Genomic DNA, 72089 nt, shown 5'->3' with positions numbered 1-72089 from the left:
TGAGAGGAAGATCAGACTGAGTAACGAGAGGATATCAGAAATAATACAGAAACTCTTACATTAATGATAACTTACAGGGTATTTGTAGGGGATGACCACATTTGTTAACTTAACACTTAACGAATGTGTCATTCTTTACAGATACTTTAACGAATAAACATACTTATTCGTTATACTTTAAATGATAGTGAATGGCCCTCCATCGTTATCTCATTCGTTAATCTTGGTTAACGAATGAGCTTACAATTAGACGAATGTGTTACATTCGTTACGGGGTAACGAATGTAAGTTACATTAGAGCGAATGGCCTATTTAGCCATATTTACATTAAGACCCCTTTACTTTAGACTAATTACATTAATGCCCTGATAAAGACCGAGACATACAAAACATGTATCAACACAACCCAAGACCAAGAAGGCTTGGGTTTCCTTGTTTCATTAAAATTGTTTACTATATGTGAAGGGGCTTCCAAGATCTCACGATTCTCGTTGGATAATGGATAGTGGAGCCTCTAGGCACATGACGGGTACTCTTCATCTTCTCAAAGATGTCAAATCTATTCATGGAGGGTATGTCGGTTTTGCAGGAAACCAAGGAGGTCATATTGTTGGGAAGGTACATTGACGAATGGAAAAGTTACTTTTGAGAATCTTAACTACATTTCAGAGCTGGAGAATAATTTGCTAAGTATATCACAAATTTGTGATAAAACTTTCTCTATACATTTCAATGATCAAAAGTGTTTAATTTTGAAACCGGGTTTCAAAATACATGAAGAATGGATTCTTATGCGTGCTCCTTGTGTGAATGATCTTTATATCGTGAATATGAGTACCGCATCAACATCCTCGGGATCTGCTCAATGTTTAATTTCTAGGGCATCAGAACGAGAGTCAGTTTTATGGCATCGAAGAATGGGACATATAAGTGTGAGGAAGATGAATCATCTGATTCATAAGAACTTGGTTGAAGGAGTAAATGTGAGAAATTTTTGGTTGAATGAAGAGTGTTTGGACTGTAAGAAGGGAAAACAAACCAAGAAATCACATCCGAAGAAACTCATTAACTCCATCAACTTACCTTTCTAACGTCTACATATGGATCTCTTTGGTCCGGTGAACTTCAAAAGTATCACAGGAGAACTCTATTGTCTTGTGGTTACTGATGATTCTTCGAGATTTTCGTGGGTAATGTTTTTGGAATCTAAGGATGAGACGTATGATTCCCTCATGATTTTATTCAAGAAATTGGAGGCGTTGTATAATATACCGATCCTTCGAATAAGAAGTGACAATGGGACGGAGTTCAAGAACAACAAAATGCTTGATTACTGTAATGACCGGGGGATTCTTCATGAATTCAGTGCACCATACACTCCGCAACAAAATGGGGTCGCTGAACGCAAGAATCAGACATTGATTGAAACAGCTCGAACTATGCTTTCAAATTCAAAATTGCCAGTTAATTTTTGGTCAGAAGTTGTAGCTGCAACTTGTTATACACTTAACCGGGTGCTTACAGTCAAGAAATTTGGCAAGACGTGTTTCGAGCTACTTAATCATCGAAAACCTAATTTGAAATGGCTTGAACCATTTGGATCAACATGCACTATTCTTGAATCAAGTGGGAAGTTTGGTCCCAAAGCTGTTGAAGGATTCTTTGTGGGGTATGCTAGTCCATTAAGACGTGTATACATTCCTAGCCTCCACAAAATTGTTCAAGTCCAAAATATTGATTGTCAAAGATATACTCCTACTGTTCAACGAACGGGAAATTCTAGGCTGTTTGATTACGAAAGCCTGTGGGAGAGTTTCAAACTCCCTAAGGAAATTCTTTCTGATGAAACTTTGATGATGTTATATAATCAACAGTACACCTGAAGTTTCTATGACCATTCCTCAAGATGTACCAGATCATGTTCAATCTGATGACATGCCAGAGACTACTCCTGTTTTTGATGATGATAGTGACTCTAATAACGAGATTATCGAAGCTATTTCTCCATCTATTTCTACTGAAGAGAATGTGAATAATCTTCAATCTGAAGTGTCAGTTCCTATAGAAGTGGTGCCAAGAACTTTATCCTATCATCCTGAGGATAACATCATCGGAGATTTAAATACTGGAGTTCAAACAAGACGTCAAATCGATCAAAATCTCTAGTGTTTCTACTAAAAAATATCTCCGTCACTAAATCAATTCTCATTCAACTTTTTTATTTCGCAGATCGAACCTAAAACGTACAAGGAAGCCCTAATCGAGGAGAGTGGGGTCAATGCTATGCAAGACGAACTATTGCAATTTGAGAAGCTTGGGGTCTGGAAATTAGTTGATTTGCCTGAGTATAAGAAGCTGATTAACACCAAATGGGTGCTTAAGTGTAAGCGAGATGATAATGGAATCATTGTTAGAAACAAAGCAAGACTTGTTGTATTGGGTTTTAATTAGAGGGAAGGTATCGACTACAACGAAGTGTATGCACCAGTCGCAAGGCTAGAGGCAATTCGGATCTTTCTAGCTTTTGCTTCTTGGAAAGGTTTCAAAGTTTATGAGTTAGATGTTAAGTATGCATTTCTTAAGGGAAAAATCAGTGAAGAAGTCTATGTGGGACAACCACCGGGGTTTGTCGATCCGATCCACAAAGACAAAGTGTATCTACTTGATAAAGCCCTTTATGGTCTCCATCAGGCCCCGAGAGCCTGGTATGAGACGTTGTCTCAACATCTTTTGGACAACGGGTTTATTAGAGGAACCGTCGACTGTACACTCTTCACCAAATTTGTTGATCGACATCTACTGATCGTGCAGATATATGTCGATGATATCATATTTGGGTCGACAAACGATGATCTGTGCAAGCAGTTTTGAAGAAGTAATGAAGAAGAAATTCGAAATGAGTGCAATGGGGGAGATGAAATTCTTTCTTGGACTTCAAGTAGAACTGTTGTCAGATGGTATCTTCATCCATCAGACCAAGTATGTCAATGACGTATTGGCGAAGTTCAACATGACTGATGTATGCTATCAGTAGTCCTCTACCATTTAAATCATGGTATCGGTCCTAATCCCAACGGGGAGAAGGTTGACCAAACTTTATACCGATCCATGATAGACTCATTAATGTATCTTACTGCTTCTCGGGTAGACATCATGTATGCTACGTGTTTGTGTGCCCGATATCAATTGAGTCCAAGGGTCTCACATCTCATGATCATCAAAAGAATTCTACGTTATCTCAAGGAATGTCCAGGGGTCGGTCTCTGGTATCCTAAAGACGATGAGTTTATGTTGAAAGCATATTCCGATTCAGTCTATGGAAGCTGTAAGTTGAATGCCAAATCTACAACGGTAGGGTGTCAGTTCTTCGGCAAGCGTCTTGTCACCTGGCAATCGAAGAAACAAACCACGGTTTTGTTGTCTACTTGTGAAGCTGAGTATGTAGCTGCTTCCAGTTGCTGCTCTCAGGTTCTTTGAATACAAAAACAAATGCGGGACTACGGTTTGAATTTTCTTACTACCCCTATCTTCGTAGATAATAATGCAGCTATTTCCATTACTAAGAATCCGGTAAACCACACTAAAACTAAGCATATTGAGATACGGTATCACTTCATTCGTGATTGCTACGAAAAGAAGTTGATTACTGTAGACAAAATTCACACCGATGAACAAAAAGCAGGTCTTTTCACCAAAGTTTTTGATAAGTCAAGATTTCAATACTTATTAAAAATTAATGGTTTAAAAGTTTTGGGCGGTGTTGATAAGAGGGTTACCGAGATTACAGGTGTGTTAGATACCTTGTGATCCTGAACATTAGAGTCAAAAATTTTTTTTTACATAATTTCTCATACAGTTTTTATTTTAGGAGGAGAAAATTTTCATGAAAAACCAAAAACAGTGAAAAATTATAAAAAGCCAAAAACAGTAAAAAATTCAAAAATGACAAAAACATTAAAAAATATTGCTCCTCAGAAAATGAGTTTTTGAAGCAAAAAAGGAAGATGATAGTACATTGATCATCTGGTTCCAAATCCAGTAAAAAGTAGGCATAAAAGGCTGAGTGCTTAAATGTATTGGTGCTTTGGTAGGCCTTTGAAACAAACAAATAAGGTAAAGTAAGTGATATAAATCTAAATTGCCAAATTGATGGGGTATTAGTTTCTAGCAAAAGTCTTGATAATGATGGTAGAAATGTAAATAGCTAGTCATACTCAAGCCTTTTAATCAGAATGATCGGTTAAATTTGTTAAAACATAACTATCAGTAAGTGGTTAACGCTTCAACGATGTATGGTCTTATGGCTTTAAATCCTGTATTGATGGGATGCTTTAAGGTTCCTGGATCCATAGGGTCTTTATGCGGTTTATCATCTGGGTATTCATTTTGATGAATATTTAAACAAGCTGTAAAATGCAAACCCACAGATTAAAGCTACTTTATAAGTAATTAAACTTGATCGCACAAGTACTTATGTACTAAATTCATTACTGAAACGGACCACAAGAATGCAAACCCACACATTGTCCCCTTGCTCGCTTCTTATTACCATTAAGAAACGGACCACAAGGGACACAACGTTTGCAAGCCAACAGATGAAATCGTGCATACTCATCCATGGGAAAGGACTTTAGGGTATTTCTTGATAACGGGGGTATGTCTTGTAGTGGGGATTATTTGCTGATATGCTTAAAATAAAAGTATTTTTATCTTCTGATTCTAAGGTTTAAGTCAAGTTGGGGTGACTGTGTAAAAAATCAAATTATGCCTGAATCAAGATTAGAACTGATAAATCCTGAAATCTTGTGCTTAGCTGAACCAAATTAAATGTATCATCGAAATCTCTGAATCATTTGTTTTGAAAGGTTTAGGTGGATAACAATACCATTGACCAACTTAACACCAGTCATAATAAACGCTAAAAATAAAACTGTGATGGAAGGACAATTTGGTCAATATGATTCCCTGCTCAAACTCACAAAAATATGTGATTTTTTGTTTCGATTTCAAGTTTGTAAATATTTGTTGAATTACATTTGCTATTTGTTTTTTTTTTTGAAAAACCAAAAAGATTTTCTCTTCTGATTTAGTTTTCGACTCTTGATGGGCGGGTGAACTAAATCTCTGTGTGTTTTCATGAATCAACAAATCTTGTAAAGTTTCTTCAATTCAAAATCAAAAAGATCAAAATGTGTATCTGTGTTCTACAAGGTCATTGATTTGGACTTGTTTAAAATAGAAATATTTTTTATAATTGTTCTTATTTAAGGTATTCCTATAATGTACAAGGACATTAAGTTGTACTTGTGACATTGCATTGGTGTGAACAGGACATGAATTCAAATGTTTGATTGGTCATACTTATGCAACGTATAAGTATGAGACTTATACACCGCATAAGTTATGCGCCGTATAAGTCTTACACTTATACGCCGCATATGTCAGAGTGTATATAGAATGTCATACGCCGCATAAATCACTTATGCGTTTAGATTTCCTGCTTTTGCTCTGGCATTGATTCACATTTCATACAATATCATCCAGGTTTTTTGATTATTGACATCTGTTGTGGTGATTTGCACACCAATCCAGATCTTGAAGGTGAGAATTTGTTTTCAGATCTGAGTGTGAACAGTACCGTCGGCACGTATATTTCAAAATTGATCTTAATAATCCATGGTTTGATGCAAACTAATGATCAATTCATCATAGATTGATATTACGAGTGTGTTGATAACATTTAATTAGGTTTATATGGACTAATAATGATTAGATCTGAAAGTTGAAACTTATCCGTTCATATATAACCATTTTTACCATGTAAACATGATAACATCATAAAATTAAATTCAAAATGTTTTAAAATAAACATAGGCGATGCTTGTTTGATTGGTTGTAATGTCCAATTGTATTGCAGATTGGTAATTTGAATTTTGTTCAAAGTGCAGACTTATACGCCGCATCCGTATATGTTCTCAGTTGACCAAAGTCAAACCTTAGGATATACCCGCTGATAGGACTTATACGCTCTTAGGACTTATACACTGATATATACATATACGCTGATAGAAAACTTATACGGTGGAACAAACATATACGTTGAATGAAATCAATATTAACATGTTTATGTGTTTGTTTTTGCATATGTGTAAGAAAGTTAAGATTACTGATCAAAAACACAACATTTATGCTTATTTGAATGAAGAAGATCCCAAAGCTGCAAAGTTTAAAGTAATCAAGCCATTCTTAAAAAGATCCAGAATTTTCAAGGCAATTACACATTCAATGGATCCGTATGAAAGTATTGTGACTGAGTTTTAGAGTACTGCCAAAGTTGTTGGGAAAGATATTCATTCCACTGTTCAAGGTCAGAAGATTGTAGTGGATGAAGCATTGATAAGGAAAGTTTTGGCATTCGGGGATGAAGCATCAGATCCTGTTGATCTAGATGAAAGAATGGTGAAAGGATGCATGCTTCGAATGGGATATAGAAATTCATTGAACAGATTGGCTTTAAGGAAGCCTGCATTGTCAAGGCCATTCAAGTATCTTGTTCATATTATGGTACATTGCCTTGGACATAGCAAAGGTGGTTATGAGGAAATCTTGGATTACCAAATGAGTATGATGGTTGCTTTGTGCTTGGACTTAAAGTACAGTTTCTCTCGTATGATCTTGGACAATATGAAGATGAATTTTGGAGATGATCAATGGTTGCAGTATCTAAGATTTATTCAAATGTTTGTTGAAGAAGTATTCCCTGGAGTCAAAAAGGAGGGACCAACAATACTTTTGTATCATGTTACAGGAAACAATTTGTCAAAGCTTGCTACTTATAAGAAGATCAAAGAAGCTGTTGTTCAGAGGATTATTTGGGCATCTCAGGAATCTAGGATATGTGGCTCCTTCTGATAATAAATGGAGGAATGATGGAAGTGATTCTGATAGAGCTAAGGAAGAAAGATTGATTGTGGATTTTAAATATGTAGGCAAGAGGTTTATCAAGATTGAAACAGATTCTGAGGGGGAATCTTCAACTCCTATGAAAAAGAAAAGGAGAGTTGTGAAAAAAGAGACTGTCACACATGTTATAGATGAAGACTTATATTCAGCTACTTCTAAAAAGGACCCAGAGGAAACTGAGTCCGAATCTGAGGGTCAGAGGATGAGGTTAGCCAATCCCAGGGCTAAATTTGAAAAGCGTGCCAAAAGTTCAAAGAAACGTAAGTCTACTGATGAACATGATGAGACTTATGTTCCAAAGGTTGCAGTTGAGAAACCCGTTAAACTGAAGAAGGTTCGTATCAAGAGAAAATCAAAGAGAGCTACTTCACCAAAGTTAAAGTTGATTGATGAGCCTAATAGTGAAGAACCTGAGATTATTGTGACTCCTATCAATCAAGCATTTGTGGTTGAGGAACCAGTTGTCGACTTGGGCAGAGATGACAATGTATTGAAGACACCAGTTATGGAACCATCTCCACAAGCTCAAGAACAACATGTTTCACCAAAACCTACTAATAAAGTTCCTGATTTCAGCTTACCGTCTCTGGATGCAAGCTGTTTTGGTGATTTTCCTACTTTTCGTGAGCATGATTCATTAAAGGCTACTATTACTGAGCAAGGGATAAGGATTGACATTCTAGTAGTGGAGAATGAAAGGTTGAGGAATGAAATTGCTGAACAGAAGAAAATGATTGAAGATGATGAGTTGAGGAGAAAAACAGGCAGATTTATTGAATCTTCGTATGAGATATTTCGCAATATTGGAAGATAAATTGGGGATTAATCTGGTTGAGGAACTTGGAAGATCAGAAGATAAAGTATTCACCAGAGTATATGGTGGTGAAGCTTTGTCTGAGGAAAGTAATTTTAAAGTACAATATGACGAAGATCGGGTTGAAGCTAAAGGTAAAGGGAAACTTGATGAACCAACCGTCCATTTTGATATTCCAGAAGTTGGTGGGTCATCGGTTTGTACATGAACCAGAGCCAGTAATTGAACAAGTAATTGCTAAGCCAGTGATAGAACAGGTTGTGATTGAATCAGTTGTTGAAGAACCTGTTAGACCTAATGAGCCAGAAGAGGAAGAAGAAAAAGAAAATGAAGAGTTATTGGATTATGGTGATTCTCCATCTCATGATGATCATGATGACGATGATCAGGATGATCCAAGTTCTGGTGGTGGTGTAGGTGTGTTAATTGGTGCTGGAGAAAGTTCAAGTATTGAGAATGTGATTGAGCCTGTAACTGAAAGCGAACCTACTCAAGAAACTACTCATTCTATTGGTAATGTTGATGAGCTAGAGATACTCGATGTCGATCCAATTGCTTATAAGCCTCCTATGAGATTTTCATCTACTGGAGAAGAATTAGAAGAAGGAGAGATTGAAGTTACACGTGCAGATTTAGCTCGCATGCTAAATATTACTGAAGAAGAATTCGAGTTTGATTTTGAGAAGGATTTGGGATTAGTTGAAGAGAATTCATTGGTGAATGAACACATTGTTGAGGAAGAATTGGACAAGGAACCGGTAACGTATATGAATATACTAATCAAGTGTTTCCAGAGTTCGATGAAGAATTCGATGAGGAAATTGAAATGATTAGTCAGGAATTTGATGATCAAGGTAATCCTATACCTGCTAAAGATAATACAATTGAAGAAGCTGAGGTAAACAGTCAAGAGCAGGAGGAATGGTTTGAAAGGAAGAAGATTGAGCCTAAACGTATATACTTGTATCTGGTCAAGTATTTTAAGAAGAAAGAAAAAGAGTTGAAATTGGGTAAGGTGGTGAGTATTGCGTATCTACCCAAGATAAGGAAAATTGATGTCAAAAGAACAGACGGCGTGCAATACTTTGATAGCCTATGTGAGTTAAAGTCTTTACCGTGGATGGACGTGGTGGATATTGTTGATAAAGAATTGTTGAACTGCCCTAAACGTGGAATGGTGAAAGATATCTGGGAGTTTGTTAAACATCAAGCTAAGTGCAGATTTAGAACCTGGACTCCTCAAACTCCATATCTTCATGTGTCTAAAGTCAAGAAAGATCCTGAAACGGATGATTTTGTGAAGACCTGGAGGTACAAACAACCAGAAACTCTAAAAGTGATTCCAATGTACCCGGTGGAGCAAGACTTTCATGTGTATTTTCGTTGGTGGTACTATGACGAGAACTGTGGAGAAGCTCAAATTGTGTTAAATAGAGACGGTCTTGGGATGTGATCGATGTGATGGATCAAATGTGGTTAGTAAATTGCTCGGAGAAGGAAATAGAGACGCTACATAAGTGCAAGATTCAAGTATCACGTGATAAATATCATGCGTCTGCTATGCAATACCAGAAAGTGATTGAAATTTGTTATTAGTTAAAATTCATTCTGGAGAAGTCTGGAAGAGCAAATGGTTTGAGTTTGGTGAAGACAAAGCACAGAAGGAGAAGGAAAGAGAGGAGGAGATAAAGGAGAAGATACGGATTGCTGCACTAAAAAGATTTCAATATAAAGGAGTTGGAGTATCAATTCCAACTAATCAGAACCCCTCATCTAAACGTTCATGGGAAGATATGAGGAGGGAGTATAGAGAAAAGACTTTCAAGAAGTAAGACTGAAGATTGAAGATTGAAGACCTAGCAACATCCAAGGGGGAGTCTGTTAGAGCATAATGTCTATTGCTAGGGTCTTAGATGTATTAGATATGATTGTGTAGAACTAAAATGTCAAATGTATAGTTTGTGTGTGTTAGTCAACGCATAAGTCTTCAAGTCAACTCTTATCATATGCGGCATATATGATATATGCCATATATCATATACGGACTTGATGAGCTTGTTCATGTGTCCTATAAATAGAGGACTTATGCGTTATTATGTAGACTTTTGGTGAATGTTAGAGAGAGAGTAGAGAGAGAAAGTTTCTACAAATTCATATATTGTAATCTTTCAAGTTATCAATGAAGAATATGCTTAATGTTTACTTGTTTTGTTCACTCTCAATGGATTCCGCACTTTGAGATACAAGCTATAACATCTAGAGATCATAATTGTTGTATACATCAACATGGCATCCTCTTTCAGTTTGATTACCAAAAATCACTTCTGATAATGCAAAACCCTAAAAATTGTTCATAAGTATATTTTGATCATACACACGGTTAGGGACCTGGTTTGATAAGATTTTTTTGGCCATAAACACAGATTAAGGGCATGAAATCGTGTTTTTACGGTTTAAAAGTTCGGTTTAAAGCCCTAACCGAAACCGTAAGTTTTAAGACTGATCTTTTGATGATACATTCTTGGTTTTATGATATAGGACTTGTAGTTACCTTACTTAGAAGGACAAGAACCTGAAAAATTGATTAAAAGAGCGGAAACGAGCGAAAACCGCAAAGGCAATGCCGAAATACTCGTTTAAGGGTTGTTTAGGATTAGATTGTGACGCTATTGTTTATAGCTTGTAAAACTTTTCAGGCACATCAGGGACCATATGAATTAGTCCCTGTCCAAATTTTGGTAATTTTTCTACCATCCAAGAATATTTAATAAATTTATTACCGAATAGTGACGTTTATTTGGGAAAAATACTTAAAATGCTTGAAAATTATGTAATTTTGTGGAAAACTCAAATATGACATAATATGATCACATATGAAATTTGGGGTCATTTGGAAAACCCTAAATATACTTTCTGGATTCGCGTTTATCTGAGTTTTTATGGTCCTTTTTGGCCCAAAAAGGTAACTTGGCAAAAGTGTTAGGTTCTGGAAATTTTACAGGGTGATTTGGGAGTTATTTGATTCAGTCAATAATGCTATTAGATTTTTCGGATATCGTTTGGTATAGAATGAATTTTTACAAGTTAATAAATCAACAAATAATTCCTAAAATACTTTTATAAAAATCTACATATTATACTTGGTAAGTGTACAATTTTTCATAATTTAATGATAGACAGATAATTAATTATGCTAATTTGAAAGTTAAACAAATTCAGTTATGATAAAAACTGACGAGTTCATGATTAACTAACCTATTGGAATATCAGAACATCAAGAGTTATCAAAAATCTTATTTTAGGTTAATTAAGAAAAACCGAACTAGTTGTGAAAAATCCGGACAATTTGGATGAATTGTGCGCATTTTTCTCCAAACCAGAGTGAATGAACGGAAATGAGCCCCGAAGCGAATCAAGACATCTAATCTATGATTTCTCTTCAGAAATTTAATCATTTTATCAACCAACACATTTTCCCGAGTTTATATGGTGATTCCTGTTTTCTAAACGCGTAAAAGATCAACTTGGCCGAGATGGTGAAACGGGGAAACTAAGCCAAGTTCGGTTTTAAACATAAGACATTGAACAACGTTACAATTTAAGTCTATTGACACTTTCTGGGCGTGACAACTATACCTGGACTAGACGTATAGCCCAGTTTAGTGTAGAGATTATAATATCATTAAAATATTAATATTATAATGATATGGGTTATAGGATCTGAGTGCTAGCAAGCAGAACGAACCACTATCCGATACCGGGTTGAATACCTACTAAACAGTGAGTTTCACGACCCCACTTTTAAACTGTTTCTATGAACTTTTGGGGTGAAAAGCATGTTGTTACATATCTATATACATGGAATTGCTTGATGATGTGAATTATCTAACTGCTAACACATGAAAGTCCCCCACTAACGTAGTGATTACTTCGAGCCATTGGCTTGTGAATAGTACAATTGGTTTGACAAACCCAAACGAAGCTAGCATAGGTTGTGGAGATGTAACGCCGTTTGCACATGACCATAATTATAGAAACACGCTATGTAGTGTTAGACATATCTACACGGGGCATGTTGTGGGAGGAAGGGTGACCACAGTGGTTGATTGTGCGTGGGAAATGGAGGCACACAGCATGAATAAACAGTTAAGGCTTTACTGTAGCTTATCATAATTACATCATAAACATACAAACAAACGTACTGACAAACGTACTTACATATATACATATTACATGCGTATATACAAACTATAACTTGTGATTATGCAAAACTGATTCTTGAAACTCGTGAAACTCACCAACTCTTGTAGTTGACCCGTTTTAACGTGCTTTTCAGGTATACTGGATTTGGACTAGAAAGCTAATGTGCTACGTGTTTGACTTGCGATCAATGTTGGGTGAATTGATGCAAGCGTGCTAGTAATAAGTAAAGCAGCTTTATGGGCTGGATTAGATTTGTATCAACTAGTTTGTAAATGAAGTTACAACGATGTAAAATATTGTAAATTAGTTTGTATTGTTCTTTATAAACAATGTGGTTGATACATGAGATGTCTGTACATTACCGTTTAACGCTTCCGCAATCTACTAGTCAGGGTATATAAAATTTATAAAATATAAGGAACCACAAAAGCAATAAAAATATTTAAATATATATGGCCAAAATTTGTTCAATCTTTCGGGAGTCAATTAGCAAGACTGAACGGGTCACGTGGTTAAAACACAAAACAACCACAAGGATGGACTTTAGGGCATCCAATCTTGGTCTCGAGCAACTTCCCCTAACTTTGTGATTTCTGTTTAGCTTCCTTGATTTTTGCCTTGGGCTCTTCGTTTATTACCATATTTATAAAAAGAAATATAATAAAGCAAAAACCCTAACTATTACAATTTGAACCATCTTAGTGGCCGAAACAATAAACACGAAAACCAAATCATCACAAACAACCACAAAACATGGTCAGGCCAGATTTACATATTATATAACATATAACAATCACACAACAAATTCGGCAAGATTTTGGTTAAATAAAACAAATAAATTTTTGACCAAAATATAAAGTTGTCCTAAAAATCAATTAGATCTTAAACTTTAAAGTCAGTTAAAATTTGTGTTCTAATTTTTCTTAAAAGACTGGCACCGACTCGTATGTTGTACCCAAGGCTCTGATACCACTGTTGGGATCCAGTGGTGACCAGTCAAGAAAACTATTTATTAAAACTCGGCTCAATAAATATGACAAATAATAATTAATCCAAATAATTAGTATACGCGTAGCGGAATTAAAAATGAGTAATCAACACTTTAACAAACCCAACAGGATCCGATTACAAAACCATATGAGTATAGTAATAAAATATTTGATCTATCTAATAAAATTGATGAGATAGATATACAAAGGTTAATGAATAATCGATTGAGATACCGAGAGTTAACGAGTGATGCTAGGTGACGAAACGAGACAACTCGGTAGCGGCGTTGGCGTTCAAAAACAACAGCGGTGGAACAAGGTCGGTGACAACAATCAGTGGCATACAATGGCAGCGGCTGGTGGGTATGTGGAGCGGACTTGCGGCAGACTAACACTACTCGGTGGCAGGAAGTAAAACGAGATCGGCTCCCTTTTCTTGTGGCTTGTGCGTGATAGATAGATATCATCAAGGGGGTTAAGGGCCGGCTTGGTTTTTGTTTTGTTGTAGTCCCAATCGTTATGCATCAATTTTTATGTCATCTTATATATTGTTATATATTATATGAATTATTCTTCAAGTCAACCTCAGATCTCGATAATCATGATTAATTAGATAATCATAAATATAATATTAGGTAAACAAAATCGGGCCTCAAGCTCGACTCGATCTATCACGTGTTTAAAAGCCTGCATCAGTTTATTTTTCCAATAAATAAACTTTATAATATTGTTTTATATATAGTATAAACAATAATACTCGTTAATTAATCGTCAATACCGGTTAACTAATTTAAGTGAATTTCATGCTCGTTACCAAAGGTGTAACTCTTATGGGTCATAGCTCGGTCGGCCGTGCTAACTTACTTGAACTAGCCCATTATTTCCAACACCTTCACACGTCGTAAACTTCGTAGGTACATCCATATAGTTAGTTGTATACATTAGGAGTCAAGTATTTGGTTTTGAAGTGTTGATCTCAGAGTCGATCATAATGAATCTAGAAGTTATCTCATGCCATAAACTGGTCTATGAAGATCCTTATTTATATAAACAAAAAAAATTACATAAATTAATACACCTGTATTAATATTTAGAATCTTAATAAACAACGGTGGAGCCAGGGGGGGAAGAGAGAGTAAGCGTAACACCCCGCGCTAGCCTGTTTTTATATGACTATTTTCCATCGAGAGTGTTTTCCATAGTTTGACCCCCTCGATTTAGTAGATAAGAGGAGCTAAAGAGAGAGGGTAAGTGTAACACCCCGCCCGCGCTAAAACTAACGTGTCACTTTATAATAGGTTAGAATTCGATGGGTCACTTGTTAATGCAGAACATTACATTTTGTCGATAAATACAAAAATTAAGCACAAAATCATTTAACTCTTTTATTATACTATTCGTCTTTAACTTTTCCTTGAACCCTTTTACACATCTTTCTGGATAACCCTATTACCTAAGGTACATATATACACAATATGCACGCCGAGTAAAAATTTCTCAGTAGCACAACTACTATATGATAATGCAACGTCTTAACCATATATATCATACAATATGTTAGTGGTGTGCATGATGCGGTTTGGGGCTAACAAAAACAAAAATCAAAACTTTTGTTTTTAGATTATTGAAACCGTTCAGTTTCAGTTTTTGATTTTCATTTTCGTTTCGATTTTGATTTTGGCTTTTTTGGTTTCTACCATTTAAGCTTGTGTTGGGTCTATCGGAATGATTGAAATCTATTCAACCTCCCCAGAATCTTCTAAGTATGGAATCTGAGCAAGCTAGTGCACTTCGAGCGAGGAAATACTTCCTCGAGCAAGATATCCTATCCGAGTAGGACAAATCTTCAAATATCTTCTAAGCGTTAAGTTTGAGCATACTTCACTACATTGAGCAAGGATGATCTTTTATCAAGAATGATTTACTATAGATCAGCCCCTTGATCATACTTGGCTTAAACTGAGTTCACGAGCAACTTGGTGGGTTGAGCAAGGTATTCAATAATGAAGAATCTCAAGTATGCTAGTAGGGAGGTTGTGGAAATTATTCTAAGTGTTACTCCCAACATGATTCATCCTCGAGCAAGTCTATACTACGTGAGTATACATAGATTTTTCAAAGAAAACGGAGTAAAGGATGAAGAGATTCGAGCAAAGACCTTGCTTGCTCGTAGGAGCTATCCGAGCAAAGTTTGGTGTGCTCGTGAAGATGAATTCTGTTTGAGAGGAATATTTTAATGATGAAAATATTCTAACTATTGGTCTGCTCAAAGTAAAGTCACAAGTACTCTGCTCGAAGACCTGTTTAAACTTGTATTTTATTTACTCTATTTTGTAATAGCTAATGATTAGGGTATCTAGAAGGAATGGCAGGTGGGCCTATAAATAGAATGTTTAGGTCACATCAATGGACATAACTGACACCTCTGACCTAATACACTTTTCACCTGAGCACATTGTATTCAGAGCCGTCCTCCTTTAAACCCTAATATTTCCTTTATACCTACTGATTATTCAATCAACAATAATGTAAATCTTTTGAGTTTATTTGTTCTACTATCATTTACTATTTCTAGAAACTTACTATTTGTAGTTGATTTTGCTGGCTACATTTGGGGTTTTCGTATTATCTGTTTCGTGTGTTCTTGTCCGATACTCTAGTTATCACGAAGCATACGCTCTTGACAAGTGGTATTATAGCTGGTTTAGCTCATTGAAGACCAACTGAGCTGCTGAAGTAGTTTTTCGACTTTAGACCTATGAATAATTAAGCTGAATTTTGAAGATTGGAGACGATGACGTCAGCTGAGCACTGTTCTATTGGTTGGTGGCGTCATTTACACTGTTTTCATTATTTTTTCTTCATATCTGCAAAGTTTGAGGTTTAAAAGTGTTCTAATCTTAGATCTACACTCGGTTTGGTTATTGTTTGGTCTAGATCTTGGTTTGCATCATTTGAAAATTCTAATTGGATCAGATTGACTTCTCAGGCCAGATCTATAGGCTTTGAGTAAATTTCTTAAGTATTTTAAAATTTTCAGTAATTGTTAGCTTAACTTCTGTTATTAAAAATCAAAAATCAAAAACAAAAATATTTTCTAAGTTTTCATTAAAAATTTCAAAAATCAGGATAAATGGATTCAGATCAGGAAGTTTCTACTAACAAAATTCCTAGATTTTTTGGACAATCAAAGTTCATCAAATGGAAATTTTATGTTTGAAGCTACTGTTAATTACATTGATCCTGATCTCTGGCTATCAACCGAAGAAGGACCATACACTCCTGCTGCTGGACAAGCTCCTAATCAAGCAGCTGAAAGAACCATGGGGAGAAGAGATGACAAGCACTCTCGATGTTAAATTGGGTTTGCCAAAGGAGATTTTGACTAGTGTTCAACATTACACATTTGCAAAAGCCATATATGATGCTGTGATTAATATATTTGAAGGTAATGTGAACTAAAAGAATTAAGAAGGATAGATTGAAGCAGTAGAATGACAGATTAAGATTTAGACCAAGTGAGAGGTTAAGTTCAGTGTCGCAGAGATTTGTTGCCATTGTTAATGAGATAAGAACTACATATTTGCCAATAACTAACAATGACTCTCAACAAGAAATTACTTTCTTCATTGTCTGGTGAATGATATACTGCAACTAACTTCATTAAAGAGAAGGCACTAATCATTGTTCAAATGAGAAGAAAATTGAAAATGAATCAAGTGATGTTGCAAAGAGTACCACATTTAACGCCCGTTAAATTTTGTAATTTTCGTTAAAGAAGAATCAAGCCTTGTAGATTTTGTATTTTTAACCGAGACCAAGTTGGCGTCCTTAAGGGAACTCCTAACTATGCCCGAAAGCCATGTTATCTAACCATTGGCGCAAGACATCACGTTTTACAAGTTAAAAGGGCCTAAGTGTAACATTATTATAACAAAACCATAAGTAGTTTCTTCCTCCCTTAGCTAGCCGATTGCAACCTTGCAGCCATCACCACCTCGATTTTCGTGCAGCTCCGGCCATGTCCAGCCATCCCGAGTCTAATCCAAGGTTGATTCTATTATAATATAACTCTTTTTCACCATTAAACCCTTTGATGAACACGTTAGGGTTGAGTTTTGATTTTATCAATTTCTGACAGATTCGTATACGTTTATTGTAGGGTCTGTAACGCAATGATAATCCATTGTTTTTGATCTATTCTTCTTTCCATAATGTTCTACTTTGAGTCTAGTTTCTAGAAAGGTATATTATGTAATTTTTGGACAAGATTTGAATGGTTTTTATGAATTTATAAGATCGAGTGTCAAAGCTGATGCGGGATGATGGATTCTGGTCTGTCTTCCCGACATCATAACTCTTTTTCAACAAGTCCAAATTAGTTGGTTCCACTTCTGGAACTTAATATTTTTAGTTAAGAATCAAACCCAATTGTAATAATTTAATTTGGTTTGGTAATGAATTTTATAAAAATAAAACCATTTTGTTGCGCATTGAAATAGCTGCACGTACCTTTCTGTGTTGGAGGAATTTTTATGATTTTTGTGTCCACTAGAAAAATATGATAAAAATACTTTTAAAAACCAAAGACATTTATCAAAGTCTGGTAAAAAGTTAATAATTTAATTCCATGGTTTTCCTATGTAATAAAATGCATCTTTGCATGCTAAAATCTGTATGTTATATTCGTTATTGATCGATATGTTCGTTTTAGGATTAACCGGTGGCTGCCCTTTCTCACATCTTTCGGGGCTGTTATAATTGAAATTCGTGCTCCGTCCTCTTCTTAGGTATGTCTAGTGTAATATACTTTAGTATCATGAGTTTTGGCATTCGTTAGGTTGGTCAACTGTTGATGAAGTCAAAACTAGGTTTCGGTTGTCTAGTTTGTCAATTGTTGCGTCTAGCGCGTTGTTTGAGGGAATTAACAACCAATTCGGATGTTGTAGCCTCGGTATGATTTGTTGGCTGTGAAAAACTATATTTTTATGTTATTGGGGCTGAATTGGTTGTCGGTTATTCAAACGGGTCGGTACGGCTCAAATTCGCGTTTATTGGTAGTTTGTGCATCGTGCTTGCGAATTACCGACCCATCCAACTCGTGTAGCGTCGTGTGGACTTGTTGGCTGTGATTTTACTAAATTTGGTCCACACAGGGCTGAGTCGGTATCTAAGTGCATAAACAACCCGTTAACGCGCATATTCGATAAAGTCACCAACTTTCGGGGGTAAATTGGGAACCCTTTGTCCCCGGGATTAACTAAGGGTGGTTTTGGTAAATACATGGCCTCGGGGGCTGATGTAATTGAATGTGGTAATGTCAAGGATTTAGGTCAATCAAATCATGTTAGAACGTCTCGTAGGATAAACGAGTCGGTACGTTTAGTTAGTAATCTTTGTGTGCAATCCGACAGGCTTGTAAAATGTGGATTGGCTTTGAAGTTCTCAAACTCTTTGGTGTTTGTGTGGCTCGTTTCAGGTGAGTTCATGATGCCCCTTTTTAACCTTTTTACGTTTTGGGCTAGCATACACACCTTATTATGATTTTAACCGATTTTATTCCTTTAAACTATTGGGTTGGTATTGTATGATCTTATTTGTGGTTGTGCCTTTAAGAAGACATGTGTAAATTATATTTTATGCATTAGGATATTTTTAGACTCGTTATAGGGTCATATATCCCTTAAGGTTATGCATATTACTTGGGCTCTAAGCCTCGAGGTTGCTATTAGACTTAGTATTGAATTCCTAGATTATCCATTATTTATGGATTGTATGTGGTGATATTGTTGGTTGGATGTTTGAATTAGATGTTTGTATGTGTGTATGTGAATGTGTATGTGATGGTAAACTGTGACCGGGTCAAATATATTACTCGGGGAGGACCCGGGGTGAGGAGGCCCGTATTGCATGTTTATTATCCGGCGGGTCAAATATATTGCTTGGGGAAGACCCGGGGTGAGGAGGCCCACCGTTCTATAAATCGTGGTTGGGTTAAATATATTACTTGGGGAAGACCCGGGGTGAGGAGGCCCATATCATGTGTTTGGTATGTTAAACCGCGACCGAGTCAAATATATTACTTGGGATGACCCGGGGTGAGGAGGCTCGTGTTGCGTGATTTTGTTTTATTAAACTGTGACTGAGTCAAATGTATTACTAGGGGATGACCCGGGGTGAGGAGGCTCGTGTTGCATGATTTTAACGGTTTTGTTAAACCGCGACCAAGTCAAATATATTACTTGGGGATGAACCGGGGTGAGGAGGCTCATGTTGCGTGATTTTGTTTTATTAAACTGTGACCGAGTCAAATATATTACTGTGGGATGACCCAGGGTTAGGAGGCTCGTGTTGCATGATTTTAACTGTTTTGTTAAACCGCGACTGGGTCAAATATATTACTCGGGGAAGACCCGGGGTGAGGAGGCCTGTGCTGTGTGAAAAGATGTTTAATGTTTTATTTACTTATGATTTGGTTAAAAAAATTATTTATGACTTTATGGACTCATGATTTTCCCCTACATTCCATACTCATGGAATTTAAATTTTTAATGAATGTCGTTTATGAAAACTTGAACTCACTCAGCTCAAGCTGACTTTGTGTGTATGTTAGACTGACTTTCAGGTTAAGAAGTGGATGCTACCGCTTGGACGTGCTGGATGCTACTCGGGAGGTTGAAAGCATTTCTGGTCGAGAATTTCAAATAAAACAGATATTTTATTTATATTTGATTTTTGGACACTTGTACCTGTGTTTGGGATTTTCTTTAAATAATTACACTTTTTCCGCTGTTATTTACTCTAAACTTGTTTTAAATAAAAACGAATCGTTTGGTTTTAAATTTTTGTGAAATTGTGGATGTGATTACCAACTGTAGGATTCCCAGGATTCGGGGTCTTACACCACAAGTGATGACACTAATCATTGTTCTAGTTGTTGTAGCTGCAAATATGCTAAGAAAAGGTCAAGGAGAACTGCCTCAAGCCAACAAAAGAGAAAGTCACCTGTTTCAGATTTAAAGAACAAGAAAGCAAGTGAATCATTAAAAAGGAACATGATTATCCTCAAATCTATCATGTTTACTCTAATAATGAAATCTTTGATATATGTGGTGATCCTCAAGAATTACCAAATAAAGAAAGACGGAGTCCAATTTGGTATGCAAAAAGTTGTTGGAAATATATGCCAACTAAAAAGATAAACTTCAAGAAAGGGAGTCAACAATAAAATAAGAAAGTAAATTTCTCAACTGCCATTCATGTGGATTACAAAAAACTGTTTAATCATCAGAAGACTATTGGAGTTAGGATGCCAAGATCTGGTGACAGATACAAGAAAGGATCCAGTTCAAATGCAAGTCCTGAAGAATTAGGAAATTTTGGAAGAGTTTGGTGTAAACACTGTAATGTGTATAGACATCATTCAAATTTTCTAGTACACGAATGATTCACAAACATCTAACTTACCTAATCCAAAGTATTGTGGTCAAGATATTGTGAAATACAAGAAGAAATACAATGCATATCTTGACAAAGGTAAGGAAGTTGTTGAGAAGAATGATGTACAAATCTTCAAGAAATCTGTTGAATCAAACTCTAAGAAAGAGAAGATGAGTTTTGTTAGAAAGGAAGAAAATGTTAATGGTGAATTAGTCAAGCCACAAAAGACTGTTAAGAGTGTGAAATCAAAAGTTAAACAGTCTAAGAAACCAGACACTTGTAAATCTAAGATGAAGTCCAAATCAAAGTCAATCAAGAAGAAGAGTGTTTCAAGATTGAATGGAGATGAAAAGTATTTGCTTGTTTGTGGAAAATCTCCAAAAATTTTAAAGAGAAAAGAATATATGAAAATTAGAAGATAGAATGGATGTTATAATACATGGTTATAGTATTCCTAAATCTGCTTCAAAATTTATTGAAATATTGGACAATGATGGATCATGTGATATAATATTTTAAGAAGTTGATCAAAAGGATTCTCTAATGCTTGCATTTTAGAGGGAGCAAGCCTCATTGGCTTGGATTTCCCTCCTAAACTAATCATTTTCTTTTTGTGCAGGAACAATCCATAGAGCTGAATGGCATGTGGCACATGGGAAGTGGGTGTTCCAGGCACATGACTTTTGATAAGGGATAACTTGTCAATTATGAAGAAAAATTTGAAGGACCAGTTGAATTTGGAAGTGATGAGAATGAAGGAAAAATTATAAGGAAAGGGATTCTAACTAATGGCAAGGTGTTATTTGATAATGTCTATTTTGTTGAAGGATTCCAATACAACTTGTTAAGTATTTAACAATTCTGTGACAAAAATTATGAGATGAGTTTTTACGATACTCATTGTTTCATTCTGAAACTAGAGTTTTGTGATACCTCCTAATATGATTATGATGATGGCTCCAAAAAATGTCAATTTGTATGAACTGTGAATAAAGGATGCTACCTCAATGGGTGGTACCTGTTTTGTTTTCAAAGCAACTAAAATTGAGTCAAGATTATGGCATAGAAAATTGTGTCATGTTAATTTCAAGAAAATGAACAAACTAGTTAAGGGTGAACATGTAATTGGGTTGCCTACTAGAGAGTTCAAGATTGATGGCAAATATTCCTCATGCATGAAAGAGAAACAACACAAATCATCACACAATACTAAGCTTGCAAACTCTATTGATCAAGTACTTGAAATATTTCATATGGATCTATTTGTTCATGTGAGTGTTCCAAGCAATTGCAAAAAGCTGCCTTTTCTTGTTATTATTGATGACTACTCAAGATTCGCATGGGTATATTTTCTTGGTACAAAGGATGAGACTGCTGAGTTAATCAAGGGTTGTGTGACCAGAATTAAGAACCAACTGGATAAAGAGTTAAGGTAATGAAAAGTAATAATGGCACAGAGTTAAAAAATGGAGTGATGTTTGAATTCTATAATGAAAAAGGAATATTACAACATTCCAGTGCTCCTAGAACTCCAGAGCAGAATGGTGTTGAAGAAAGAAGAAATAGAACCTTAATTGAAGTTGAAGGACCATGATTGCTGATGCCAATTTTGTTAGAGCATAATATCTATTTCTAGGGTCTTAGTTTTGTTTGTATAGCATAAATGTCAAATGCATGTTTGTATGTAAGTATCAGCGCATAAGTCAACATGGACGCATATGTTATGCGGCTCATAACATATTGGCCGGATAACATATCCGCTATATATTGCTTTTGCGTTAAACCTATAAATAGGTTGACTTATGCGTGAACAATAACTTTGATTGTTAATGTCAGATGCTAGAGAGAGAAAGTGCTTTGTAAAGTCATATCTTTTGTAATCCGTTTATTATATTAATGAAGAGGTGCTTAACGTTTCTTGTGTTCTTCCGTCCTTGTTGTTTTCCACACCTCAAGGCTTGAGCGATAACATTTTTGATCCGTACGTACATTCTACCTCACCATCCAATGTCTTTTCAAGTGGTATTAGAGACTTTAGGCTCGTTATTTGCTTGGAAGATGCAAGATTTCTAGTCTTTTCTCTCTATCTTCATTTTTCACCGTTTAAAGTTCTTCAAAATTTCACAAATCATTCTTCACACATTCATGACAAATCCTACTAAAATTCATCTCATTTCATCACCAAATTCATGTCAAAAATGTCAAAAATCTTGTTCATCTCTTTCTGGCGCATATGTCTATTAGTACACATGTATTCAGCGCATAACATATCCGGTGCATAACATATACACCATATATGTTATACGTTGATACATATGCGTTAGTTAAACATATACTCTGAATTGGTTGTTTTAATGAAATGAACTATTTTCAAGTTAAAGTATTTTTATAAGTATGATGGATGAATACCAACTGTAGGATTCCCAGGATTCGGGGTCTTACAAGTTGGTATCAGAGCCATGGTTCGAGGGATCCGAGCATCCCCGAATGCTTGGACTCGAACTGTAAGAGAAAAACTAGTATGCCCACCGCGAGTAGCTGCACGCCAAGAGGTAACTTAAATTGTTTAGTCATTCATTTGAATTATAAAGTTTCCAGTATGTGATTAATTGTTTAAGTGTTAGATAGAATGCTAATGGGGTTAGGGGTAGGGGTTGATTAGGACGGGCGGGTAAAGTAAGCGACTAATTACACTTGATCAACGTCATTAGCAGTTTACTCTTACGTTACGTGTTCTAAATGCCACTTATACTTGACCGTGTTAAAATTCTGTCTTTGTAGGGATAAGTCATGGTTAATAGTCGAGCAACTAAGAGAGGTGGTCCTAGTGTTCGTGGACGTGGTCGTAAGCCATGTACCGAAGCTGAGCGTGAGATTCCTACTTCCCAGCAGGAAGCCCCGATTTATGAGGAGGGGGTTAACCCCGCCTTAGATCCTACTATGCATGCGGCAATCGCGGATGAGGTTTACCAGGTGCTCCATAGCACCATCCCCGAGATCGTTGCTAAGGCTGTCAGGGCCATGGAGAAGTCATTGGTTGGTAAGAGCTAGGATAAGGGAAGGAAGGAGGAGGAGGTGTATGTGCCGAGTGGAGATGAAGACGAAGTGCGGATTGTTTATGTATCTACTCGGGGTTGCTCGTAAAGTGACTTTAAGAAGTGTGACCCCCCTTCTTTCGATGGTACCAAGGATGCGTTGGCAGCACATCAGTGGGTGAGGGAGATGGAGGCTGTTCTAAGGGTTACTAAATGTAAGGGGGATGACATGGTGACTTATGCTACTGCCTCCTTTCGTTCCGAGGCACTGTGTTGGTGGGACAACTTGGCGCAGGATATGGGTGATCGTTCGATTAGGAGGATGACATGGGTGGAGTTGAAGAAATTGGTTCTTGATCAGTTTTGTCCTCCGCATGAATTGGATAAGATGAAACATGAATTCTTAACCTTGGAGGCGGGTAGTTTGACGCATCGGGAATATACCACAAAGTTTATGTCCCGATTTGGTTACTCCAGAAGCCAAGAGGATTAAAAAGTATGTGAAGGGGCTTCCGGCAGATATTCGTAGGGGTGTGGTGACCACCGACATGAACTCTTTTCACTCGGTGGTTACCCTAACAGGTACATTGTATGATCAGAGGGAGAAGTTACCGCCGACCGAGACTAGGAAGACGTGGAACACAAATTCGTACGATAAGCGACCAAGGGAAACAATTTTAATTTGTCTGAGAAGAGGGTAAAGACTGAGACTTCGGATGTTAAGAGGGATGCGGCGTTTGGAAATTGCAAGAAGTGTGGGAGACCGCACAAGGGGGAATGTAAGAGTGGGTCTGGTTCTTGTTTCCGATGTGATAAGGTTGGACACTCCCATTTTGAGTGTCCGACGTTGACTTGTTTCTGCTGTAAGGGTGCCGGCCACTTGGCATCAAACTCTCCTACTACCAAGGCGGGGGTGTCCGGTTAGGAGACTTCCTCGAGGGGGAAGGTGGAAGAGAAGCCGAAGGCCAGGGCGAGGGCCTTCAACATCTCCAAGAGAGAGGCGAAAGATGATGCGGATGTTGTTTCAGGTATTTTCTCCTAATCTATTCTTATATTCTGACGTTACAATTTCTCATTCTTTCGGGATCATATGTATGATCGTGTAGCTAAGTAGTAGTGTAATGTTATCCCATGTACCTTTTTACTTGATGAACTACAGGCATCGGTTTTATTTGATTCGGGTGCCAGTAGAAGTTTTGTGTCTACCGCTTGATGTTCCTCGCTGAATAAATCACCCGAGTGCGTAGTCGATGTGTTTGAGGTTGAGGTTGCTGTAGGAAAGTCCGTTTCCGTGTCTAGGGTTATTCAGGGTTGTTCCATCGAGTTGTCTGGGTATAGATTTTCGATGCGGTTGTACTTGATGCCGCTTGGCTGTTTTGATGTGGTGCTTGGGATGGATTGGCTCGCAAGTGTTGATGATCAGATCGTTTGTGGTCAGAAAATTGTACGTCTAAGGGCCCCGGATGGGACCTAGATTACGGTCTTCGATGATCGGAATGGTGCGACGCCACATATCATATCCATGCTTAAGGCGGGAAAGTTGATGCAGCGGGGGTGCGGGGCGTATCTGGTGTATCCTATATACGTGAATACCGAGGCGACTACCGTCGGTGATGTTCCTATTTTTCAGGATTTCCCGGACGTATTTCCAGATGATTTCTCAGATGTGCCGCCGGATCACGAGGTCGAGTTCCAGTTAGACCTTATACCGGGCGCCAAACCCGTTGCTCGAGCCCCTTACCATCTAGCACTGAATGAAATGAAAGAACTTATGGCTCAATTGGAAGACTTGCTCGACAAGGGCTTCATTCGACCGAGCATCTCACCTTGGGGTGCCCCAGTCCTATTCGTTAAGAAGAAGGATGCATGCGGATATGCATTGACTACCGTGAATTGAATAAACTCACTATTAAAAATCGGTACCCTCTCCCAAGGATCGACAACTTATTTGATCAGCTCCAAGAAGCTAGTTGGTTCTCGAAGATCGACCTTAGGTCCGGGTATCATCAGTTGAAAATTCGGGAGGAAGATATTCCTAAGACTGCCTTCCGCACTCGTTAAGGGCATTATGAATTCCTCGTGATGTCTTTCGGTTTGACCAACGCATCGGCTGCGTTCATGGATCTTATGAACCGGGTGTGTAGGCCGATGCTCGATCGTTCGGTTATTGTGTTCATCGACGACATTCTTGCGTATTCCGAAAGCGAATCCGATCACGCCGTCCATATCATGGAAGTTTTGGAAGCTCTGCGAAAGAACAAATTGTATGCGAAATTTTCTAAGCGTTCATTTTGGTTACGCGAGGTTCAGTTCTTGGGTCATGTTATTAACCCGAGTGATATTTTTGGTTGACCCTGCAAAGGTGGAAGCCGTAAAAGAATGGGGATCTCCTAAGTCTCCATCCGAAATTCGTAGTTTTCTGGGCTTGGCAGGGTATTACAGACGCTTCATTCCCGACCTTTCAAAAATTTCTTCATCATTGACCAAGTTGACTAAGAAGAGCGTTAAGTTTGTTTGGGGTACTGAGCAGGAGGAGGCTTTTCTCGAGTTGAAGAACAGATTGACGCATGCCCCGATTCTAGCTTTACCCGATGGCACTGACGATCTAGTGGTTTATTCTGATGCTTCTTACCAGGGGCTTGGGTGTGTTTTGATGCAGCGAGGCCGAGTCATCGCGTATGCCTCACGGCAGTTAAAGCCTCATGAGGCGAATTACCCTACTCACGATTTTGAGCTGGTGGCGGTTGTGTTTGCGCTTATGTTGTGGAGGCATTATTTGTACGACGTTCCTTGCGTTATCTATACCGATCATAAGAGCTTAAAGTATTTCTTCGAGCAAAAGGAACTGAATATGCGACAGCGTCGATGGTTAGAGTTGATTAAGGATTATGATCTGGAGATTATGTACCATCTCGGTAAGGCTAACGTGGTAGCCGACGCGTTGAGCCGGAAGGAGAGGTCAAAACCTATTCGTGTGAAATCTTATCAGCTTATTCTTAAACCTGTAATACCCTGAATCCCGGGAATCCTACAGTTGGTAATCATATCCAAAAATTCCCAAAAATTTAAAGTCAAACAATTTCATCTTATTAAGAATCATTTCAGAGTAGTAAATAGCGGAAAATCACAAGTACTAAAACCAAGTTCCCAAAACCATGATTTAAATGTTTAAAATAATAAATGAAAAGAAAACAGTTTGCGTATTAATCTCCGACTAGTTATACCTTCAACCGTCCAAGTAGTCTCGAGCACATCCAAGCGGTAACCTCCAATCCTTAACCTGAAAGTCAATCTAACATACACACAAAGTCAGCTTGAGATGAGTGAGTTCAAGTTTTAATAATAGACATTTAAACAAATCATTCCAAGGATTTAATTATAAAAATGGGTTTATAAAACATTCCAAGAGTTTAAAATATAATACGGGATACGAACAGTTAGGCCACCATCAACACTAAGTATTCGTACTTAGACATCTATATACATCCATATATTTATATCCCTACAAATACCATCCAAATACTAACATCATGGTCGAGCACACGTACAACCCAAACACGTATACCTAAAGTTTTTAATGTAAGAAGAGTGCATCCATTAAGTCATCGTTACCGAAGATGAAACATTCTCATACATACATATACAAAGATATATACATATATATATATAAACATCCTTTCAAGTACGTCCCTATATATATATAACAATATATATATATATATATATATAACATCCACGTATAACATTCAGGGTCGAGCACACGTACAACCCAAAAACGTAACATTCCGATGATGATCATGCCACACGAGCCTCCCCCCTCATGTGCTTTTCAGGGCCCGCCATAGGATTTAAGAACCTGAGTCGTATAGTTTGGCCCTGCCAAGATCACCATCCATCCGTAACGCAACACGAGCCTCCTCACCCCGGGTCATCCCCAAGTAATATATTTGACTCGGTCACGGTTTAACATACCAAACACGTGATACGGGCTTCCTCACCCCGGGTCTTCCCCAAATAATATATTTGGCCCGACCACGGTTTATAGAACGGCGGGCCTCCTCACCCCAGGTCTTCCCCGAGTAATATATTTGACCCAGTCGCGTCATAAACATGCAACACGGGCCTCCTCACCCCGGGTCTTCCCCGAGTAATATATTAGACCCGGTCACAGTTTACCAACACATACACATTCACATACACACATACGCATTCATCTAATTCAAATATCCATCCAACATTATCATCGCATACAATCCATAAATAATGGATCATCTAGGCATTCAATACTAGGCCTAATAGTAACCTCGAGCTTAAAGCACAAGTAATATGTATAACCCTTAAGGAATATATGACCATAAATGAGTCTAAAATATCCTAAGGCATAGAATATAATTCACTCATAGTTTTATAAATGCACAAATACAAATAAGGCTATGTAATACCATCCGAATAATTGTAACGAGTAAAATCGTGTAAAATTGTATTACGGTGTGTATGCTAGCCCAAAACGTAAAAAGATTTAAAAGGGGCATCATGAACTCACCTGAAACGAGACACACAAACACCAAAGAGTTTGAGAACTTCAAAGCCAATCCATAGTTTACAAGCCTGTCGGATTGTACACAAAGATTACTAACTAAACGTTGATGTGTTGTAAAACACTCGTATTTTCCCCACCTTTTATCTACGTTTTTGTATTACATTTTATGTGTTTTTACTTGTTTTAGATAGGTTTTACATATATTTAATAATCATATAGGTTTTGGGTTACAAGGAAGAAAAATCGAGCTTTCGGAGTAGTTTACGAGCCTTTTACGCATACATTTTCAAGTAAAAACTCAAGGCCCGGTCCATTACATCATGGAAAAGCCCAAGCCTACTATTATATTTTATTATAAAAAAGAAAAAAAAACCCTAGAGGGGTGTGGAGCTGGCGATCGCAGCAGTGAGCAGAAGGAACCAAGACCAAAAATCTTTTTTCGGCTTAGGGTTTGATCGTGTAGCGGCTAGGGAAGGAAGAAAGAAGCAAGTGCAAGCCTCGGGATTGATTCATCATCGTTTTACAGCCAAGGAGCAGCCCCGGAACACCCAATATCCTTTCAATAATTTCATTGTTCATCAACTTTGATTTTCTTGTTTAATTCTTAACTAGTTTTGCAATTACTTGAAAGATTGATTTGTTATTGATTATTGTTAATCATTGGATGATTATTATGATGATTGGTATGAGTTTAATGATGTGTTTATTAAATATTCATGGCTGTCCAAAAAGTATGAGAGGCTAATCTTGTTAGTTCTACCTAGGGATGATGTTAATTGTTAGTGTTTGATGAGCTTGTTGGATTGTTTGATTGATAGACTTAATTTGTTGATGTAAAGTTTGATTTAGACATGAAATAGGTTGTGTTTAGTGGCTGGAAATATTGGTTAATTCATTGCATAAACCCCGTGTGTCGGTTGATTAGTTTTGTATTGATTGATCGGTGCATTGTTTGATTCTAGACTTTGTGTTTAGGGTTCGTTTGCGGTAGGTACCACCGTAGGGTTTTGTTGCGTGATTATTTGGATTAAGTACAGCGGTTAAACACCTTCTTTGAGACCGAGAGGTGATAAGAAGTTAGGGTTGTCTCATTGCCTTTGCATGCTAGAATAAGGATTGCGCGAAAGCGAGTTCGTTTCTTGTCAGGTTTAGGTGTTTTGAGCGACTAGTTGATCTATTTTGGTATGCTATAGCATCGGTTCTTGCTCTGGTTACGAATGACCCAATCTATCTACGGCAACCACCCCTACTTTTAGTAGATGGAGATGCGCACCTAGGAAAGCGCGGAATAGACCTACGTGTCGGCCAGTGCCGGGGCAGAGATAGGGACCATGAAAGCATGGGATTCAATCGAACCTTTTCGGACAATTCCTAACGCAGAAGAGGGATGCTAATAAGTTGAATTGTTCCTCTATACTTGGTTGTGTAGTATTCATTGCCATTAGGGTCGAGTGTTGGTGAGACCGAGAGGTGATCTAGCATTAGAACACGTTAGCAATTGTTTCCCGGTTTGGTCGTTTTAGCCGATTTTGAGTAGTTTAGGTTTGTTGAGTGAGACCGAGAGGTAATCCAGTGAGCCCGAACGATCCTTAGTCGGGTCATCTTTAGGGACCGGTGTCTTGAAGTCATTCAACCCATTAGCTTGTTAGGCCTACAATTTGATTCAGACCTAGGTAGACGTTTTTCTCCACCCTAAGTTAACACAGTTAGTTACCTGTTAAGTTTTCTATTTTTGGTATGTTTTGTCAGTCAGTCTAGTTAGTTCAGTTAAGTAATTAAAAATCAAAAATCAATTAAATATTATTCTAAGGTAGATCTTGTCTAGGGTTAGTAATCGTTAGCGTCTTACGTGTCCACGTGTTCGATACTCGGACTTCCTAGGTCTTACTACCTGCGATCGGTACACTTACCGGTTGTGTGTGGTTTTAGGATTTTCGTTTTAATATTAAAGCTTGGTTGTGAGGGTCATTATTATAGGGTTATTAGACACACATCAAATGTACCGACTCGTTTATCCTACGAGACGTTCTAACATGATTTGATTGACCTAAAGCGTTGACATTACCAAATTCAATTACATCAGCTCCCGAGGCCATGTATTTACCAAAACCACCCTTAGTTAATCCCGGGGACAAAGGGTTCCCAATTTACCCCCGAAAGTTGTTGACTTTATCGAATACGCGCGTTAACGGGTTGATTATGCACTTAGATACCAACTCAGCCCCGTGTGGACCAAATTTAGTAAAATCACAGCCAAAAAGTCCACACGACGCTACACGAGTTGGATGGGTCGGTAATTCGCAAGCACGATGCACAAATTACCAATAAACGCGAATTTGATCCGCACCGACCCGTTTGAGTAACCGACAACCAATTCAGCCCCAATAACATAAAAATATAGTTTTTCACAGACAACAAATCATAACGAGGCTACAACATCCGAATTGGTTGTTAATTCCCTCAAACAACGCGTTTGACGCAACAATTGACAAACTAGACAACCGAAACGTAGTTTTCACTTCATCAACAGTTGACCAATCTAACGAATGCCAAAACTCATGATACTAAAGTATATTACACTAGACATACCTAAGAAGATGACGGAGCACGAACTTCAATTATAACAGCCCCGAAATATACGAGAAAGGGCAGCCACCGGTTAAGCCTAAAACGAACTTATCGATCAATAACGAATATAACATGCAGATTTTAGCATGCAAAGATGTATTTTATTACATAGCAAAAACATGGAATTAAATTATTATTTTTTTACCAGATTTTCATAAAATATCTTAAGTTTATAAAAATATTTTTATTATATTTTTCTAGTGGACAAAAAAATCATAAAAATTCCTCCAACACAGAAAGGTATGTGCAGCTATTTCAGTGCGCAACACAATGTTTTTATTTTTATAAAATTCATTACCCATCCAAATTAAACGATTCCAATTGGGTGGTTCCTAACTCAAAATATTAACTTCCAGAAGTCGAACCAACCAGTTTAGACTTGTCGAAAAAAGGTTATGATATCGGGAATGCAGACCAGAATCCGTCATCCCGCATCAGCTTTGACACTCGATCTTATAAAATCATAAAAACCATTCAAATCTTGTCCAAAAATTACAAAATATACCTTTCTGAAAACTAGACTCAAAGTAGAACATCATGGAATCAAGAATCGATCAAAAAAAATGGATTATCATCGCGTTACAGGCCCTACAATAAACGTATACGAATCTGTCAGCAAACTGTTATCATCAAAACTCAATCTTAACGACCAATAAGCGCGTTAATATGATCAATTAAGGTGTAAAACACATGGGGAATCATAGAACCGACCTTGAATTGAAGTTTTTACGGATCAAACACATGGGGAAGACGTCGGTGATGAGGTGAAGTATAAGAATGGGCGTTTATGGGTACCCAGGTATGGGGGATTCTGGGGTAAAATATTGGATGAGGCACACAAGTCGCGCTATTCCATTCATCCGGGCACGACCAAGATGTACTAGGACCTGAAGAAAAATTATTGGTGGCCTGCGATGAAGTATGAGGTGGCTCAGTACGTGAGTAAGTGTTTGACGTGCCTGCAAGTTAAGGCCGAGCACCAGAAGCCGTTCGGGAAACTTCAACCATTGGAAAATACCTAACTGGAAGTGGGAACACCTTACGATGGATTTTGTGACTAAACTGCCTCGTACTCCTAGGGGCAGTTATGACACCATTTGGGTAATCGTTGATAGACTGACTAAGAGCGCTCATTTCTTGCCGATTCGAGAGACTTTTAATTCTGAGCAGCTGGCCGAAGTGTTTATTCGTGAGATCATTTCCAGACACGGGGTGCCGGTATCTATTGTTTCGAACAGGGATACGCGTTTTACCACCAGTTTTTGGAAGAAGTTTCATGAGGAGATGGGTACCAAACTTCTCATCAGTACCGCTTATCACCCGCCGACGGATGGTCAGTCCAAGAGGACCATTTAGACTCTCGAGGATATGTTGCGAGCATGTGTTATCGATTTTGGTGGTAGTTGGGATCGTCATTTACCGTTGGTCGAATTTTCTTATAATAACAGTTACCTCGCCACGATTGAGATGCCACCGTTTGAGATGTTGTATGGTAGAAGGTGTAGGACTCCAGTCTGTTGGGGGTTCCATTGGTCATAAACAGTTGGGTAGTTTGGAGGTGGTTAAGGCTACGACTGAGAAGCTCGATAAGATTAAGGCTTATATGAAAGCCGCTCAGGATCGTCAAAAGTTCTACGCGGATAAAAGGCGGAGGCCTATTGTCTTTGAGGCTGGGGATCGAGTTATGTTGATAGTTTCTCCTTGGAAGGGTATTATTCATTTTCTTAAGAGGGGGAAACTAAGTCCGAGGTTCATTAGTCCATTTCGTATATTGTCCCGTGTTGGTGAGGTAGCGTATAGACTGGAATTGCCCGATCAGATCACGAGGATTCATCCTACTTTCCACGTGTCCCACTTGAGGAAATGTTTAGCAGATGATGAGGCCAATGTGCCTCTTGATGACATTGAACTCGATAGTAAGTTGAACTACGTTGAAGAACCGGTTGCTATAATTGATCGTCAGGAAAGGCGTTTGAGGAATAAGGTGGTTAGGTAGGTTAAGGTGCAGTGGAGGCACCGTAGGGGCTCCGAGGCTACTTGGGAGTCCGAAGACGAGATGATGAAACTCTATCCGCAGTTGTTTATGTCGCATCAGCATTCGGGGACGAATCCCATTGTAGGGGGTGGGTGGACTTGTAACGCCCGTTAATTCTTGGTTTACGATTTAGAGCTTGTAGAGTATGTACATCTCTCGGGATTTAACCAACATTTCTCGGAAACCTTCTCGTCATCTCGGTACGTTAAATCATTTAATTTTTCTTCCAAGTTGCCTTATACTTCAATTTTCAGGGGCTAGGATGAAACTTTTTTATATTATAACACAAAACAAAAAAAAAAAAACCCTAACCCCCTCTCTTTGATTTCCGATCGGCAGCGTCCAGCCCCTCGCCCCCCCTACGATTTTCTTTTTTCAAGCCAAGGTGTGAGCGTAAAACATCAATTGAAGGTTAGTTCTACTAATCCCCAAGTCTTTTACACCTTAATTGATCATTATATTACGCATATTGATTGTCTTTTACACCTTAATTGATCATTATATTACGCATATTGATTGATAAACGACTTGTTTTAGGTTAACCCGGTGGCTGTCCAATTGAGCGATTTCGGGACTGTTTTGGTTGAGGTTTTTGCAATAAAATCTTCCTAGGTATGTCTAGTATAACATACTTAAAAATCATGTTCATTGGTGTTCGTTAGATTGGTCAACTCGTTGTAGTTTGATTGTTAGTGTTCGGTTTACTAGAATTGTAGTTTGATGCGTTTAACGCGAGGGTTGAAGTGATTAACGACCAATTCAGCTTGGGGAACTTGGTTTGATGTACGAGCTGTTGAAAAATCATTTTTATAAGTTATGGGGCTGAATTGGTTGTCGGTTACTCAAACGAGTCGGTACAACGCGCAATTGCGTTTATTGAATAGTTGGTGCGTTGTACTTGCGAGTTACCGACCCATTTGACTCGTGTAGCGTCGTGTGGACTTGTTGGCTGTGATTTTATCATATTGGGTCCACACGGGGCTGAGTTGAATGTTAACGGCCTAAACGACTCTTAAACGCGCGTGTTACCGTCGCCTAGTGCTTCCGGGGGTAAATTGGGAATTCTTTATTCCCGGGAGTATCTAAGGGTTGTGTTGGTGAATGTAAGGCCCCGGGGGCTGTTATGATTGAATTTGATGAGATCGAGACTGTAGGTAACTCGAACCATGTTAGAACGTCTCGTAGGATAAACGAGTCCTTTCGATGTCGATTGTAATGTTTGTATGTAAACCGATAGGTGTTTGAGTTTTGGGATTACTTAGGGATTACCTAGCCCGTGGTGAATACCTATCGTGTGTCAGGTGAGTTCACGATGCCCCCTTTTTACTCTTTTAAGATTTTGGGCTAGCATGCACACCTAAGCGATTTTGCTTGATGAATTGTTTAAAGTTATTTTGGATGGGCTTACTTGTATAGGGTAGGCCTTTAGATGATATTATCGTATGTATGTATTATTGTATGGCCAATATTTGGCGATGTTAGTAGTCGTTATCGACTACGGATGTTACGTATGCCTAAGTGTGTTTGCATACGTTGGATAAGATGTTACGTGTTTGGGTTGTACGTTTGCTCGACCCTGATGTTATTACTTGGATGTTATATATATATATATATAGGGATGTACTTATAAAGATGTTTATATATATGTATGTGTGTATATATATATATATATATATATATATAAGGATGATTATTTATTGATGATGATGGCCTACTGATGTATCCCTTTTATATTTCAAAATCCTTGGAATAACCATTATGATTATTATTATTGATGTTAATTATTAAAACTTTAACTCACTCAGCTCAAGCTGACTTTGTGTGCATGTTAGCGTGAGTTTCAGGTTAGGAGGAGGATGCCTTATCGCTTGGACGTGCACGAAGCTACTTGGATAGTGAAGGGCATACGTGGATAGAAGATTTCAATATTAAAAATTTATTTTTAAAAAGTTTTATCAAATATATTTAAATTCGTTTTCAGCATAACTCCCGGGATTTGGGAACTTATGTTATTAATTATGGTTTCCGGTTAATTATACTCTGAATTGGTTGTTTTGATGAAATGAACTGTTTTCAAGTTAAAGTATTTTTATAAGTGTGATGGATGAATACCAACTGTAGGATTCCCGGGATTCGGGGTCTTACAATTTGCCACACACATACGACAAAATTCCTCCGGTTCCATTGATACCTTACTTATTTATTTCCTCCTGATATTGTTGAGAGTTTTGCAGGATGGTTCATGTAAGGCCCCGTTCCCGGTAACCCTACTTTGGTGTTGGATTTACTCATAAACAAAGTCCTAAAGTCAGAGTTAATTAAAACTTTCGCGGAATAATTTAAAACTTCATACATCACATTACAAAACATTCATTCTTGTCTTAACATACAAATTGTCTTTTCAAAATTAATTAATTAAAACAATCTTGACACTTCTTCGTAGATGCCAATATCTTCCGTCCATGCCATGTGTCCCTCCTCAAGCCAGCTGCCTCAGTCTATTTGCCTGCGTGCATACTAAAAGTCAGCTACGCTGAGTGAGTTCTAGTTAATCATTTAACATACAATACATTCATATCCTTACTCATACGCATCCGAAGACACGTATTCATACCTTATTTACTCTAACTTCTTTCATACAAACTTTATATACATGCACACACGCTTACCTACTTTCTTTCATAAAGCCTTGTAATTTACCATAGGCTATTCTATCTCTACCATCACAGATATTATTAGGGTCTAGTCCCTTCTGTCTCAGATACTAGTAGGGTCTGGTCCCTTCTATCTCAGATATTATCAGGGTCTGGTCCCTTCAGTCTCAGATATTATCAGGGTCTGGTCCCTTCTGTCTCAGATATTTTTAGGGTCTGGTCCCTTTGTTTCATACCTGTCGCGTCACTCGTTCATACATTCATTTTCATTCATGCATACGTTACATATCTTTTGGTCATGGATATACGTATATGTACATATTCATTCGTATAAACATTCCATAATAACATTCAATACTTAGTCGTACATATAACATACACATATCATACACTTACCATTTAAGTTATGTGTATTAACAACTATCACAAAGGAGTATGCACACAGCCCTAAAAACGTAACGGATAAAGGGGCTAGAAACTCACCTGAAGTCGGTTTCTCTCGCCGTTAATAGTAATACTCTTCTTTAGCTGTGCACGGCTAACTGTATAACGCATTACGAGTGTCAAATATCCATTACTACTACTTCTTATATCTAAGTCAACGACACCCTCAACTAACGGGGGTCTGGGGGCAGTGCCCCTGGTAGCGGGGTCTAGGGGCGGCAGCCCCTAGCAGGGTCCAAGGGGCAGCGCCCCCGGCTGGGGTCAGCTCGGAAAAATTTTATTTTCATTAATAGTTTTTTAACAAAAATGCATCAGAAAATGAATTTTATAAAATTTCGCATGGAAGAATTTCGCTTCGCATGGGACTGTTTCGCTTCGCATGGAAGCGTTTCGCTTCGCATAAAACTGTTTCGTTTCGCATGGAAGCGTTTTGCTTCGCATGGAAGTGTTTCGCTTCGCATGGCTAAGCGAAGCGAAATGCCTATTTGGCTTCTCATGGCTGAGCGAAGCGAAAAGCCTGTTTCGCTTCTCATGGCTGAGAGAAGCGAAATGCCTGTTTTGCTTCTTATGGCTTGAGCGAAGCGAAATGCCTTCCTTTCTTCGCTTTTTTCCATTTTAAAGCCATTTTACTTCGTGGCTCCTCCTCAGGACCTGATTTTTACTCTTTCCCAACTTTCGACACATTCTGATCCCATGCACCTGATCCTGAACCCATCTCTCAAAGTCCAAACACCACCTTTTTATCTTAAAGTGCACCCAAGAGGTTATAACTTACCAACTTTATATTTTTCTTACATTTCACAACCCGATCTATTATTATATCTGTTTGCATGCCGGTTCTAACCATAAAACTTAACCATTTTTAAACTAAAACCCACCTTTTTGTTTGTGGGTTCGAGTTCAGATCTTGACAACTTGAGGATCTAGACGTGATTCTTGTTACTTGACGATGTTAAACACGAGACTCCACCCTTCTTTAGCTCGGATTGGATCCGAGTGTTTGAGAGAAGAAGTGTGTGTGTGTGTTTTTAGTTTGTGGGGAGGAGAACCAAATGGTGAAATGGTGGGTGGGTTGGGTTTATATAGTGGGGTATGGGTCCCACCACCCACTCTCCATTGCCATTTCAAATCCTTATCCAAACATTTAATAGACGACTAACTTAACGACACACAGTTAATAACAAAACTTTCCATCATTTATTATTTAACAAAAAGTTGGATGTTACAGTTCAACGGGTGAGGAAGTACCGTTCGGCAAAATAGACTTCAGGAAGGAAGACGAGGATGAATAAGCTACTAATGAGGTTAAGGATGAATAAGCTTAGATAGAAGTTAAGGATGATAATGTTGATGGAAAGGTTAAAGAAGTGAGTGATGAAGAATCTGAGTTTTCAATTGATGAACGTTTACTAGTTGAGCACACACTCATGGCCAATCAGGTACAATCTTCAAATGCTTTATGTGAACAGTGTGAATTACTTTGCGATGAGTATGATTTCAAAGACTTAGAGATAAGAGAACTTAGAAAACATTATGATAATGCTTTACTAGATTTAAAATATGTTAAAGAAGCATATGATACACTTCAATCGTGTGAAAAGAAGCTATTGGAGAAAATCCTACAATATGAAAAGACCATCTTAATGCTTAAACACAGCGTTAAAGACAAACAAATTGCCATTAACAGGCACATAGACGAGAACGAAGCCCTCAAACTTGAGTTGCAAACACTCAAGATTGAGACTGAGAGAGCCAATTTAAAATTAGTCTGTTATGCTGCTTCATCGTATGTCCTCGATCACATTATGCCTAAAAAGTCTTCAAAATCAGAGGATGATGTGACTGAGAACATTAATTCGTTTGTGGATTATCATGAGGTTCTGCCGCTAATGTGGAATTCTTACATTCCTAAGAAACCAAAGGGTTTCAAAAAGGCGTTGAACGTGGAAGTTAAGACTCCACTTCATGATTCCACTGTGCTTGTTGATGATTCTATCAATGTTTCTGAAACTATTGAAAATGATAGTTCTGGTTGTGATGGTTCAACTTGAATAAAAGTTGTTGTATCTGTGTCAACCGAACACCCTGCTAAGGTTAATCTGTTGGAGAATGATATTGGTAAATCTAAGAGATTTGCAAAGACAAGTTTTTATAATAAGCAATCTTAAAGAGTTAATAAACCAACAAAGGTGAACAAAATTATATTAGTCAAACGAGTTACTTCTGAGTCCGAAAAGGAAGCAATTTTTCAAAATCAAACTAATCAAGAGTTTTATCGGTTAAAAGCAGAATGTGAGTGTGTTGAAACATCACCTTAGGTCAGCAAATTTGTTGATCGGGGGTGGTGTTTCAATTGCAATGAGATTGGACATGTGTTCTATGCTTGTCCAAATAGGTTGAAGCATGATCATGTTCACCCTCAGAAAGTTGTTTCTAAAAAACTGGGCCTAGGGCATGTAGACAAATCTCTGTGTTCTTAACATGTTCACCGCGTCAACATCCACATCAAGCGTTCAATGTTCTATTTCAAAAGCGTCGGAGCGGGAGTCTATCTTATGGCATCGTCGGATGGGACACATAAACGTGAGGAAAATGAACCTAGTTCAAAATATTCGGGTCGTAGGGGTTACTTTTAGGTGTTTCCATTTGAACAAATAATGCTTAGAATGTAAGAAGGGTAAGCAAACGATGAAACCTCATACGAAAAAGACGATCAACTCCATCAACTTACTGTTTGTGAGTCTGCATATGGATCTATTCAGTCCGGTGAATGTCAAGAGTACCATGGGCGAACTCTATTGCCTTGTGGTCACCGATGATTATTCAAGATACTCTTGGGTTATGTTTTTTGATATCAACGATGAGGTGTTTGACTACCTTATCGTTTTGTTCAAGAAACTCAAGATATTGTACAATTTACCCACTCGTCAAATTCGAAGCGACAACGGGTCTGAGTTAAGAACAATCGGATGCTGGAGTATTGTAACAAACGGGGAATTCTTCATGTGTTTAGCTCATCCTATCCTCCACAACAAAACGGGGTCGCTGAAAGAAATAATCAGACTTTGATTGAAACAGCTCAGACCATGCTTGCAGATTCAAAGTTACTAGTTAATTTTTGGACCGAAGAAGTGGCGTCCGCTTGTTATACTCTTAAACTTTTTCTTACTGTGAAGAAGTTCAGGAAAACGTGTTTTGAGCAACCTAATCGAGTTAACCAAATCTTAAGTGGCTTGAACCGTTTGGATCGACATGTACTGTTCTTGAACCAAGTGGCAAATTTGGTCCCAAGTAGTTTGAAGGATTCTTTGTGGGGTATGCTAGTCCATTGAGACGTGCTTATATTCCTAGCCTCCACCGAATCGTGCATGTACAAAATGTGGATTGTTAACGTTACACTCCACCAACCCAATGACCTGGAGATTCTTAGTGATTCGATTATGATAGCCTTTGGGAGAGTTTCAAACTCCCTAAGGGGACTTTGTCTGAAGATATTATTACCATGTAATTTCAACAAAACTTATCTGAATATTCAGTCAATATATCAACACCAGAAGCTCCTACTGTTACATTTCCTCAAAGTGTTTTAGATCCCATCCCGACAGATATTATACCTGAGACTACACCCATTTTTGATGATGATGGTGAAACTCGAGGCTATTTCTCCTTCAGTGTCTGCAAAGAAAATGTTAATAATCTCTAAATTGATGTGTAAGTTTCTACCGATGTCATGCCTAAAACGTTTTCTTATCATCCAGGACAGAATATAATCGGTGATTTAAACACGGTGGTCCAAACTCGACATCAAATCGATAAGAGCCTTCATTTTTCTACACAAGTGTATCACCGATTCTCATTCAAATGTTTCATCTCTCAAATAGAACCGAATACTTACAAAGAAGCCTTGACCGAAGAGAGCTGGGTAAATGCAATACAGGAAGAATTAATGCAATTTGAAAAGCTTGGAGTTTAGAAGCTCTGAAAACAAGAAACAAATCAACATGAAGTGTGAGAAACAAGGCTCAATTAGTTGTTCTTGGGTTTAATCGCAGAGAGGGTATTGACTACAATGAGGTTTATGCACCAGTTGCAAGGCTAGAGGCTATTCTGATCTTTCTAGCTTTCGCTTCTTGGAAGGGCTTTAAGGTGTATCAGTTGGATGTCAAGTCTACATTTCTCAATGTGAGAGTAAGTGACGAAGTCCATGTGGGACAACCACCGGGGTTTGTCGGTCCGATCCACAAGGACAAGGAGTACCTTCCTGATAAAGCCTTATACAGTCTCCATCAGGCCTCGAGAGCCTGGTATGAGACATTGTCCCAACATTAGCTGGATAATGGCTTTACTCAAGGAAATGTCGATTGTACAATCCTCACAAAGCAGGTGGACGGCCATCCACTGATTGTACAGATTTATATAGAGGATATCATCTTTGGGTCGACAAACAATGATCTGTGCAAGCAGTTCGAGGAGGTGATGAAGCAAAAGTTCGAAATGAGTGCAAGGAGGAAAATGAAGTTTTTTCTTAGGACTTTAGGTGGAGCAGTTACCCGACGATATTTTTATTCACCAGACGAAATACGTCAATGATGTCATGATGAAATTCAACATGACTGATGCATCGGCTATCAATACTCCTGTAACTCTAAATCATGGTATAGGACATGATCCCAAGGGGAGAAGGTGGATCAAACCTTGTACCGATCCATGATAGGATCTCTTATGTACTTCACTGAATCCCTGCCAGACATCATGTATGCCACATGTTTGTGCGCCCAATATCAGTCTAATACGAAGGTGTCACATCTCATGATTGTCAAACGCGTCTTACGATATCTTAAGGGTTGTCTAGGGGTCGGTCTCTGGTATCCAAAGGACGATGAGTTTGGGCTGAGGGTATACTCAGACTCGAATTACGGAAGCTACAACCTGAACGCTAAATCTACAACAGTGGGGTGCCAATTCTTTGGCAAAAGGTTAGTTACATCGCAGTGCAAAAAGGAAACAACGGTGTCACTATCTACCTGTGAGGCTGAGTACGTAACTTCTTCCAGTTGCTGTTCTCAGTTTCTACGGATCCAACAACAGACACGGGACTACGGTTTGAATTTTCTAACTACCCCTATCTTTGTAGATAATTCTGCAGCAATTTTAATAACTAAAAATCCGGTAAATCACTCTAAAACAAAGCATATAGAAATACGATATCACTTCATTCGTGATTGCTACGAAAAGAAGTTAATCACCGTAGACAAAATTCACACTGATGAGCAAAGAGTTGATCTTTTTACCAAAGCTTTCGATAAATCACGTTTTAACTACTTATTAAAGCTTATTGGTATAAAAATTTTGGGCGGTGGGGACAAGAGTGTTACCGAGATATTGTATGAGTCAGTATCCCGTGAACCTATGCATCGAACTCACATTTTTGATTTTGTAAATATTTTTCATATGATTTTTGATTTTAGGGGGAGATATATTCATGAAAAACCAAAAACATTGAAAAATTTGAAAATGTCAAAAACAATATAAAATTCAAAATGACAAAAACATAAAAAAATGTTGCTTATCAAAAAATGAGTTGTTGAAGAAAAAAGGGAAGATGATAGGATGATAGTACATTGATCATCTGGTCCCAAATCCAGTAAAAAGTAGGCACAAAAGGCTGTGTGTTTAATTGCATCAGTTCATTGGTAGGCCATTAAACAAACAAGTAAGAAAAAGTATGCGATATAAACTAAAACGTTGCCAAATCTAGTGGGGATCATCTTGAAATTGATTAAAATATCTGTTTAAAGAAAAGTTTAAAGATTGTTGTGTGTGCATGCTTTCATTTTTGCAAAGAAATTCAACTTGTTTTTTATTTCATTTGGTTCAAATCTTGGATCTTCTCCTTCGCGATAAGATTATCCGACCTGGGGGTTAAGATTTGAATATTTTGCTTTATTTTTTTGGTGTTTCGTACAAGCCTTGGATCTCCTCCGCGTATACTATAATCACAAATGTGTGAAAGTCATGTATCAAACTGGGGATTAAGGCTTGTACAACTTCAACTTATTTTACCCTTTTATTTTGTTAAAATGGAACCTTATTTGCATGTAGTAATACCGAACTTAAGGAAAAATTTTAACGTTTTGAGTTGTTTTGCTTTATTTCTTTGCATGAGTCACAGCTAATCAAGCTTTAAAGATTGAAAACAAAAGTATACTTGTGAATATTCACAGTATCAAGATACAAAATTAGGTCTGATGGGTGGGATCCACATAAGATTCGTGCTTAATTGAACCAATTAATCATATCACAGAAATTTCTGAACAATTTGTTGGAAGGTTTAGGTGGAAAACAATACCAATGACGACTTAACACCGGTCATAATAAACGCCAAAAATAAAACTGTGATGGAAGGGTATTTTGGTCAATATGATTCCCTACTCAAACTCGCAAAAATATCCGAGTTTATGTTTGTATATAGCTTGAAGTTTGTTTGTTTGATTTAATTTCTACTGTTTTAAAAGCCAAAAAGATTTTTCTTTCTGATCTATTTTTCGATTCTCGATGTCCGGGTGAACTAACTCTAGGGCTTTATGTTTTTGAAGAGCAATGAACCGAGATGTGTTTCTCAAATCATTTCAAAAAGGTTTCAAAACGTTTATCTGTTATATTCAAGGTCATTGATTTGGACTTGATATACTGTATATTTTTAAATTGAGCTTATTTAAGTTATTCTTTTGATGTGCAAGGGTATTAAGTTGTACTTGTTGTATCCATATGGGTGTGAATTGCAAAATCTGTTTAAATATGTGGACTTACTTATGCAACGCATACGTCAACTAACTTATGCGATGCATAAGTTATGTGCCGCATAAGTTTCTTTACTGATGCGCCGTATATGTTTCTATATAAATATCATACTTATCCGACGTATAAGTATTATACTTATGCACCTGGAAACTAAATACATAGCCGTTATACTGCCCTAATTTCTTTATGTTAGTGATACGCACACCAACTCAGAGTGAAAAGGTGAGATTTAATGAGATTGTTGATTCAGATCTGGGCTTGAACAGCACTCATGGAACATATAAGTTGAATTTGACCATAAATCAAAGGGTTTGTGAAGTTTGCTCATAAAATTGGTCTTATTAATGATAATCGAACATAACTAAATCTGTTAATTGAGTTTTTATGATGATTAAAATACTAGATCTAAGATGGACAAATATCCGGGTATAAAAGCTTAAATTTGATCATTTAAACACCCCGACTAGCAAAATGCGGAAGCATAAAACAGGAATGTAACAGACACCTCTTGTATCAACCACATTGTTTATAAAGAAACATTACAAACTAATTTACAATATTTTATATCGATCAAAATTCGTTTTCAACTAGGTGATATAAAAAAAATCCAGCCTGTTAAGCGTCTTTACTTCTTACTGGCACACTTGCATCAATTCACCCAGCATTGATCGCAAGTCGAACACGTAGCACATTGACTCTCTAGTCCAAGTCTGGTATAGCTGAAAAACATGTTAAAACGGGTCAACTATAAATAGTTGGTGAGTTTAACCAGTTTCAAGAAATCAATAGTGCGTATAACAATCATAGTTTGTAAATGCGCAAGAATGTATGTATGTATGTTCGCAAGTACGTTTGTTTGTATGTTTATGTTGTAATTATGCTTAGCTATAGTGAAGCCTTGAGCGTTTGTGCTGCGTGCCTCCATTTCCCACGCTCAATCAACCACTGTTGCCCCCCTTCCGCCCACAACATGACCTGAGTAGCTATGTCTAACACTACATAGCGTGTTTGTATCAATATGGTCATGTGCAAATGACGTTATGTGTGACAAGGCAACCAGGGCGATTCCGTTTGGGTTTGTCAAACCAATAGTACTGTTCACAACCCACCGGCTCGAAGTTAATCATTTTGTTCGTGGGGACCTTTGTGTGTTAGCATTTAGATAAGTCCCATCATCAACAATTCCGTGTTTATAGATATGTATAAACATGTTTTTCACCCGAATAGTTCGTAAAAACAGTTTAAAAGTGGGGTCATGAAACTCATGGTTTAGTAGATGATCGGTACTTATCGGCTCGTGTTTCATCTTACTCGCTCTTACTTAGTCCATATAATCAATATTATAATAATATTAATATTTTAATCTTATTTAATGTTCATACTAAACTGGGCTGTATATCTAGTCTAGGTGTAGGTGTCACACCCAGAAAGTGGCAATAGGCTTAGATTGTGATGTTGTTCAGTGTCTAATACTTAAAACCAAACTTGGCTTAGTTTCCCCAATTAACAGCTGGGCCAAGTTGATTGTTTATGCATTTAGGGAACAAGTATGAGTATGTAAACTTGGGTAAATGTGTTGGTTGATCAAATGATTAAGTTATAAAAAAGATCACACATTAGAAGTCTGGATTCGCTACGGGGTTCATTTTTGTTTATTCAGTATGGTTTAGAGAAATACGCGCACAATTCACCCAAATTGTCCGGATTTCTCACAAAAAGTTTGGTTTTACTTAATTATCCCAAAAATATGTTTTTGAGCACTCTTGATGTTCTGATATTCCAACGGGTTCGTTAATCACGAACTCGTCGGCTATTATCAGAATTGAATTTGTTTGATCTTCAATTTAGTAGAATTAAATATCTGTTTATCATTAAATTATAAAAATATACTCACATATCAATTAAAATATGTATATTTTTATAAAAATATTTCTAGAATTATTTACAGATTTATTAATTTATAAAAAGTCATTTTATATGCAATATTTAACCCAAAAATGTCTGTTTATACCAATGATTTCTGAAAAATCCAATAAAACTCCTGAGTGATCCAAATAGTTCCCAAAACAACCTTTAAAATTTCCAGAATTTAACAACCTTGCCAAATTACCTTTTTGAGCCAAAAACCACTATAAAAACTCGAATAAACGCGAATCCACGAAACATAGCTAGGGTTTTCCAATTGACCCCAAATTTCATATGTGATCATATTATACCAAATCTGAGTTCCCTACAAAATTTCATAATTTTCAAGCATTTTAATTATTTTTCCCCAATAAACGTCCCAAATCGGTAATAAATTATACAAATATTCTCGGATGATCGAAAAATTACCAAATTTGAACAGGGACTTAATCATATTGTCCCTAATGTCATGAAATATTTTACAAGCTAAAATAATCCACATCACAATATAACTCAAAACAGTCCGTAAACGAGAAATTTGACATTACCTAAGTGCATTTGGTTTGTTTTCGCTCTCTTAATCAAATTTCCGGGTCCTTTGGCTTCTAGTAAGGTGGATACAGGTCTTATATCACAAATCAAGCATATATAATCAACATAACAGCCTTGCTTTAAACCGAACTTTTGAACCACAAAAACGTGATTTAAACCCCTTATTCCGTGTTTATGGTAAAAAATCTTATCAAAACAGGTCCCTAGCCATGTATATGATCAAAACATATTTTTGGACCATATTTAGGGATTTTGCAAGGTTAGAAGTGATTTTAGGTAATCAAACTAGGTTTTTATGAAATTAAACATGCTTAAAACAAGTAAAAATTGATCAAAATAGCCTAATTACCTTAGGTTTTGGTTGTATGTGTGAAAGAACAGCTGAGAGTTCTTGTTTCTGGAAAATGTTGATAATATATCTAAGTTGGCTTAATCATAAAGGAAACCAAAATAATAATAAAATAGGGGGTTTGGTCCAAGTTAACGGGCTGGACTAAGGGGGCCCAAATTTGGCCCATTAGTCTCGTTTTGCATGTTCGAACATGAAATCTGAGTCCATGTTTATTTCAGGTTCGGTTTTGGCGAGAAAAATATATCGGGTACGGCAAAAAGCGCAAAAACGAGCGTTTTTCGTCATTTTTGTGTAAATTTATAAAAACATATCATTTGTTTGTACAAAACAAAAATAATTTCTCAGATCGCTTAAAACCATCTCAATTAAGTGTTTTGTAAGTTTTTTCCGGCTTAACGGATGATACAATGCTTGTTTCATAACTATCTTTCGCGTTTAAAGTCATAGCTGGTAGTTAAACGAGTACGCTTTCGTTTAACTGATTTGCTATCGTACTATGGCCATAATATGAATATGTTTGCTTATATTAAACGTATAGCACTTATAGATGGCCCCTCGGGATACCCGGGTCATAACCAGACCCGCTTGGCTATTCGTTTGTTCGATACGCAATAAGCGGTTAATCGCTTATACGGCATGTGAATATTGAGGTGTATCGGTTTTGTCACGAATGTCACATTCTCCCCCAGTTAAGAAATTTTGTCTCCGAAATTCGATATGCCAATTACACGCTTCTAGGGGAAAAACATGAGTACTTGTTTTCTTTTTCAAATATATTTTTTCCCCGTTGTGGATTTTACCGAATTTTGACGAATAAAATTTTGATGAGTCGTAACTATTTGATTTTCCCGTTCCTTATTCATACTGGCCCTTTACAAAGTTTAGTTATGAGTAAGCTGTCAGGTGTTACTATTTTGGCCTCATTAATAAGGTACTTGATTAGGTTGAATACAGGAAGTTATCAGTAGGACTAAAATCGTGAGTGAAATGACTCTAAAGATTGTTCTAGTCGATATGCTATGGGGTTAATTTTTAAGAAAACTTCGTACAGTTCCATGTACCTTGACATTAACTTATTGGTTTCCTCAACTCAGATTGCACCTTTCAAAGGTCAACAAGTTACTACGTCCATCGGTATAGTTCTTTCACATCGAGCGTTTGTTTGGGAATGACCGGTCGTGCTTAGATTGATTCGGTTTCTGAAGTTTGCTAAAAATAAGAGGCAAATGACTATCTCAGTCTGAAGTAATTGAAATAGACACACCATGCCAAGATATGATTTCGTTGACATAGTGGTAAGTGAGCCTTTCAATTGTGTAGTTATTATGGATCGGGAGTAAATGTGCAGATTAAGTTAGCCGGTCAACTAGTACTCAGACTACACTGTGTTCTTGGGATGATTTATGAAATTGTGTTACGAAGCTCGTATTTATCTGTTCCCACTTCCACTGGTTGTTTCCGGTTGTCGTAACGTTACCGAGGGTTTTTGATACACTATCTTAATTCTAGTACGAGTTAGGGATTTACCGAAAAGTGTGGTTATATCTTTCTTCACGCCGGGCCAGAAATAGAACAATTTTAAATCTTTGTACTTCTTATCAGTTCCCGAATGAATGGGATATCTGGACCTATATGTTTCATTCATGATCAAGTCCCATAAGTTACCAAGAGTTGGAATACAGACTCGGTTTGTTTGAAGTATAGAATTTCATCAGTTTTCTTTTCAAAGTTCTGCTCGTTCCCGTGTAAGTCTTCGTTTTCTAAATGTTATTCTCTTAGGGCTTTGTTTTGGCGATAAGAATTTTCCAGGTAAGGTTCATCTGAAAAATCATTTCAATTGCTCGTAGTTTAACTGGTTTATCTTTATCTTTTCGACTTAAGGCATCGGCTACTATATTAGCCTTGCCTGGCTGTGTAACGCCCAGAAATTTTTGTTAATCAGCTTGATTGTTTAAAAAAGTTTGTTTAAAAGGAGGGGTTTCATCTTTCTAATTTAGGGGCCATGTAGTACGTTTTAAAAGTCCATTTATCCATACTTTTGCTCATGACATCACCTGTTGAAAGAGCCGGTATGGATCTAGATCTTATAATGACATCGATTCATTCGTTGTTTATGTATACGATTAGGCTAGATTACGTTAATTGTGTGTAGTGTGTGTGTTGAGAGAATATTTGGACGAAGTAACGAGGCTTGAGAAGGAAAAATATCAGAACTATTACATCAATGAATATCTTACAAGGAATTTTATAGGGGATGATCACATTCGTTAAGTTAACACTCAACGAATGTGTCATTCGTTACTTTAAACCATACGAATGTGCTACTCATTCGATAATACATTTAACCATAACGAATCACCCTCATTCGTTATCTCATTCGTTAATCAAGGTTAACGAATGAGCTTACATTTAATACAAATGTGTTATATTCGTTACGAGGTAACGAATGTAACTTACAACAGAGCGAATGTGCGTATATTTACATTAAAGCCCCTACATTATAAGATATTAACATTAATAACCTAATAATAGACCGAGACGTACAAAACATGTATCAACAAACTCCCCCTCGTCTCGAGCTATTTATTCTTCAATGTTTGAACATCTTCATCTTCCAGTCCACACAACTATGAATCTTGTATGCATAACAGACACGAACCACTTTCTGAAATTGCATAGCAAGTTCGTAGTCGCTTACGTTAGCGAATCTGATCTGACTCGTAAATAAAGCATCGTTGTCAGACTCAGATAAGTTAACCACCCACATCGGATCAATCACACGAATAGTCTTCGTGTTTGACCTGGAACCAAATACAATAACCGCTTCACTCGGTTTATTATCATAATAACAGTAGTTGAACGACGTGAACAGACTCTGAGGGAATGTCTTCATCGGAGCACTCTTCATTGTCTTTGGCAGTTTCACCTGTAGGATCATCTTCCTGCAGCCAGTGCGCGGATCAATCTCATCTATATACTTGTGAGTCGGCACCTGTGGGTTGAAGAATTTGAAACCATAATGGGTTTCATGCAATAAATGAGCGTAGAACGACTCAGCCCACTGATCTTTTCCACGATTCACGAACGGTCTGTTGGCTAGTGTTCTAACATCCCACCTTGGCATAGATAAGATATCGTGTGGGCGTTTAAAATAATAAATACCATGCTCCCACTTCATGATATATACCATAAGCTCATAATCAAACTGCCACGACACCAAATCACCTTTAACATCTTTTACAGGTTTGTACTTCTTCATCTGGTATGCTGATGCTTGAGCCTTAGCCAATTTTACTTCCTCCTTTTCAAGATATCGAAAGGCCTCGATCATCTTGTTCATTTTCTTCATGTCATGCTCAAACATACCCTCCAAAGCACGCTTCTGTTTTCTTTCTTTATCAGACAGGTGACTTGTCTCTGTAGCTTTGTTCCATTTCTCAATCTCTTCTTGTAGACGATGTTCTGCTGCATCAAAATGTTCTGTAGTGAAAAACGGAATACCTGAGTCGTTGTTATTGTTAGTGTAAAACTCAGGGTACTCCTTAGCAGTAACATCCTTAACTTCTACTTCTTCAAATTTAGGCACATCCCACGTGGAATGCCTGTATTCGTACTTTCCTCAATCTCAACATCCACATCCACACTTTTACCCAATTCTTTAACTTCCTCTTCATTTAGATCCAGAAGCAAGGCTATCTGCTCTTTAGTCAAGGAATGATCTATAAACTCGCCTTCTTCGATCTCATCTGCGTTCACCATACTATAAATAATACCGTCCATTGCCACAAATAAAATTATGTTTGCTGGTACAACGTCAATCGGTTTCGCACTCAGGTAATCCTTATACAACACAATCTGTAACTGTTACCTTCTCCTTCATTACCACCACCCATACTTGTATCACCTGCTTGATTACTTGCTACTGGTGTACTCTCAGCATTACCCGTTGACGATGTACCACCGCCCGGTTGCTGATCACCCACACCTCCTGCATCCGGATCCTCTTCATCATTCTTCAATCTTTTCAATTCATCATATTTGCATGTAAGTTGAAGAATGATCTCATCAGCTCTATCAATCCTCTCCCCCTGAGCAGCAACAAGGGCTTTCAGTTCTTTATTCTCTCACTAAATATACTGAATATGTCGTAACAAATTCCGTTGTGCTAGCTCATGGGCAGCTCTGTCAGCTTGCATCTGTGTCTTTTGAAGATGCAACAGATTCATCATGTGGAACCATTGAGTTTGAGGAGTCATACCAAAGAAATTTGGATGAACTAGTTGCAAGGGACCCTGAGGACGAGTAAATGTCATAAATGAATGCTCAGGTCTAGGCAAATGTGTAGGTGTAACTGGAGTCACTGGAGTAGTTGGCTGTGGTATAGGCATACGAGCCAACACTGTCTACAATACATCTCTAAAATAAGGATCAGGTCTTGCAGTAGTAACCAAAGTCATAGATGGAGGCACTGGAGAAATCTGGAACTGGAGATCTCGGAATGTTATGAACTGTAGGTGAAGTAGAAACAACAACTGGAATAGATACCGGAGCAGATACAATGGGAGTAGACCTCTCAAATGGTTGACTAGGTATGTCAATACCAGATCCTCTCTTAACCCTTTGCTTTTTAGGCTTTTCCCCCTTATCTTCCATAGGTTCCTTACCCTTACGCTTCTCTTCTGTTCATAAGTTAAACCAGCCTGTGGTCCTGGACCACCATCACCACCTTCATTTCCACCATTTCCACCATCACCACCTTCACGCTCAGAATCAGAATCATCATGAGCCCATCGATCATTAGGTGGTGTGACATAATAAATGTTCGCAAGATGACCGATCAATCGCTTAAACTTTGGTCTATCTTGAAGACTTTGACCACGGTAAGATCTTAAACGCCTCATAGTCTCTTCATTCATGTCTTCAAGCTTCATCACATCATCTTGATTCTTTAATAAATTAGGCTGCAAGTCATTGATCACCATCTGTAGAAATCTGGGATACATGAGAAACTTATGACGGCTTGTGATACTTTCCTTCAAATGATAATAAACCAATTCAGAGAAGTTGAATAGTTTATTCAGTACTAGAGCAACAAAAGCTGACTGTAGCATTACTCGGCACTCATCGAATCCACCCTTACGTCCATCGAGACAATGTATCAACACGTGAAGCAAGTACTTGTATTGTTCACACAACTTCCCTTTGTTATACATTGATCTACCCAAATCACCATTATACTTTACTCTTCCAAACAACCCTCTAATCAATCCTTTATCAAACTCACACCTATTGTCAATCGTATCAAGAAATCACATCAATATCAATCACAACTCGCTTATCTTGAATCACTGCCTCTATCTAATTTTCGGCCTCGTTGTATCTAGCGGTATTCCCGAATGCTCAAATAATACTCTGAAGACAATAGTACGCGTAGAGATGGCCTTATATATCCTGGAGCGTATTAAGAAATTGATCATGCCTCCAAAGATCGGTGTGTCTTTAAAATTCGGCTCTAAATAGGCATAGATGTTGTGAATCTTGTTCCAAGATAACATCACTGGAGCTTATTCAGGTTCAACTTGAGGAGGTTGTTTAGGATTGGCCTTGGGATTATGCTCGGGAATAGGATTCTGAACATTTTCTTCGGCCATTTCTGTTTAAAAACATAAACATTAGTAAAATATTCAAGAATATAATACTGATTAATGAATGTCCATCTCATTCGTTATGAATGAGACATTCGTTATACAATCAAAGGCTTACATTTGTTACCTATAACAAATCAACCTTATACATTAACATATTCGTTACAATAACGAATCTGAAAGTATTATTTTAACGAATCAACTCTTGATTCGTTACACTTATTCGTTATCGAGATGACTGTCGATTCGCTACCTTAGCGATCAGATAGTCATTCATTAATGATTTAACAAGTCTGACTGGATCATTCGTTACAAAATAGAGAATCTGAAATAATTTCAATTTGGCTAATCAAAAGTCAAAGATCAAATTGATTTTGACTAGTTAAAGTAAAAAACGATGAATATCATCGAAGAACACTTAGATCTCCTATTAATTTTAACAATTAACCATAATGAACATGATCAGAAATTGGTTTACAGTCTTAATCAATGATTATCGGTCTTAATGTTGATCCAATTATGTGTTGTGTTAGCGGTTAACTGTTCGTTTAATAGCCAATTATCAACTTAATTAGTTAAACCCCAATCCACTGATGGAATTCCATGAAAATCATATAGTTGAGATCGCCTTTACCTGTAGACCACGAAGATGTAAATCAATTGTGATAATAAGCAGGTAACAGATTTTTGAAAAATTTTTCAAGAGTTCTTTTAAGGTTGATGGTGAAATAGGAACAGGCGAATAAAAGGCCATTCGTTTGTCATTGGGATTATAAACCTGAATTATTTCACGAATTACGAGGTCATTCCTTCAAATTTGAACTAACGAATGACCTCATTCGTTAAATTAATAAGCCTGATTCGTCAAGATTTTAACCGAATAAGGTTTCCATTTGTTAAACTTTTAACGAATATGATATTAACTTTCTTATTCGTTAACTTTATAACGAATAATAGAGTAATTTGTTAAAATCTTAACGAATGATACATTAAAATCATTCCATTTGTTAATTGTTTAAGCGAATGTCTTCCATTCGTTATGCACAACGGAAGCGAATTTCAATATAACGAATAAGAGACTTATTCGTTATGTTTTAAATAACGAAAGGTTTTACATTCGTTAACCAGTTAATGAATCACCAATCTCCTTTAGCGAATGAGATACAATCTCAAATACGGAATTAAATATTATTAAAAACCAATTAGGGTTTTTAAAAAATTAAATAATCAATTAAGCCCATTAACAAACAATTCAGCCCATTAATGTTCCAATTGAAATACATTACGATAACCCAATCTTAATAAAGATCGGTAAGGTTTAAATGAAACGGATTTTTACATTAAAGATCAACCGCATCCGGTAGATAATAAATTAAGCATGATTAACTTAAAATTTTAGGATTTCAAATTCTTCGTATTGTTTTGAATTATTCGCCAGCTTGGTAAATCGAAAATAACGCAGAAATAAAATCTTAAATATCTTTCAAATTACAAACAAAAATACAAAAGTAAGACAAACTAATAGAGCAATACATATTTTTGTGAGTCGAGCAGGGAATCATATTGACCAAAATTTCCGTCCATACCAGTTTTATTTTCAGCTTTTATTATGATAGGTGTTAAGTTGATTATTGGTATTGTTGTCCACTTAAATCTTCTAACAAATTTTTCAGAATTTTCGGTGATTTTATTAATTTGTTCTATTAGGCATAAATAAAGGAAAGAATTAGTTCTAACCTTGATTCAAGCGTAGTTTGATTTTCTCCAAATCACCCCAACTTGACTTAAACCTTAGAACCAATTTGATGAAAAATGAATATATTTAAGCAATCATAGACCGTAATCCCCACTACAAGATATACCCCCGTTATCAAGCAATACCCTAAGGTCCGTTCCCATGGATGACTATGCACGATTTCATCTGTCGGTTTACAGACATTGTGTCCCTTGTTGTCCGTTTCTTAATGGTAATAAGACGCGAGCAAGGGAACAATGTATGACTCACAGCGTGTTTTTTTTCAAGTTTGTAATTCATTTTTGTACACGAAGTACTTTTTGCGATCAAGTTTAGAGACTTAAGAAGTTGCACTGCGGGTTCGCTTTTACAAGCATTTTTAATATTCATCGGAATGAATACCAGATGTAAAACCACATAAAGACCCAATGGTGTCAGGAACCGTAAAGCATCCCATCAATACAGGATTTAAGGCCACATGACCATACATCGTTGAAGTGTTAACCACCAACTAGACACTTTTGCTAAAATTGTTTTCAAATTGATTAGAAGGCTTGAGTATGACTGGTTTATTACATTTCTGCCATCATTATCAAGATCTTTTATAGAACTAATCTCCTGAATATTTAGCAATTTATGTTTATATCACTTACTAGTCCATACTTGTTTGTTAAAAGACCTACCAATATATCAATACAATTAAAGCACACAGTCTTTTATTACTTACTTTTTACTGGACTTAGGAACAAATGATCAATGTACTATCATTTTCCCTTTTTGCTTCTAAACTCATTTTAAGGAGCATTTTTCATTGTTTTTGGATTTTCAATATTTGAATGTTTTTGGAGTTTTCGATTTCCTCGGTACAAACTAAAAAACATAATATTTTTGGATTTTATATTTCTCTCCCCCTAAAAACTACAAAAATTGAAGTAAAACAAGAAAAACAAAATACATTGATTTAACCAAGCTTTTGAATATCTTTCAAAGTTTTTAAACCATTTATACTCAGCAAATATTGAAAACGTGTTTTGTCAAACGCTTTGGTATAAAGGTCAGCCTTTTTAAAATCCGTGTGAATTTTATCAATTGAAATTAATTTATTCTCAAAGCAATCACGTATAAAGTGATAACGGATTTCAATGTGTTTGGTTTTCGAATGGTGAACCAGATTTTTGTTGCGAGGTATAGCGGCCGAATTGTTAATAAAAATCGGAGTAGTAAGAAACTTTAAACCGTAATCCACCAAGTGTTGCTGGATCCAGAGAACTTGTGAATAGCAACTCGAGGCTGCCACATACTCCGCTTCGGCTATTGAAGTTGAGACCGTTGTCTGCTTCTTACACTGCCAGGAAACAAGCGGTTTTCTTAAGAACTGACACCCCGCTGTTGTAGACTTGAAATTATCTTGCATCCTCCATAGTCCGAATCAGTAAAAGCGGTGAGGTTAAACTTATAGTCCATGGGGTACCACAACCTGATGTCAGGATTTCCCCTCAGATGAGTCACTCGGGGACTCGATTGGTACCTAGCACACAAACAAACAGCAAACATGATATCAGGTCGAGATGCAGTCAAATACATAAGAGATCCGATCATCGTTCGATACAGGGTTGGATCTACGGTATCCTGCAATTTATCCGGTGATAAATTGCGACCCATGGGAAGAGGTGTCGAACGAATTTTGCCGTCGGATATCTTCAATCGGCTCAAGACATCGTTCACGTATTTTCTCTTATGGATAAAGATCCCGGAATCAGACTGGTGAACTTGCAATCCTAAGAAAAAGTTCGTCTCTCCCATCGAACTCATCTCAAATTTGGTTTACATCGTCTTCTCGAAATCTTTGCACAGGCTGTCGTTCGTCGAACCAAAAATGATGTCGTCCACATAGATTTGGACGAGGAGAAGATCATCACCCACGTTCATATAAAACAAAGTACAATCCACAGTTCCCCTCGTGAATCCACTTTCTATCAAATGGTCAGCCAACGTGCTTTACCAGGCTCTCGGGGCTTGATGTAAACCATGAAGAGCCTTGTTTAATCGATAAACACGCTCTTGATAGTCTGGATCCTCGAAACCGGGAGGCTACTTCACGTATACTTATTCATGAATAGCTCCGTTTAAGAACGCCGATTTCACATCCATCTGATAAACCTTAAAATTTTTATAGGCTGCATAGGCAAGAAAAATACGTAAAAACTCTAGTCGCGCCAATCTATGCCTTCTTGTTGATTGTAACAAAGAACGACCAATCGTACCTTATTTCTCACGATTACCCATTTTGTCGTCCTTTTTGCACTTAAAAACAAAGGTCGTCCTTTTTGCACTTAAAATCCCATTTTGTCGGAGTAACCCTTTTCACACGGTCGGGTTTATCAATTAAGTCCCATACACCCAGTCGAACAAACTGTTGCAGCTCATCCTGCATTGCTTCAACCGAAGATGGTTCTTTGAGTGCAATCGTGACACTTGTCGGTTCAATCTATGACAGAAAGCAGGTGTATTGTGCATTACTAAGGATACCCGAAGAATGCAAATCCGCATAATCACAAACTATTGAATCCTCAGTAGGAAATAAGTTACACTCAACTTGATAAACACATACATTAGCTAATTGGTGTCTTGTACGAACCCCGTTGTTCACATCACCAATTATCTGTTCCTGCGGATGTTTAGAATTAATCCTTATCAAAGGATTAGCAGGTACAAATACGTTATCACCCAGCTTGGTGATATTTTGCTCTACCGTGTCTAAAGAGACAGTAGGTATTATCAACTAGAATTGGCTCGTTTGTGTCTGTAGCTTCGTCTAATGGAACTGACGATGAATCAACAAAATCAGCTTCATCGGAAGACTCAGAAACCTCATTTGACGTTTCTGATACATTAGAAGAGTCATCTACATCGACCGAAGAAGGCCTTGGAATAGGAAGGCATTGTTCTTCCAATTATGATCTTATGAAATCTTCAGGTACTACTTCAACTACAGATGTTAACGAATTAAATAACCCGTCGTAATCGAACATCTAATCGGGAGCTGTACCGGTTGGAGGAGTAGTATAACTTTGGCAATCAAAGTGATACCATTCTTCCACACAACCAGAAGAGATATTTAAGATTCGTTTCTTAGGTGACTTGTATCCCATAAAATAACCCTCAAAAGCTTTTTCATCAAACTTTCCAGCATCTCTCTTCAATACAGTACACGGACACCCAAACGGTTCCAAATACTTTAAGTTCGGCTTATGATTGTTCAGAAGCTCATAACTTGTCTTCTTGAACCTCTTTATAGTTAGTATGCAATTCAGTGTGTAGCACGTTGTATTCACAGCTTCGTTCCAAAATTGAATGGGTAGCTTAGAATCAGTAAGCATCCTTCTTGTAGCTTCAATCAACGTACGATTCTTTCTTTCAAACACGCCATTTTGTTGAGGACCATAAGGCGCACTGAATTCCTGATGAATTCCTTTCTGAATGCAGAAGAAATCCAATACATTATTCTTAAATTCAATTCCATTATCACTCCGTATTCGTCTCACTTTTAGTTTGTAAAGTGATTCGATCTTCGTTATAAGGTTCTGAATTAAGATTGGCATCTGATCTTTCGATCCCATAAATAGAACCTATGAGTATCGTGAGAAATCATCAGTAACCACCAAGCAGTACAGATCACCAACGATACTAGCATGATTCACTGGACCAAAGAGATCCATATGAAGTCGTTCTAGTGGTGTAACAATCGAGTTAAGTGACCTGCTCGGATGTGATTTCTTATTTTTTTCCCCTTTTTGCATGCAACGCAGTGATCATTAAACTTGAAATTCTTAAGTGAAACTCCATCCACCAGATTATTTGAAATTAGAAAGTTCATCTTTCGTATGTGAATGTACCCCATGCGTCGATACCAAAAAATAAATGTTTAATAATAAAATCTTCAAATCCCGTATGCCCTTCACCTTCCAAGTAGCTTCGTGCACGTCCAAGCAATAAGGCATCCTCTTCTTAACCTGAAACTCACACTAACATGCACACAAAGTCAGCTTAAGCTGAGTGAGTTCAAGTTTTAAATAAGTAACAAAAGTCTTAATAATCATTTCAACGGTTTTAAAACGGTAAACGGAAATACATTATTTAGGTCACCACGTTCAATAAATAATCATCCTTACATATGAGCATCTCTATACGTGCATTCCAAATATTGGCCATTCTAATATATATATATATATATATATATATATATATATATATATATATATATATATATATATATATATATATATATATATATATATATATATATATATATATATATATATATATATACACGCATTCTTTAACATTCCAAGGCCTTCCAATACTAGCAAGCCTATGTAAAATCGTTTAAAACATTTCATCAAGTAAGAAAACACTTAGGTGTGCATGCTAGCCCAAAAGTAAAAAGAGTAAAAAGGGCATCATGAACTCACCTGAAATCAATCGAACACCTGCAACAAGGTAGGAAATCCCTAAGTGCACAATCACAAGCAAGGGCTTGTAAATTATACACAATGCGTTACTAAACTAGACCGTAAGAGCACTCTTGCCTAATGGGCCGTTCAAGCCCAACACTTTGGCCCAAGGCCAAACAACTGGCCCAAGGCCCAACATCTTTTGGCCCAAGGCCCAACAACTTTACCTCAGCCCCTACGACATTTCAATTAACCAAATCCACCCTACGATTAAGGTCGGGGCTAACCATGATGCACAACTCGCCCGTCGGTAATCAAATCGAGTCGAATACGCGCGTAATAAACCTTAAAACCAATTGTTATACGAATCAGCCCCAAATGGACCAAATTCCCATTTTAATCCTTTCATTCATCATAATTATGTCACCCGAGTTGATAGGGTTGACGGTTCCCTTTTACAATTCTCAATTTAACATTTAAACGAAAATTCGGGCACCGCCGACTAGATTGACGAAGCACCAACCCAAACAGTCCCGAGCACCAAAAAAATAATTTTCCCATAGCCCTTAGACTCCCATAGGGCCATGCAAACTGATTCGGTTGGTCATCCAACCGATTAACGCATCAAACTCAACAATTTACAAATTCTACACCCGATAAACCGTAGTTTTCGAACTAAAATCGATTGACCGACCTAAACACATCCAATGGCTACGAAATTTTAATATGATGTAAATGTCATACCTCGGAATCTTTCTACACCGGAAACTCAAATTTTTATCCACGGGAAGTGGGTCAATTACACCTTCGCCGAAAATCTGTCCAACGAAAAGTTTCGGCAAAATTGAGCATCAAAACGATTAGGGGTGAACAAAAAGAGTGTTGGGGATTGTAGTACATACCTTGAACTACTTCTAGGAGCTTGGAATTGATCAAAAAGTCGAAGCAATGAAAGGGGGGGGGGAGGCTGGCCTTGTGCCGATCGGACAGCAGCTGCAAATAGGGTTAGGGTTTATTGATTAATGTTATATTATAAAATGTTTTCATTCTAGCCCATGGAATTGAATAATAATGCAACTTGGAAGAAATGTTAAGCGATTAGATGTACCGGGATGACGTAACGGCTTCCGAGAAACGTCTGTTAAGTCCCGAGAGTTATACATACTTTACACGCGCTAAATCATTAAACCGAAAGTTTGACGGGTGTTACAAGTCCACCCCCTTACAATGGGATTCGTCCCCGAATCCCGAGGTTACAGGAACAACTGTGGATACAGCCTCATCATCTCATCTTCGGATTCCCAAGTAGCCTCGGAACCCCTACGGTGCCTCCACTGCACCTTCACCTGCTTAACCACCTTGTTCCGCAATAGCCTTTCCTGACGGTCAAGTATAGCAATAGGCTCCTCCACATTGTTCAGCTTAATATCAAGCTCAATATCATCAAGATGCACATGGGCCTCCTCATCCGCTAAACAGTTCCTCAAGTGGGACACATGGAAGGTAGGATGAATCCCCGCGAGCTCATCAGGCAATTCCAGCCTATACCCTACCTCACCAACACGGGACAATATACGAAACGGACCAATGAACCTCGGAGTAAGCTTCCCCCTCTTACGAATAATGCCCTTCCAAGGAGAAACTTTCAACATAACCCAATCCCCAGCCTCGAACACAATAGGTCTTCGTGTAAGACCCCGAATCCCGGGAATCCTACAGTTGGTAATCACATCCACAATTTCACAAAAATTTAAAACCAAACGATTCTTTGTATTTAAAACCAGTTAAGAGTAAATAACAACGGAAAAATTTTAAGTATTAAAAGTCCCAAACACGGGTACAAGTGTCCAAAGTCGAATGTAAATAAAATATCCGTTTTATTTGAAATCCTTGACCAGAAATGCCTTCAACCTCCCGAGTAGCATCCAGCACGTCCAAGCGGTAGGATCCACTTCTTAACCTGAAAATCAATCTAACATACACACAAAGTCAGCTTGAGCTGTGTGAGTTCAAGTTTTCATAAGCGACATTCATTAAAAATTTAAATTTCATGAGTATAGAATGTAGGGGAAAATCATGGGTCCATAAAATCATAAATAGCTTTCCTTAACCAAATGATAAGTAAATAAAACATTAAACATCTTTTTACGCAGCACGGGCCTCCTCACCTCGGGTCTTCTCCGAGTAATATATTTGACCCAGTAATTCTAATGTGGGCCCCAATTTAACAAAACAGTTAAAATCATGCAACACGAGCCTCCTCACCACAGGTCATCCCTAAGTAATATATTTGACTCGGTCACAGTTTAATAAAACAAAATCACGCAACACGAGCCTCCTCACCACGGGTCATCCCCAAGTAATATATTTGACTCGGTCGCGGTTTAACATACCAAACACGTGATACGGCCTCCTCACCCCGGGTCTTCCCCAAGTAATATATTTGACCCGACCACGGTTTATAAAACGGCGGGCCTCCTCACCCCGATTCTTCCCCAAGTAATATATTTGATCCAACCGCGTCATAAACATGCAACACGGGCCTCCTCACCCCGGGTCTTCCCCGAGTAATATATTTGACCCGGTCACAGTTTACCATCACATACACATTCACATACACACATACAAACATCTAATTCAAGCATCCAACCAACAATATCACCACATACAATCCATAAATAATGGATAATCTAGGCATTCAATACTAAGCCTAATAGCAACCTCGAGGCTTAGTGCCCAAGTAATATGCATAACCGTAAGGGATATATGACCCTATAACGAGTCTAAATTATCCAAAGGCATAAATATAATTTACACATGTCTTCTTAAGGCACAACCACAAACAAGATCATACAATACCATCTCGATAGTTTAAACGAATAAAATCGGTTAAAATCATAATAAGGTGTGTATGCTAGCCCAAAACGTAAAAAGATTAAAAAGGGCATCATGAACTCACCTAAATCAATCGATCACCTGCAACAAGCTAGGAAATCCCTAAGTGCACAATCACAAGCAAGGGCCTGTAAATTATACACAATGCGTTACTAAACTAGACCGTAAGAACACTCTTGCCTAATGGGCCATTCAAGCCCAACGCTTTGGCCCAAGACCCAACACGTTGGCTGATGTGTGTCTAATAACCCTATAATAATGACCCTCACAACTAAGCTTTAATATTAAAATGAAAATCCTAAAACCACACACAACCGGCAAGTGTACCGATCGCAAGTAGTATAAACCTAGGAAGTTCGAGTATCGAACACGTGGACACGTAAGAACGCTAAAGATCACTAACCCTAGACGAGACCTACCTTAGATTAATAATTAATTGATTTTTGAATTCTTTTAACTTAACTGAACTAACTGGATTAACTAATAAAACTTACCAAAAATAGAAAACTTAACGGAAAACTAACTGAGTTGACTTCGGGTAGAGAAAAACGTCTACCTAGGTCTGAATCAAATTGTAGGCCTAACAATCTAATGGATTGAATGATATCTAGACACTGGTCCCTAAAGATGACACGACTAAGGATCGCTCGGGCTCACTGGATTACCTCTCGGACTCACTCAACAAGCCTAAACTACTCAAAATCGGCTAAAACGACCAAACCGAGAAACAATTGCTAACGTGTTCTAATGCTAGATCACCTCTCGGTCTCACCAACACTCGACCCTAATGGCAATGAATACTACACAACCAAGGATAGAGGAACAATTCAACTTAAACCAAAATAGATCAACTAGTCGCTCAAACACCTAAACTTGACAAGAAACGAACTCGTTCTCGCGCAATCCTTATTCTAGCATGCAAAGGCAATGAGACAACCCTAACTTCCTATCACCTCTCGGTCTCAAGGAAGGTGTTTAACCGCTGTACTTAATCCAATTAATCCCGCAACAAAACCCTACGGTTGTTCCTACCGTAAACAAACCCTAAACACAAAGTCTAGAATCAAACAATGCACCGATCAATCAACACAAAACTAATCAATCAACACACGGGGTTTATGAAATGAATTATCAAAATTTCCAGCCACTAAACACAACCAATTTCATGTCTAAATCAAACATTACAATAGCAATTCAAGTCTATCAATCAAACAATCCATAAAACCTATTAAAACCTAACAAGAATCATCATTCCTAGGTAGAACTAACAAGTTTAGCCGAGAATCATTTTTGGACAGCAGCAAACAATTAATAAACACATCATTAATCCCATACCAAACATCTTAACAATCATCCAATGATCAACAATAATCAATAACAATTCAATCTCTCAAGTAATTACAAAACAAATCTACAATTAAACAAGAAAATCAAAGTGTATGAACAATGAAAAAGATGTAAGGATATTGATGTTTCCGGGGCTGTTCTTGCTGTCAAAAACGATGGGGATTCAATCCCGAGGCTTGGTTCTTGTGTCTTCTTCCTTCCCTAGCCGACAAAACCTTCAAACCCTAAGCCGAAAAAAGATTTTTTCTCCTCCCTTGCTGTTGTGTTTCCTGCGATCGGCTGCTGTCCAGTAGCTAGGGTTTTTTTATTTTTTATATATTATAATATATGTAAGATTTGGGCCTCCATGATGCATACGGGCCGGGCCTTGAGTTGTTTACTTGAAAACGTATGCGTAAAAGACTCGTAAACCACTCCAAAAGCTCGGTTTCTTTCTTTCTTTCACCCAAAACCTACAACATGAATAAAATTATGTAAAAGCTATCTAAAACGAGTTAAAACATATAAAATATAATATAATACATAGATAAAACTTGCGGAAAATACGTGTGTTATACAACACATCATTTTGTTGCGCAGTAAAACGTGTATATTTTAGCATACGAAGATGTATTTTATTACACAGGATAACCTTTGAAAAAAATTATTAAATTTAATAAATGTCTTAGGTTTATAAAAATATTTTTCTTATATTTTTCTATTGGACACAAAAATTATAAAAATTCTTCCAACACAGAAAGGTACGTGCAGCTATTTTAGTGCGCAACAAAATGGTTTTATTTTTATAAAATTCATTACCGAACCAAATTAAACGATTTCAATTGCGTTTGGTTCCTAACTCAAAATACTAACTTCCAGAAGTGGAATCAAGCAATTTGGACCTGTCGAAAAAAGGTTATGACGTCGGTAAGACAGACCAGAATCCGTCATCCCGCATCAGCTTTGACACTCGATTTTATAAATTCATTAAAACCATTCAAATCTCATTCAAAAATTACGTATTATACCTTTTTGGAAACTAGAATTAAAGTAGAACATCATGGAATCAAGAATCGATCAAAAAGAATGGATTATCATCGCGTTACAGACCCTACAATAAAAATATACGAATCTGTCAGCAAACTGTTATCATCAAAACTCAACCTTAACGACCAATAAGCACGTTAATATGATAAATTAAGGTGTAAAAAAAATGGGGAATCATAAAACCGACCTTGAATTGAAGTTTTCACGGCTGAAACTTGGCTGGGCAGAAGAAAAACGAGTAGGGGGGGGTCTTGAGGCCGATCGGCTGCGCATAGAGTTAGGGTTAGGGTTTTTCATTTTTTAATATTATGATTTAAAATAAATTACACTCTAGTCCCTCCAGTATGAAGTGTGTAGCAACTTGGGTGGAAAGTCAATTAATTCAACTTACGTGTATGACAAGGAGGTCCCCGAAGTAAGCCAGTTCAAACCCGATAAATATACCAACTCTACAACGTGCATGCCGATAAACGAAAATGTCGGGTGCTTCATAATAATATAATACTTTAAGTCATAAGAGGGGATGTTTTGGGAAAAAGGATGGACAGACGAACTTTTAAAACGTATTACAAGGCTCTAAATTAGAAAGATGAAACCCCGGCTTTTTGACCAATGGAACCCAACAGACTGGAGTCCTACACCTCCTACCATACAACATCCCAAACGGTGGCATCCTAATCGTGGCGTGATAACTGTTATTATATGATAACTCTACCAATGGTAAGTGACGGTCCCAACTACCACTAAAGTCGATAACACAATCCCGCAACATATCCTCGAGAGTTTGAATGGTCCCAACTACCATCCGTTTGCGGGTGATAAGCAGTACTAATGAGGAGTTTGGTGCCCATCTCCTAGTGAAACCTTTTCCAAAACCTGGAGGTGAAACGCGTATCCCTATTCGAAACAATAGATACCGGAACCCCGTGCCTAGAGACGATCTCACGAATAAACACATCGGCCAGCTGCTCAGAATTAAAAGTCTCTCGAATCGGCAAGAAGTGAGCGCTCTTGGTCAGTCTATCCATGATTACCCAAATGGTGTCATAATTACCCCTAGGAGTACGAGGCAGTTAAGTCACGAAATCCATAGTAAGATGCTCCCATTTCCACTAAGGTATTTCCAACGGCTGAAGTTTCCCTAACGGCTTTTGATGTTCGGCCTTAACTTGTAGACACGTCAAACACTTACTCACGTACTGAGCCACCTCAAATTTCATCGTAGGCCACCAATAATTTTTCTTCAAGTCTTGGTACATCTTGGTCGCGCCCGGGTGAATAGAATAGCGCGATTTGTGTGCTTAATCCAAAATTTTATCTCTGAATCCCCCATACTTCGGTACCCATAAACGACCATCCTAATACTTCACCCCGTCACCGACGTCTTCCAACAATTTCTCCTGACCCCAAACACGTTCTGACATAATCCATTCCAACTGCAAAGCCTCATTTTGAACGCTGGCTATTTGCTTCAAAATATCGGGTTTAAGGATGAGTTGGTAAGATTTTACACGAATCGGCTTCGGTCTCTCCTTCCGGCTCAACGCGTCAGCCACCGCGTTAGCCTTACCTGGGTGGTACATAATCTCTAAATCATAATCCTTAATCAACTCCAACCATCGACGCTGGCGCATATTCAGTTCCTTTTGTTCAAAGAAATATTTTAAACTCTTATGATCGGTAGAGATAACGCAGGGAACACCGTACAAATAATGTCGCCACAACTTAAGCGCAAACACAACGGCCGCAAGCTCCAAATCGTGAGTAGGATAATTCGCCTCGTGAGACTTTAATTGCCACGAGGCATACGCGATGACTCGACCTCGCTGCATCAGAACACACCCAAGCCCCTGATAAGAGGCATCAGAATAAACCACCAGGTCATCGGTGCCATCGGGTAAAGCTAAATTCGGGGCATGCGTCAATCTGTTCTTCAACTCGAGAAAAGCCTCCTTTTTTTTCGTACCCCAAACGAACTTAACACTCTTCTTAGTCAACTTGGTCAGTGAAGAAGCAATTTTTGGAAAATCGGGAATAAAGCGGCGGTAATACCCCGCCAAACCCAGAAAACTACGGATTTCAGATGGAGACTTAGGAGACTCTCATTCATCCACGGCTTCCACCTTTGCAGGTTCAACCAGAATACCACTCGGGTTAATAACATGACCCAAGAATTAAACCTCACGCAACCAGAAGGAACACTTAGAAAATTTCGCATACAGTCTATTCTTCCGCAGAGCCTCCAACACTTCCACGAGATGACCGCCGTGATCGGATTCACTTTTAGAGTACATAAGAATGTCATCGATGAACACAATAACCGAACGATCGAGCATCAGTCTACACACCCGGTTCATAAGATCCATGAACACAGCAGGTGCGTTGGTCAAACCGAAAGACATCACCAGAAATTCATAATGTGCATAAAGAGTGTTGAAGGCTGTTTCGGAATATCTTCCTCTCGAATCTTCAACTGATGATACCCGGACCTAAGGTCGATCTTCGAGAACCAACTAGCTCCTTGGAGCTGATCAAATAAGTCGTCGATCATCGGGAGCGGGTACCGATGTTTAACAGTGAACTTATTCAACTCACGGTAGTCAATGCACATTCGCATGCTACCGTCCTTCTTCTTAACGAACAAGACCGGGGCACCCCAAGGCGAGATGCTCGGTCGAATAAAGCCCTTCTCGAGCAAGTCTTCCAACTGAGCCATAAGTTCCTTCATTTCATTCGGAGCTAGGCGGTAGGGAGCTTGGGCAACGGGTTTGGCGCCCGGTACAAGGTCTATCTGGAACTCGACCTCGCAATCCGGTGGCACATCTGACAAATCATCTGGAAATACATCTGGGAAATCCCGAACAATAGGAACATCACCGACGGTAGCCACCTCGGTATTCACATTCATAGCGTACGCCAGATACGCCCCGCACCCCCACTGCATCAACTTTCCCGCCTTAAGCATGGATATAATATGTGGCGTCGCAACATTCCGATCACCAAAGACCGTAATTTGAGTCCCATCCGGGGCCCTTAGACGAACGAGTTTCTGACCTCAAATGATCTGAGCATCAACATTCGCGAGCCAATCCATCCCGAGCACCACATCGAAACAACCAAGCGGCATCAAATACAATTGCACCGGAAATCTATACCCAGACAACTCGATGGAACAACCCTGAATAGTCCTAGACACGAACACGGATTTTCCTACGGTGACCTCAACCTCAAACACATTGACTACGCGCTTGGGTGATTTATTCAACGAGGAACAAAGCGGTAGACACAAAAATCCTACTAGCGCCAGAATCAAATAAAACTGACGCCAGTAACTCATCAAGTAGAAAAGTACCTGGGACGATATTATACTACTGCTTAGCTACATGGTCAACACATACGATTTCAAAGGAACAAGAAATTATAACGGTGGAATGAAAGCTAAATAAGGAAAACGTACCTGAAACGACATCCGCATCCTCTTTTGCTTCCTTCTTGGAGATGTTGAAGGCCCTTGCTCTGGCCTTCGGCTTCTCTTCCATCTTCCCTTTTGAGAAAGTCCCCTTACCGGACCCCCTCACCTTACTGGTAGGATAGTTTGATGACAAGTGACCGGAACCCCTACTGCGGAAACAAGTCAGAGTCGGACACTCGTAATGGGGGTGCCCAACCTTATCGCAACGAAAACAGGTGCCGGACCCACTCTTACACTCCCCTTGTGTAGTTTGCTGCACTTCTTGCAATTACTGAATGCCGCATCCTTCCTAAACTCAGAAGTCTCAGTCTTCACCCTTTTCCCAGAGGAACTAAAATTGTTTCCCCCGGGCCGCTTACCATACGAATTAGTGTTCCAAGTCTTCCTAGCCTCGGTCGGCGGTAACTTCTCCCTCTGATCATACAATATACCTGCCAAGGTAACCACCGAGTGAAAGGAGTTCATGTCGGTGGTCACCACACCCCTACGAATACCCATCGGAAGGCCCTTCACATACTTCTTAATCCTTTTTGCCTCAGGGGTTACCAGATCGGGACATAAGCGAGCCATCTTGTTGACCTTTGTGGTGTATTCCCGATGTGTCATACTGCCCGCCTCCAAGGTCAAGAATTCCTGTTCAATTTTATCCAATTCGTGCAGAGGACAGAACTGATCGAGAACCAACTTCTTCAATCCATCCCATGTCATCTTCCTAATCGTTCGATCACCCATAGCCTGCACCAGATTATCCCACCAACATAATGCCTCGGAACGAAACGAGGCGGTAGCATACGTGACCATGTCATCCCCCTTGCACTTACTAACCCTCAAAACAGCCTCCATCTCTCTCACCCACTGATGCGCTGCCAAAGCGTCTTTAGTACCATCGAAGGAAGGGGGGTCGCACTTCTTAAAGTCACCATACGAGCAACCCCGGGTCGATACACTAACAGTCCTCACCGCATCTTCATCCCAACTCGGCACATACACTTCCTCTTCCTCTTCGACCTGCACCTCCTTACTCTTCCCTCCCCTATCCGAACCCTTACCAACCAGTGACTCCTCCATGGCCCTGACGGCCTCAACAACGATCTCAGGAATGGCGCTATGGAGCACCCGGTAAACCTAATCCGCGATAGTTGCGCGCAAAGCAGGATCTAAGGTGGGGTTATCCCCCTCCTCAAGAATTGGAGTCTCCTCCCGCAGGGGAGTAGGGATATCTCTCTCGGCTTCGGCACGTGGCTTACGACCATGGCCGCGAACACTAGGACCACCTCTCTTAGCAGCTCGAGTATTAACCATGACTTATCCCTACAGAGACAGAATTTTAACCCGGTCAAGTATAACCATTAGCCTTCTATCTAACACTTAACCAGTTAATCACATACCAGAACTTTTAAATTTAAAGGAATGACTAAATAATTAAAAGTTACCTCTTGGCGTGCAGCTAATCACGGTAGGCATACTGGTCTCTTTTCTTACAGTTCGAGTCCAAGCATTTGGGATGCTCGGATCCCTCGATCCAAGGCTCTGATGCCAACTTGTAAGGCCCCAAACCCCGGGCACCCCACAGTTGGTAATCATTCAAAACACTCATAAAAGTAATTAAACTTAAAAACAATTCTTTTCATTAAAATAAGAATCACAGAGTATAATTCGGTGGAAAACGTAAATAACAAAAAAAGTTCCCAAAACCCGGGAATTTTGCCCAAAACCAACATTTAAATAAAAAAAATTTTAAAAATAAATGTTAAATAATAAAATCTTCAAATCCCGTATACCCTTCACCGTCCAAGTAGCTTCGTGCACGTCCAAGCGATAAGGCATCCTCTTCTTAACCTGAAAATCACACTAACATGCACACAAAGTCAGCTTAAGCTGAGTGAGTTCATGTTTTAAATAAGTAACAAAAGTCTTAATAATCATTCCAACGGTTTTAAAACGGTAAACAGAAATACATCGGTTAGGTCACCACGTTCAATAAATAATCATCCTTATGTATGAACATCTATATACGTGCATTCCAATATATATCAATATATATATATATATATATATATATATAACATTCAATAATAACATTCAGGGCCGAGTAAACGTACAACCCAAACACGTAACATTCAGTGCATGTAAACACAAAGTAGGCATACGCAACATTCAGTAGTCGAGATGACTACAACATTCGTCAAATATTGGCCATTCTAATATATATATATATATATACACACATATACATACACGCATTCTTTAACATTCCAAGGCCTACCAATACTAATAAGCCTATGTAAAATCGTTTAAAACATTTCATCAAGTAAGAAAACACTTAGGTGTGCATGCTAGCCCAAAAGTAAAAAGAGTAAAAAGGGCATCATGAACTCACCTGAAATCAATCGAACACCTGCAACGAGTTAGGAAATCCCTAAGTGCACAATCACAAGCAAGGGCTTGTAAATTATACACAACGCGTTACTAAACTAGACTGTAAGAACACTTTTTCCTATTGGGCCGTTCAAGCCAAACACTTTTGCCCAAGGCCCAACACTTGGCCCAAGGCCCAACAACTTGGACCAAGGCCCAACAGCTTTACCTCATCCCCTACGACCTTTCAATTAACCAAATCCACCCGACGATTAAGGTCGGGGCTAACCATGATGCACAACTCGCCCGTTGGTAATCAAATCGAGTCAAATACGCGCTTAATAAACCTTTAAACCAATTTTTTAACGAGTTGATAGGGTTGACGGTTCCTTTTTACAACTCTCAATTTAACATTTAAACGAAAATTCACGCACCGCCGACTCGATTGATGAAGCACCAACTAAAACAGCCCCGAGCATCAAAAAAATAATTTTCCCACAGCCCTTAGACTCCCCTAGGGCCATGCAAACTGATTCGGTTGGTCATCCAACCGATTAACGCATCAAACTTAACAATTTACAAATTCTACACCCGATAAACCCTAGTTTTCGAACTAAAATCGATTGACCGACCTAAACACCTCCAATGGCTACGAAATTTTAATATGATGTAAATGCCATACCTGGGAATCTTTCTACACCGGAAACTCTAATTTTTATCCACAGGAAGTGGGTCAATTACACCTTGGCCGAAAATCTGTCCAACGAAAAGTTTCGGCAAAATTGAGCATCAAAACGATTAGGGGTGAACAAAAAGAGTGTTGGGGATTGTAGTACATACCTTGCACTACTTCTAGGAGCTTGGAATTGATCAAAAAGTCGAAGCAATGAAGGGGGGAGGGAGGCTAGCCTTGTGCTGATTAGACAGCAGCTGGAAATAGGGTTTAGGGTTTTTTGATTAATGTTATATTATAAAATATTTTCATTCTAGCCCCTGGAATTGAATAATAATGCAACTTGGAAGAAATTTTAAGCGATTAGATGTACCGAGATGAAGTAATGGCTTCCGAGATACGTCGGTTAAGTCCCGAGAGTTATAAATACTTTACACGCGCTAAATCATTAAACCGGAAGTTTGACGGGTGTTACACATTCGGGACTTGAGAATAAGTGAAAGGTTTATTAGTTTTCTTCTTTAAGTACCCATCACGTATTCTTCCTGAATCAGTATTTATACAAATAGGTTGAGCTAGTCAACCAATTTGTTTGATACATTAACAGAATCAACCCGAACCACTTTCTTTGGATTGGTATTAGAATACATTATGACACACTCAGCAACTTGATTTTCATTTAAATTTTGAAACAAATCAGTCTTTTGACTTGATGAATGTTTGATATCATCTATCTTTGCTTTACATTTCTTTGAAACATGAACAGGTTCACCACACTTGAAACATAACCAAGGGTCTAAAGATTTGAGTGGTGAAATACTTGTGTTGTTTGGTAGCGAAGATTGATTAGTATCAAACATGGGTTTCTCAAACGTTACCGACTTTGGAACATCATGTTTTAATCCCTTTTTGTTTTTATAAAATTCAAGATTTGTTGAGTTCGAAGAATTTTCCAATCCTGAAGATTTGACAAATTTAATTCGTTTGAAAACATTACTTTGAGATTTCACTTGAACATTAGCAGATTTTGATTGATAGAATTTTTGTTCATGTTCGGTAACTTTTGAAGTGTCATCCTGATATACACTTTCAGTCATTTCGGGTTTGAGAAGGTTCAACGGAACTTCCTTGTCCAAAAAGACTTTGGATAAACCCTTTAATTTAAATACTTTCCCATTTGAAGAAACAGACTGGGGATTGACGAATTTCATCAAATCCTCATCAGTCACTGTTAGTTTATCTGACTTATTCGGTTTAGGATTTACATTAGAAATTTTCACTGAATTACCCAAAGGCTTTGAGCCATAAACGGCTTGCTCAAACTCTTCAGGTTCACACGATTGTTAGCAGGTATATTGTTGTTTTTGACAATCTCATCTGGTTCAGACAACTACTCGATAGAACCATCCAATTCATTTTTGGTAAATACAACTTTACTTTTGATATGAATCTGTTCTCGGGTAGTTTTGGTTGAATCAACATCCTCAGATTCAACAGTAGGCATTTCTGAACATTTTTCCACATTAGGAATGCCACTGTAATCTTCTTTAAAAGGAGGAGGAATCTCGACATATCCCAAACCTGCTTTTCCATTTTTCTTATGAGAATTGTTTACTTCAACGATCTCCTTTAACAGAAACAAGGAATCTCGAAATTTCCCAAGTTTATTTTTAAGTTCCATAACATCATTTTCAATATTTGAAATGCAGGTTTGGAGTCATAGAATCTCCTTAAAATGTTGATATATCACAATTATCTTACACTGAATCTCAGCTTCGAGATCATGATTGCTTTCAGATAGATTTTAAATTTTTAGAGTAGATTGGTCTAGTAATTTGGATTTCTGTCTATAGCATTCATTGATCATAAAGTGATATTTTGTGAGTTTAGTGTTATGATTTAAAGCTGTTTCAAGTTTAGCTTTGAATTCAACACATTCAGAACACCCAATCTCAACAGATAAAGGTTCAGATACGCTAACTTGAGATGTAGGACATACGTCTTCGAACTTAGCCATACAAGCATAAGATTCAACTTGCTCAGGAATTGGCTTATCAGATTCGATTTGCACAGATGAACTTTGATCAGAATCAGTTTCAGAGTCAGAGGAGTCACTTTCTTTCGATACATTATCACTGCTTACATCTTGAAACTTCTCAACTGGTTCAAGAATAGCAAGGTTGGCTTGATTTCCCAATAACCTTTGAGACCAGTCTCAACAGATGAAGGATCAGATACGTTAACTTGAGATGTAGGACATACCTCTTCGAACTTATCCATACAAGCATAAGATTCAACTTGATCAGGAATTGGCTTATAAGATTCGATTTGCACAGATGAACTCTGATCAGAATCAGTTTCAGATTCAGAGGAGTCACTTTCTTCCGATACGTTATCATTGCTTACATCTTCAAACTTCTCAACTGGTTCAACAATAGCAAGGTTGGCTTGATTTCCCAATAACCTTTGAGACCAGTCTAAACCATCATTTGCGATAAGAGCTTGAGTGTTGTTTGACTTACTCTTGTCAACTTCTGATGAACTCCTTTTACTTTGATCACTTCCCGATGAATTCTTGCTTGGAGATCTCTCAGCTTTGCGTGGACCTGAATACTCATTTGTTGGTTTATCACATTCTTTGGCAAAGTGGCCAAAGTCCCCGCAATTATAACACTTATCCTTTAGTTTATAAAAACCAACTCGCTCGTTAAGAGTAGGAAGGTTTTTCCAGTTCTTTGCATAAACCATTTAACCTTTCTGACAAGCATTGCCATATTCCATTTGAGATCCATCAGTTCAAGGTCATCAGGAAGAACCTGGTCGTAGTCTTCATTGGTTAACTCATTTGTTGCAATCTTGCTACCAACCAGTTGTTCACATGAAGTCATGAATGCACACACAAAAGCAAATTGTTGTTCAGTTTCTTGAAGATTTACTTTTGGCAACGAACTTGAAGCATTGGCAGTTGACTTAGACTTAGCACCCGTTGCCATAAAGCATACATTAGGTGAGCTGGTTACATTAGAGTTCTCATCTTGAGCTTGAGCGAAGAAAGCATTAATGGGAACAGAACTTGAAGAATTGTTTGCTGCCATTGCTCCCCCATAAAGTGAAGGATTCTGAGTTTGA

Source organism: Bidens hawaiensis, unplaced genomic scaffold (genome assembly GCF_021521415.1).
Source record: "Bidens hawaiensis isolate Kalapana, Puna unplaced genomic scaffold, B.hawaiensis_p1.1 tig00007050_1, whole genome shotgun sequence".
NCBI lineage: Eukaryota > Viridiplantae > Streptophyta > Magnoliopsida > Asterales > Asteraceae > Bidens > Bidens hawaiensis.
Note: the sequence above shows the minus strand (reverse complement) of the source record.